Source organism: Lolium rigidum, chromosome 2 (genome assembly GCF_022539505.1).
Source record: "Lolium rigidum isolate FL_2022 chromosome 2, APGP_CSIRO_Lrig_0.1, whole genome shotgun sequence".
In the NCBI taxonomy this organism is placed as follows: domain Eukaryota; kingdom Viridiplantae; phylum Streptophyta; class Magnoliopsida; order Poales; family Poaceae; genus Lolium; species Lolium rigidum.
The window spans coordinates 3,199,934-3,272,022 of record NC_061509.1 but is presented as its reverse complement, the minus strand read 5'-3'; the positions used below and the strand labels follow the sequence as shown (position 1 = coordinate 3,272,022).

Here is a 72,089-nt window from a genome sequence, read left to right as displayed (position 1 = left end):
GAAAGTGCACGATCTCCACGCTTAATCTCGGCAACGAAATCACGAACGATACCAAGAAGATTCAGGCAGCTATCTATGACTTCTACCGGGACCTGCTCGGTTCGGCGGGTAGTCGTTCTTGTAGCCTCGTCTCCAAGGACTTGGCCGTTGCACGCCCAGGTTTCGAGGGAGGACAACAATCACCTCATGGTTACTTTCTCCGAATCGAGTTGGATTACATTGTCCGGGAGATGAAATCCGACACGGCCCCTGGCCCTGATGGCTTCCCGATCCTGTTCTTCAAGCGTTTTTGGCCCAATGTTAAGCTTGGGGTACTTCACATTCTCAACGACTTTATGCTGGGCCGCATAGACATCTCACGACTAAACTTCGCCATCCTCACCCTTATCCCGAAAGTCCCTGGGGCGGACCTTGTTTCACAGCTTCCGCCCAATCGCCCTCATCAACGTGATCTTCAAGATTGTCTCCAAGGCGTTTGCTTATCGTCCGGACCCTATCGCCCATAAAACCATAAGTCTGAATCAGACGGCTTTCATTAAAGGGAGAAACCTATCGGAAGGACCCCTTGCTCTCATCGAGATCGTGCATGAGCTGCGCTCTAAGAAACTCGGGAGGTATCCTCCTTAAACTCGACTTCGAGAAGGCTTACGACCGGGTGAATCGGGAGTTCCTGGCGGAAGTGCTTCGGTGTAAAGGTTTTGAAGAAGCCTATATCCATAGAGTGCTTCAATTAGTTTCCGGCGGCGGACCGCCATCTCCATCAACGGGGTGATCGGCCCTTATTTCAGAAACAAGAGAGGGGTGCGGCAAGGGGACCCGTTATCCCCTCTCTTGTTTAACTTCATTGGTGAGGCCCTGTCGGGTATCCTTTCCGCCGCAGGGGCAGCGGGCCACTTACAGGGTGTGGTTCCACACTTGATCCCTGGAGGAATCTCTCATCTCCAATACGCGGACGACACGCTCATCCTCATCCGAACTCGGAAGAAAACATAGCCAACCTCAAATTTCTGCTGATGTGCTTTGAAGACATGTCCGGCTTGAAGATCAACTACCATAAGAGTGAAGTCATCGTGATGGGACAACCCCTGGAGGAGCAACAGAGAATTGCTAACAAACTCAACTGTAAACGAGGATCCTTTCCCTTCATGTACCTTGGGCTCCCCATCTCGGATAGGAAGCTCCGCCTCGAACAATGGTTGTTCTTGGTCCGCAAACTTGCCGGTAGAATTGAACCATGGCTGAGTAAGCTCCTCACCTCCGGGGCAGATTGATCCTGTCCAATGCTTGCCTGGATAGTATTCCCATCTTTGCCATGGGCCTCGTTCCTTTTACAAGATGGAATTCATGCGAAATTCGACTCACACCGCTCCAAGTTCTTCTGGGAAGGAGCGGGCAATAAGCGTAAGTATCACATGGTCAATTGGCCTTCGGTTTGCCGGCCGAAATCCGTGGGAGGGTTAGGCCTTCTCAACTCCAAAAAGATGAATATTGCTCTGCTGTCCAAGTGGGTTTGGAAGCTTTACCAAGACGAGCCATCTATCTGGGCGTCGATTATTAAAGCCAAGTACCGCGACGCCGATAACCTGTTCGAGGGATCCGGACACGGGGGCTCGCAATTTTGGAAATCTCTTCACAAGATTAAGCACTTCTTCAAGCTTGGAGCGAAACACCTTATCGGTGACGGCCGACGCACCTTCTTTTGGACTGACCGGTGGTGCGGTGATCAGCCCATCAAAGAGTTGTTCCCCGATCTTTTCAACATCCGTGACAATCCGAATCTCTTGGTTGCTTGAGGCCCTTGAGTCCGGGGAACTCAATATCACTTTCCGACGCTCGCTCAACTCGGATGGGCGGCGCCGGTGGATCCAATTGGGGTCGCTCCCGGAGCCTTATACCCTCTCTAGTGATAAAGACAAAGTTTTGTGGCACCCGGAACCCTCGGGCAAGTTTTCGGTGCAATCGCTCTACGCCAAGCTCTCGCATGGGGCCTCTTGTTGCTTTTCACAAGGACGTTTGGTCCGCCAAAGTGCCCCTGAAGATCAAGATTTTCGCCTGGCAGCTCATCCTCGACAGATTGCCTTCCAGCCAACAAATTGCGACGCGACACGGTCCTGCCTCGGGTAACTGCGCGCTGTGCGGACAGACGGAAGATGCTGGGCATATCTTCTTTTCGTGCTCCATGGCAAAATTCGCTTGGTCCGCCACCCGTCAGATTCTTGATCATGAATCGGAACCCCGGGAACTTCCCACGGTTCCATGCCATCCTCTCCGGCCTTACGGGAAGGGCCCGTAGACTAGTGTGGTTTCTCTTCCTCGCCCAATCTTGGGCCCTGTGGAACATTCGAAATAAACTCACTATGGAGAAAAAAATAATTAACCACCCCGCTAATGTGATTTTCAAAACTGCTCTTTTTATACAGCTACGGAGCGGCAAGACAAAGCCAAGCGACCGGGAGGGCCTCCGGTGGGTGGAAAACAAGCTGAGGGAGCTCTACGCCGCCGTGAGACCAGGACTACCAAGTCGGTGAAGACGCAGTGATTTTGCCTTTCGGGGTGCTGCCTGTGATAGTGCCATACGCGTGATGTTGTTGCTGTTCCTCCATATGTTATCCTATCTTTGCTGTTATCTTTCGTTGGCTAAGCTGTATGCCGCAGCATTGTATAACTTCTTTGAACCTTGTGGGCTTTATTAATTTAAAGTCGGGCACGTTGTTGCCTAGTATCTAAAAAAAAGTTGGCGCGGCGAGACAAGATGGATGTCGATCTGCAACGAAATCGACTGGATTCAGCGTTATCTGCTCGTCGTACCACAGTGCTCAAGATGGACGCACGCGAGGCCACCTTCACGCGGTACATCGCCGTGCCGTCGAGCTGGAACAGCAGCCACCGCGGCGCGAAGAACTGCTCAGATCCTGCTGTAGAGCTGCGCCAACACACAAAGCGGCCGGCCTGAAGAGCAAGCGCGCGCTTGCCCGGATGCAGTGGCCACTAGCGACGACGACCCGACTGTATTTCTGCTATTCGAGTGTGTGACTGTTCTCCAATGGTGGAGAATGAAAAAATGATTGATCTTAGCCCGTTTTACTAACATAATTCTGCGACTCAAGCACAGAACAGGGTGGTACTATTTCTTCTTATCTAGGTTCACCTTCCTGTGGTTTCCATCGGGGAAGAGAAAACAGAGACGCCTTTCACACTTCTACTCCAACATGGACCGTGTGAGGCATATGTTTGGTAATGATACGATAACTCAAGCTATTATGTTCTAATGGGATTGTATTCTAATATTAGTTTGTTTTTAATTACTCAAATAACTAAGTTGGTTGCCTTTAGCAATGCAACAATCTAAAACTCTTGCAAGATGGCCACGAGATGAGGAAGAACCACTTCACACACACCCGCTAAAGTACAATGCAAAATAAAGATGAATACAACATCCTTAAACTATACTACTCCGTAGAATATTTTAAGATATACTACTTATTTGGCTTCTTGCTTTACATACCTTCAACATATAGTTAAAAATGCATTTCAAGCAAAGTGTTTTTCCTATATATTTGAAAATACTACGTGGCCATATTTTTGTACGCTTGAATTTGTATGTACATTTATTATACATGTATAAAGGAAAGAAATTTAATAAACCGTAGCAACGCACGGGCACTCTGCTAGTGTGTATTAGGGTTCCCCCGGACCATCGCACTCGAACCTGTTGGCTTCTGATGTCTAAAAGAAACTCTTAAGCTAAAGTTAGACTGATTAGGCCCAAGTAAAAAAGAACAATCCTAGATGAGATGTCAGCCCACGAACTACCCATGTGAAACGAACAAGCTCTACAAAAAAAAAAGCAATTTTGGTGGGCCATGGAAATTTTGTCGTGTGTTGAGAAGGTGTTAGTGTCCATGACAAAAACAGAATCGGCTAGTGCCATAGCACTAGCCACCATAGCACTAGCCACCGACGCTCTCCTCTCTTGAACAATGCCGCGGCGGCCAACGATCACGTACTCGATGCTCGGCCGGACGCCACAACCACTGCAGCTAGAGCCCATGGCCCCGCCGCAACCCAACACTGAATTCTAGCTACCAGACTCCGACTCCGACGACTCCCAGTACGACGAGTGGAACGAGGCGTTCATAGCAGATGTAGAAGCCAATGCGGCGGAGGATATGACGCCGTGGGGCGAGGAGCAGCAGGTTCACAGTGACTCGGAGCAGGCGGCGATCCTGGCCTCCTTCAACGTGCAGCGCTACCGAAGGCTGTAGGAGGAACAACTCGAGTATGTCAATTACGCCAACTTCAAGCACGCTGTTGAGATCTCGCGCCAGCGGGCGGCCACGAAGGAGGCGGGTCGTCTCCTCATGGCGATCGAGCGTCAGAAATTTCTTGAGCTCAACGCTTAGCGCCAAGCCGAGGCGGGCGCCCGCGAGTAAGCGAGGCTCGCCCAGAACGAGGAGTCTCGCCAATGGCTAGCGGCGCTAAGGGGACAACGCTAAAAGAATATCTCTCTAACTTTTTTGGTTTGTATGTTCGATGACAACATGTGTGGTACATTGATGTGCGTTGAAATGGTGCCGAGTTTACCCTTGTTCGAATCCATGTTGAAATGCTAGAAAAAGAGAGGAAAAAGTAGCCCCACGCAAATATCCGGCCCCTGAAAAACGGCTAAGGACTAATCGGCCGAGCTCCCAGTGTATCCTCTGGATATTTGGCCGGATACTTTCCTCTGCGCCGGATATTCGGGGGGGGGGGGGGGGAGCGGAATATCCGGCCCTTACTTAGGCCGAATTATCCGTCCTCAATTTTCTGCAACGGCTTGATTTTGTGGGGGGTATAAATACCCCCTTCTTCCCCAAGCTCAAGGTGCTCAATCTCTCCAAGTTCATCCACCATTGTTGAGCCACAAGAAACACAAGAATCACTTGATCTTCTCCTCCAACCATCCAAAGCTCTTGTTCTTTGGAGAATCGAAGGAGAAGACTCTGATACGTTGCAAATGTATCTATAATTTTTGATGTTCAATGCTTGTTTTACACCAATTTCTATATGTTTTGTTTACACTTCGTTGCGTTTTTATGCATTTTCCGGAACTAACCTATTGACAAGATGCCACAGTGCAAGTTCCCTGTTTTCTGTTGTTTTTTATTTCAGAAAAGTTGTACATGAAATATTATCGGAATTGGACGAAACAAAAGCCGAAGTTCCTATTTTACTGTAACAAAGACGGAGTCAAGAGGGCAGACGGAGGAAGGCCAGGAGGCGGCCACACCATACCTGGGCGCGGCCCAGCCCCTAGCCGCGCCTAGGGGTGGTGTGGGCCCCCCGGCGACCACCGACCTCTCCCTTCCGCCTATAAGATGCCTCCCGATGCGAAAACCCTAAATGAACTGGGCTCCGTCCACGAAAAGTTTTGTAGCTCTGCCGCCATCAAAGACAAGATTCAGGAGACAGAAGTCTCTGTTCCGGCACCCTGCCAGGACGGGGAATTGCCCTCGGAGCCATCTCCATCGACTCCACCACCATCTTGATCGCTGTTGCTGACTCCCATGATGAGGAGGGAGTAGTTCTCCCCCGAGGCTAAGGGCTTTACCGGTAGCTATGTGGTCTATCTATCTCTCCCATGATATGATCTTTATGTGATCATGAGCTTTGTAATCAATGTAGGGTTCGTTGCATGGAAAACAAAAAAAATCGCAAAGAAGAATAAATCCAAGATCCAATCTATGGAAAAGCCAAGATCTAATCTATGAGATCAGAGTAACGAGATAGAAGAGAGACTAACCCTCCAAGATCCAAAGCCTTAACGAGATAAGATCTCGTGGTTGATGTAGATGATCGTCCTTGTGCTGCAATCCGGCAGCACTTCCATACTCAGTCGCACGTACGGTGTCGATGAAGTCCTTCCTCTTCCCGTTCCAGCGGGCAGCGGAGGAGTAGATCCCCTCGGATTCCCAGAAGCACAATGGCGTGGCTGTGGTGGTGGAGGAGAATTCCTGTAGGGCTTCGCCTAAGTGAGAGCAAGAGAAACTGGGAGGAAGGAGAGGTGGCAGATTAGGGTTGCGTGCGGAGCAGCTATGGCCGACCAACCCATCCCTCTATATATAATTGGGGGTAGGGTTAGGGTTCCCAAAACCCATCTAGGGTCGGTGCCTGGTGGGCCCAGACCATGCATGGGCGCGGTCTGGGGTGGGCCCGCGCCCAGGGGTCGTCTGGCACACTCCCGGCCTTTCACCGTCTCCCCTTCTGACTCCGTCTGCGTGACCAAAAAATAGGAACTTCTGTTTTTCTTTTGTCCAATTCCGAGAATTTTTCCAGACTAAAATACAAAACAGCTGAATTCTTCCAGAACAATTCCGAAACATAACTTGCATCCGGACCATTCCGGACCTCCTCGTGATGTCCTGGATCCCATCCGAGACTCCGAACAATATTCGGTCTCCATCTCATATTCCAGATCTACCTAACAACATCGAACCTTAAGCGTGTCACCCTATGGTTCATGAACTATGCAGACATGATCGAGACCCCTCTCCGATCAATAACCAATAGAGGGACCTGGAGATCCATAATGGCTCCCACATATTCAATGATGACTTCATGATCGAATGAACCATTAACATACGATACCGATTCCGTTTGTTACGCGATACTTTACTTATCCGAGGTTCGATCATCGATATCTTTATACTTAGTTCAACCTCGTTACCGATAAATACTCTTTACTCATACCGTGGTATGTCATCTCTTGTGACCTAGTCACATGCTTGCAAGCTAATTGAATGACATTCCACCGAGAGGGCCCAGAGTATATCTATCCGTCATCAGAATGGACAAATCTCACTCTTGATCCATGCGCTTCAACTCATACTTTCAGAACACTTAATCCCATCTTTATAACCACCCATTTACGAAGTGACGTTTGATGTAATCAAAGCATCCATTCGGTGTAAGTGATTTACACAATCTCATGGTCTAAGGATTAGGTTACTATGTATTGAAAGCTTGTAGCAAAACGAACTTAATGACTTGATCTTATGCTATGTTTTCCAATGATCATGATCAGGAAACTATGATCATCTATTCATCAACAAGTTAGTTAAACGAGAGGCTTACTAGGGACTCTGGTTGTTTACACAACACACATGTATCAATGTTTCCACTTAATACAATTATAGCATGTGATGTAAACATTTATCATGAACACTAAGATATAACAATAACTACTTTATTATTGCCTCTCGCGCATATCTCCAACAGTCTCCGAGAGAGACAGAACCCAGCTCCTGCTCACGTACAACCAAACGCGGTCTCGTCCTGTCCCACGCGGTCCCTTTCTACCAGCCCCACGTGACACAGCCTCACACGATGCGGCCCCACACGTCAGCACGAAACGGTCAACTAAACGGTAATCCTGTCGTCTGAGCTGCTTTTGCGGGTTTCAAACAAGGGCTTAGGGAAAACTGAGGAAAAACTAAGGAGCTGGGGAAAACTGAGTACAACTAAGGACCTGAGGGCACGAAAATAGAAATCTCTTTTTATTATGGGAATACACTCGATTAGTTTGTATGTCTATCTAAATAAGGAAAATACTTTTTTTACTTACACGCATGGTGTGGGTATTTCTCTTTTGCTTCGAGACTCGGATAAAATGAGGAGAGAAAAAGGAATATTTTCATCTACCAAGACGAGCATGGATCTAAAGAAATCTACCAAATGATTAGATAGAGATTTTTGTGTGTAAGCAATTGTTGAATGAGTTTATTCAGTTTCGTGGTTACTATCTTGCCAGTTGTAGTATAGCAGTATAGCAGAGACTAATATCAATGTTTTGATCTCATTAAGTTACATACATTATATCTTCTGCGACAAATAAAGTTATGTGATACAAGTTCAGAAGTATAATTTAAACCAGGAAACATTGTGGCAAATGGGGACACAAAATCGTGTGATGTGCAATATGCTCAAAATCCACAAAAATAGAGCAACATGATCAGCTGTCTCGATTTTCGTTTTCCACTTGGACATGGATATGAGTTGTTATATTGGCATTGGCAAAGAAGTAATCTATCTTGTATTCTATATAATATAGAGATGTTTCCTTATGTAGAGAGAAAGAGGACAATAATAATATAACATGTAGTCTTGCATGATCTTATGGATGTTTCAAATATGTCTTTTGTTCGCATATCTTGCAAATTAGAGGAACACTCATGTGCATTGTCTTTACATGTATGATGATACAAGAAACTAGGACCCGTAGCAACGCACGGACATTCAACTAGTTATGTATTAGTTTGTGTAAAATCATGTTCGTTTGGAATTATGTTTAAATGGAGAAGAGAGAAAAAAGTAGAAAAAAATATGTCGTCCCGCTGGAGCCACCCTCAGACGTAAACAGGCGCACGAACAAAAACGATCAGTCCACGAGGCGACGGAAACGAATACTCGGGAACAATTTATGCGTCCGAAATGGGTCACCCGTGTTCCAGATGCCCTAATCGGCAGACAGCTCATGGATCGATCGACCGCCGACGAATGTATCATACAGCACGCCCATGCCAGTGCGCCCTGTGCTTTTGGCGAGATCGGCACGTGATGGCACTCCTGGGACAGCTCGAGTTGCACATGCGATGTGACAAGTTAGCTAAACAAGCCAACCGATCTTCCTTTTGCGAAAGAACAGCCAACAGATCTGTGACAGATCATCTGTCCATCTGTTTCTCTTAAGATATACGTATATTATGGTCAATCCAGATTCAGTTTGCGGTGCAGAGTATAATCATCATCTAAATATCTGCTACGTACTCAACGGCAGTGTATATGTACAGTGTGTGTACAGTGACAGGGTGTAGCCCCAATTATAGGGTGGTTAGAGTGGAGGTTACGTTAGTGAAGAAGCTAGTGGAGGAAGCAGAGCTTAATATTGGTGTATACGTGCGGTCCGACTCCAACCTACTGATTGTTGAATGTTGATAGGTATGCTACTAATTGCTGTTCCTTTTTGTTCCTCTCACATTTTCAATTCCTCCTCCATTTTGTATATCTCCAGTGGCAGCCTTTAATTTGGCAAAACCGAAAAAGACGAAGAAAAACTCAATAAAAAAGGCAAACACCAAACATCTCAAGGAAACTTGATACATTTGCACTGCAAAATTCGGCCACAACCCAAACAAGCCAATCTTCTTCCACTACTTCCGCGTGGCAAAGTAGGAGAGCATTGCCCAAATTATCAGGAAGCTTGTGATTCAGCCATGATACTTCATTAGTTCAGGCCGACTGCAACTACCGATCGAGATGCGGTTGTTGGGGTGAAGCCCTCGAAAGCGAAGTACCATCTGACCATACCTGTCTCTTCGTTGGCCAAATGTCAGCTGTAGTAGATGTGATGAGGGGGCGCCGTTGCCAGCTAGACTGATAATGTAGTTGAAAAGATATCCCAAACTGCGACAGCTCCAATTTTGTATAGAATTCCCCTCGCGTTAAAGATATAAACCCATGGTTATGATGATAGTTTATTCGCGTGGAAAATCTAGGAGGGGTCGATTAGCCCGTTGTTGGGACGTAGGAATCAGATAACACTGTGATTGAGATATCTTGAGGATTACTGCAGACAAATAAACTGAGTTGGTGAGAATACCGGTGAAAGCTTCAGTGGCACTATAAAACACGGTTATTCAAATGATGAACCCACATATCAAATGGTTGAGAATCGTTGTTCGGTTTGGTGGCTAAAGATGAAGGTGTTGAGTTGGCCTATCTACATTCGAGTTGAAGCGCTCCAACCAAACCATGTGCTATCCGCATGAAAAAAGCTGGCGAGGTCTCATCTATCTAACAACGTGTAGCTATATGAGAAATTTTTCCCACCTTACTCATCGTTTTTATATCGAAAAATGGCTAGATTGTTTTTGCTTGGCCCATGACAGCCGGGGCAACATGAATCAGTGAATCAATATGTATGAATGTCAAAAGAGGAGCCCGAGGGAATGAATGGCGCAGAAGGCGGCGATGGTGATCAAGCGGGTACCGTCGCTCCTCACTCACCAATCCCACCATTCCCACCCGCTTAGAGAGTGTCTATGATTCGACTGCACATTGGTTGGAGCAACATCACAATGTCAAACTTGCTAAGGTGGTCAATGCGACAAATGTGGGCAAACGTAGGTCATCGTTCCTCCTCCCGGCCCGGGAGATATTCTTTGATTACACCTTAGTTGATTGCCCATATAGTCGACAAAAACCGACCCAAATCTTGTTTTGGTCGCCTTATTATTGCCCCTCTATAGATGTGGCCTAAGCTCCACCCTGGAGATTAAGGGAGGAGAAAATACTACGATGAAGAAGAAAGAGACGAGCAAGAGGGCCATCGTTGCATTTTAAATCTCCTGCGTGAGATTCAGACTCCTCGTGTCGAAACATCGACAACACCATCATCTCATATGAAAAAAATTAGATTTAGGATAACAAGGATGTCAGATTATGCATGAAAATGACAACTATGTGATGGTCTCCAACTTACCATGATTTACCGTTTAGCAGCAAATATCATCATTGTACAAGGAGGAGGTGGTGGGATGAGCCTCGGAGTATCTCCACCTGTTATATGGCCAACAAGAGTGCTAGCTGGTAGCAGGCTAGTGGGAGCACCGACTGGCTATGGGGTGCTGTGCCACACGGCGGTAGCTACAATAGGTCATGCACGTCTCTTTGTGCACAAAAACAAGTATGTGGGGGAGATAAGAAGAAAGAGAGATGATAATCTTTTGGAGGGAGCTCTCACTGCGGGTGGGCCAATCACGCATGTGCCGAGCTTGAGCTTATAACCGGGGCTCCCAATCACCCTGTGTGTACCGAGCGTGGATTGGATGTGCCGACTATTGTATTTGGGGTCCAAAATGTGCTAATGCTTTTTGGGGACGCTAGTGGAAGCTTTTTATTGTGCGCAGTCAACGTTCGTCGGTGGTGCTCTCACTACCTCCCCCTTATCCATTTCGCTCCTTCTCCCCTTCCATCATTTCCTCTTTGCTATCTCCCTTGACCCCCTTTGCTATCTTTGTGCCATCACATCGAGTGACGCCTGGTGGTGAGCGGAAGCGAAACCTAAACTTAGGGTTAGGGGTGCGGGTTGCATCCCCGTCAACTTTGGGGGTGTGGGTCGTCAGCGCGGGAGAAAAAAACTGAGCTGCAGGGGTCTTAGAGGGAGGGTCTAAGTGGCGGAAGACCAACAAAGGTGGTGATTTCAGGAGGACATGTAGTGAAGCAGCATAGGAAGCAATGTGGCCGCATGTGGTCGAGGTAGGCAGTTTAACAAGCGTTGGTTCACATGGGTGGTGGAGGCAGGGATACGAGGAGGTGAATGGAGCCCATCTCGCGGTCAACATTTAGCAGTAAAATCACTATTTTTTAGATATATCTAAACGAATTATTTGAACAAGGTAAATTTTGCTACAAGACATTATTATTTTTGGGCGTTTGTTCAAACACATCGCCATATTATGTCTTTGCCATGTTACATTACAGTTCCCATGACACATTTGCCAGAACAACGGAAACTTTTTCATTTTGACTAGGATGAGAGCATCTCCACCGGCAACCCCCAAATAGTCGCCAGCAGAGGCGCCGGCACCTCCGTATGGGGGACACTGGCACTGCATCCTCTATTTAGGGGAGCTGTTCCTCTATTTAGGGGAGCTGTTCCCAAATCATATATAAAAGCATAGAAAATCGAATAAAGAGAAGAAACATTTCATTCCATAAATTAATACATAATTGAGAACATAGTTTACACGAAGATATTATTTGGAACATGGTTTTCCACAAACTAATACATAGTTTGAACCATGGTTGATACAAATATAAAATATTGCAAAATAACTAAACCTAACTAGGCCGTCATCGCTGGTTTCGTGTGTTTGCTGCCAAGAAAGAACACTCGCAGAGACACCCAGTAACCCAAACTGGAAAATTCAGCTGGTGAGGGTGCCCCTGTTGGTTCTTACGAGGAAGAACATCCAAAAACATGCGTGCCTATTTTTGCTGCGAAGAAAGAACACTCAGTCGTCGCCCTCCTCGGCGCTGTCGCCGTGCTAGTGGCGGCGGCCGCGCGTCTCGTTGAACACCTTGACGCTCATGTCCCTATCGCTAAAGTAGGAGAACACGAGCACGAAGCCGGCTTCGAGGCGGTGGTAGCGCGCGAACTTCTCCTAACCGATGTGGAGATACATCTTGCCGCGCGCGTCGCAGATCACGTCCACGATCCACCGGCATTAACCGTAGGCAGCCTTCCGCAGATGCAGCGAGCCCGGGCGCCCGTCGCCGACGACGAAGTCGGCAAAGGTGTCCGGCAGCCTCTGGATGGCGTGTGGGTTGCCCTTGAGGACGACGACGAACTCGAATAGCACGGCCCCCTCCTTGTCCTGCATGTCCGACGATGAAGATGACACCGTCGCAGGTGACGGCGAGCGTGCAGCTCTGCCACGACCACGACCACGCCCGCGAGCTCGGCCTGCGCCTCTACTAGCTATAGCGTCGACTCTTGAGATGACGGCGGCTAGGTTGGGGAGAGAGGCGCTAGGGTTTGTGTGTGAGAGGGACGATGAGAGGCGATCCTTTTTATAGGCCGGAGGGAGGCGGGGGAGCGGTGGCGCTCATTAACACCGGTACACAGAGCTAGGCGCGACAAGACGGTTGGCTGCGTGTCTGCGGAAACTGCACCGCGCTGCGCCCCAAGCGAGGTAGGCGACAGTTAGGTTAAAATTGATTGTGCCGCTGACGCGTTGGCCCCGCCACTCCGCGCTAGCGTCGACTTTTGGGATGTGTGGCTGATATGCGGCTTTCACGCCCAAAATTTTCCGCCTCGCGAGGCGCCGGTGCACCCTATTCGCGCCCTTGGCCAAGGGGCCATCACGGGGTTGCCGACGCTTTTATTGGGCTCAAAAAATCACTGGCGCCGTTTGGAATGCGCAGGTGTGAGCCCATTTTCACTCCCAGTCCCCAAAACAGTATCAGAACCGCTATCGGGGGCGCCGGTGGAGATGCTCTTAACATGCTATGACTGGTTTTCAAAACGAAGGACAAAATTTTCCATTTTATGCCAGGTGGTGTGTTCTGGGCAAATATGAACAAAATTATAGTGGTACCCAACGAGAACACAATTGCTTTGACCAACGCCACAAAAGAATGATGTCGCAAATTTTCCATTCGAACAATAGTTTCTTTGTACAACTACGAAATTCTACCATTCGGCGGTACACCAGTGCGGTAAAACCGGACTCTCTCACCGCTCCAAAACATCACTACGTATACTGAAAACGAATTTCAAATTTCGAACCCGGTAACCCTACCCTCACGTTCCCCACACCCACCCAAGCCTTCCAAATAAAACTCCCCACGCACCCACGCTCCCCACATCCCACAAATCCGCGCCTCCATTTCCCCTTCCCCCGCCCCTCTCCTCCAAAACCTCGCCGGAAACCCTACCCCCTCCGCCTCCACCGCCGCCGCCCCCAACGCCGCCATGAGGGAGATCCTCCACATCCAGGGCGGCCAGTGCGGCAACCAGATCGGGGCCAAGTTCTGGGAGGTGATCTGCGACGAGCACGGCATCGACCAGACCGGCAAGTACGCCGGCGACTCCGACCTCCAGCTCGAGCGCATCAACGTCTACTACAACGAGGCCAGCGGCGGCCGCTTCGTGCCCCGCGCCGTCCTCATGGACCTCGAGCCCGGCACCATGGACTCGCTCCGCTCCGGCCCCTACGGCCAGATCTTCCGCCCCGACAACTTCGTCTTCGGACAGTCTGGCGCAGGCAACAACTGGGCCAAGGGACACTACACCGAGGGCGCCGAGCTCATCGACTCCGTCCTCGACGTCGTACGCAAGGAGGCAGAGAACTGCGACTGCCTGCAAGGTATATCCCTCGCCTGGATCTAGTTTGTTTTGCCGGAAATGGTCCTCAGATCTCGTTAGTTTTTTTGGGCGTGTAGATCTAGTTCCCCATCCGTGGTAGAACGATCCGCTGGAATACTGCGATTTTAGGGTTCTCGTCTCCTAGATCTGGCCCTTCCTTTTCCGTCGGTAGGTGGTTCGCGTGCTTCTGGACTTGTAGATCTGGCTTGCGGTAGCTGTCGGAACATGAATCATTCTTCATTCTACTTGTGCTGTTGTTGTTGGGGGTATTATTTGGGATGGTGTTATGCGGTTCTAACTGCTGAGATCCGTCGAATTGATGCGGTTGCTGTCTACTACGTTGCAGATTTCTTCACTCACTTTGTTCGTTCTACTTGTGCTGCTGTTGTTGGGGGGTGACATTTTGGATTGTGTATTATAGATGCACGCATGCGTTCCTTTGGCTGCAAAAAATGATGGATATCTGTTCACTCATCACTGCTCTTTGTAAAGTAGAGTAAAATCTGGTTGAAGATTAAAGCATCACTAGAGGAGTAGCATGCCTGATGTTGATTCCTCAAGCACCCAGTGCTTACGATTCTGCTCAATGCATCCATTGTACTGCAATTTGTTATATGCGTGTGTAAATTGCTTAGCGTTTGAAAATACAACACAACTGGAGTTATTGGGCATCATTTTTATTCAGGTGTCAACTGAATATGAGATCCAAATTAACTTATGCTTCTAATTTACCACAGGGTTCCAAGTCTGCCACTCTCTGGGAGGAGGAACTGGCTCTGGTATGGGTACCCTGCTCATCTCAAAGATCAGGGAGGAGTACCCAGACAGGATGATGTTGACCTTCTCAGTCTTCCCATCGCCAAAGGTGTCTGACACTGTGGTGGAACCTTACAATGCTACACTCTCAGTCCACCAACTTGTTGAGAATGCTGACGAGTGCATGGTGCTTGACAATGAGGCTCTCTATGACATCTGCTTCCGCACCCTAAAGCTTGCTACACCCACATGTAAGTTCGAACATACTATGGTTGCTTTGTTCCTCTACTGTTTTCCCAGTAATTATTTGTACAATATAGTGCTTTACAGTGAATCATATATAAGATTTCATGAGACCAATCTACATTCATCTGTATTATCATATGGTTATTGTTTATGTCGTCTATCTAGGTACGTGGATATGTCTGGCATATGCACTCCACTACTTGATACTTGTGATACAAAGTCATTTAACCTTTTTACCTGTGACACCACAACCTGTATAATCTTAGTAACCTGAAAGACTGCAATGAATTTGTGTATTCTTCTTGCTATTATAACCCGTGACTTCTCATTTGTTTCTGTCATTTGTACATGCATTCTGCTCACTTCGTTTTTTCCTGTCTGTTTTGCAGTTGGTGATTTGAACCATCTTATTTCTGCAACAATGAGTGGTGTCACTTGCTGCCTGCGCTTCCCTGGGCAGCTGAACTCTGACCTCCGTAAACTTGCAGTCAACTTGATCCCGTTCCCTCGCCTCCACTTCTTCATGGTTGGCTTTGCACCACTGACCTCAAGGGGGTCTCAGCAGTACCGTGCCCTCACTGTTCCTGAGTTGACCCAGCAGATGTGGGATTCCAAGAACATGATGTGCGCTGCTGACCCTAGGCATGGGCGCTACCTCACAGCCTCTGCTATGTTCCGTGGGAAGATGAGCACCAAGGAGGTCGATGAGCAGATGCTCAATGTACAGAACAAGAACTCGTCCTACTTCGTTGAGTGGATTCCCAACAACGTGAAGTCAAGTGTGTGTGACATCCCTCCCACTGGCCTTTCAATGTCCTCCACCTTTGTTGGCAACTCGACCTCAATCCAAGAGATGTTCCGCCGTGTGAGTGAGCAGTTCACAGCTATGTTCAGGAGGAAGGCTTTCTTGCACTGGTACACTGGGGAGGGCATGGATGAGATGGAGTTCACTGAGGCTGAGAGCAACATGAATGATCTGGTAGCAGAGTACCAGCAGTACCAGGATGCGACCGCTGATGACGAGGAAGAGTACGAGGAGGAGGAGGAAGAGGACGCTGCCTAAGCCATCTGACCTTGTTCAGCCATCTTGCTGTCTGGTAGATGTCCCTTGTGTTTACAATTCTGTCTATTTGGTGCTGCTTGTGGTGCGGGTAGATCTTTAGGTGGTTCGTAACACTTATAGATGCTTTTGGTGCTTTGTTGAACCGATTTTTTTTGAACTGCCATTGTGTATGTTTATGGTGCTGCTTTGATGCTGCGAATTGTGATATTAGCGTAATCGTGGACTTAATACTAGTAAAATTCTGGCATTGGTTTTTGGTAGCTGCTGATATGCAATGAAATCTGTATTCCATGATTTCTGCATTTCCTTTACATCGTTTGATTGGTTTGCCGATTGTTTTCCTGTATCCTTAATTCCTACTGCTTTTGCTGTCGTGTGTGCTTAAATTTGGTGACATCTGTAGAGCATATGCACCTAAGAATCTTGCCTCGTTATGTATTACACCAGTGTTAGTTAATTCTTTTATAGATTGAACTAAGGATGTGCAGCAGTTGTAAACTACCATGGATCTGAATTTTAAGCCAGTGTTGGTTTTTTTTGGTGCAACTTTTTGGTTTTTGGGCATCAAAATAGCATCGTTTGGAGCATTTTCAGATGCACTAAAATACGGCTCAGACAGCCCAACAGTTTTCCCAATGCCCTACTAGTTCATTGACTACTAGTTCATAAACATAAAAGAAACATATTTAGAAACATTTTGACGCTTGTTTATTGAAACTGGTGAAACATATTCGTCCGCTACTGGATAAAATGAACGATTTGACAACTCTAGATGGAAGAACTAGATGAATGACTGGTCTTCATAGACACAAACCAACAATTCCACAAACTTGATGAACCATGAACTAGATGAACAACATAAACTACTCCTGTCCACCCATCACGAGGTCCAACCTCCTCTCGTCCTGAATTTTGTTCCTCCTCGTCTCTGCCATCTTTCTCTGGGCCTTTTGTGCACGCCAGAAATGCAACTCCACCAGCACATCTTCTGGATGATTAATCCTCCACTGTGCCATGGTCTTCTTGTCCGCCTCGGCTATGGCAAACTGCTTCTGCGCCCGACGGTGTCGCGGCTAGACCTACCATCTTGGCTTCAGCCCAAAAGACTCGATGTCGATGAAGTTCATGGTGCGGCGGGGTAGCCGAACCTCCATGCCGCAGTGTAGCCTCGTGCTTGGTGGCGAACGTGCCAAGCCACACACAAAAGTTAGGCCGTGCAAACAAGCCTCAGAAGCCTATGGAGCTTAGTGTAATACCCTAGATCTCTCACACACAGGATTCTCACGATTATCGTCTAGGATTCGAGCAAGGATCTGATACACCTCCGCGTCACGCAGAGTTTGGGAATCCTGACGAGCCGAAGCTCCGGAGAGGAAGGAGAGAGAGAGACTCGACGAGTCAGGATTGGTTTAGCAATACATTGGATGCCTTTGACCGGATGCAGCCGTGGCTAATAAACGATCCTGGTCGATGGCAACGCTGGTAGGTGGGCCAGCTTCCCTCGCAGATGCGTTGGTGACCTTGATCGCCTGTGGCAGAGTCCGTGCCGTAACAATACCCCCTCCTGAAGACACAGCTTGTCCCCAAGACAGCTTGTCCCCAAGCTGCAGCTGAAGGGAAAACGTCGATGATAGCGAATAAGTTTTCCCAGGTGTCGCAATTGGAAGGCATACCTGACCAATGCACTTTGAGTTGAGGCACCATTTTGGCTCCGCGGCGGATGAATCTCTCATCGGTCACTCTGTGAGGTTGCACCAAGAGGAAATCCACCAAAGAGACTGGCAACTCTGTGCTGACTGTATCAGTGGCTTTGATCGCTTTTTTCAGTTGAGATACATGAATTACCGGGTGGATCTTGGCTGTGTCTGGCAGCTTCAGTTTGTATGACACTTGCCCCACTCGTTTCAACACATAATAAGGACCAAAGTACTTGAATCCAAGCTTCTGGGAGGAACGGTTCGCCACGGAAGTTTGCACATAAGGTTGGAGTCTGAGGTATACCTGATCACCCACCTGGAACACGCGCTCGGTGCGATTCTTGTCCGCCTGATGCTTCATACGTTGTTGAGCGCGAGCCAAGTGTTGTCTGGTTAGTTCAGTCATAGTTTACATCTCTCGCAGCCAAGTATCCAGTTCGCCCACACCTGTGTTTGTAGTGTTGCTGATGCCAAAATGGCGGGGAGAGTGGCCGTATAGCACCTCAAACGGAGAACGCCCTAACACTGAGTGTGGAGTGGTGTTGTACCAATACTCATCCTGTGTCATCCAGCTAGCCCACTTCTTCGGAGTTGCATGTACCAAACAACGTAGGTAGGTTTCGAGACAATGGTTTAGGCGTTCTGTCTGACCATCGGTCTGAGGGTGATAGGAGGAGCTCATATTGAGGGTGGTGTCTGCCAGGCGAAACAACTGTTGCCAGAAATGACTGACGAAGATTTTATCTCTGTCGGTGATGATTACCTTGGGCAGTCCATGCAGCCGGTATACCGTGTCGAAGAATGCTTGTGCGACAGTAGTTGCCGTGAATGGATGTTTCAGATGGATAAAATGTCCAAACTTGGTCAGCTTGTCCACAACTACCAGGATAGTGTCAAACTTGTTTGAGACTGGCAGCCCTTCAATGAAATCCATTCCCACTGTGTGCCATTGGTAGTGGCTGTAGCTTCCCTGGATAGCGGACATGCTCGCTTTTTGCTTGTTGACACACTATGCAAGATTGTACAAATTTGGTAACTGACTCTTTCATTCCAGGCCACGAGAATAGCTTTTTGATCTTCTGGTATGTAGGAAGAATGCCCGAATGACCACCCAAAGCGCTGTGGTGAAAAGCGAGCAAGACTGCCTGGTGGGCTTGGTGTTGTGTGCCCAGCCAGACACGCCCTTTGTGGTGAATGACACCTTTGTGCAAGGAATATCCTTGGTCATTTGTTTGGGTGATGGACAGTTCAGCGAGCAATTCCTGCGCTTTGGGGTTGTTTTGGTATCCCTCAATTACTGATTCAACCCATCGAGGCTGCACTGCAGATATGGCCATAGCTTCAGTGTTGTGTGGGCGTCGAGACAACGCATCAGCTGCCCTATTTGTGACCCCTTTCTTGTACACCACCCTGTACTGTAGCCCCATGAGCTTGAAAAAGGCTTTTTGTTGGATGGGAGTACTGAATTTGTGCTCCCCCAAGTGTATCAGGCTGCGTTGGTCTATGTGTATAGTGAACTGTCTTGCAAGTAGCTCCTCCATTTGTCGATGGCTAAGAGGATAGCAAGACACTCCTTATCATAGACTGATAATGCTTGGTTTCTCGGGCCTAATGCCTTGCTCAGGAATGCTAGAGGATGACCCTGTTGCATTAGTACATCACCTACACCAGTGGCACAAGCATATGCTTCCAGCACGAAGTCTTTTGTGAAATCTGGTAAATCCGACACATGAGACTGGACCAAGGCTGTTTTGAGGGAAAGGAAGGCATCATGAACCACTGGTGACCAGACGAACGCTTTGTTCTTCTTCAGGAGATCTGTCAAGGGCCGAGAAATTATCCCAAATGGCGTATGAACTTTCTGTAGTATCCCGCGAGACCAAGGAAGCCCCTTAATTGAGTTGGATTAGTAGATTGAGGCCAATGTTGTACTGCTTCTATCTTGGTAGGGTCAGTAGAGACACCATCAGCACTGATGATGTGGCCGAGATACTCAAGGGATTGTTGCGCGAATGAGCATTTGCTGCGCTTCACATAGAGCTTGTTCTGTTCCAACAGCTGGAGGACGGTGTCGTGGTGTTTCTTGTGTTCTTGAATAGTGGAACTGTATACCAGAATATCATCCACAAATACCAGCACGTATTTACGTATGATGTGGGCAAACACTGTGTTCATCGTTGCTTGGAATGTGGCTGGTGCACACGAGAGACCAAACAACATCACTAAGAATTCGTAGTGGCCGTTGTGGGTTCGAAATGATGTTTTGCTCTCATCATGAGGTACCATGCGTATCTGATGGAAGCCAGAACGCAGATCAAGTTTGGTGAAGAACTTTGCTCCAGCTAATTCATCCAAGAGTTCTTCGACCACTGGCATTGGATACCTGTCCTTCACTGTGACAACATTCAGTTGGCGGTAGTCGATACAAAATCGCCATGTACCGTCTTTCTTTTTCACAAGTAAGACTGGCGAGGCAAACGGGCTCTTGCTCTCTTTGATGATGCCCTGCACCAACATTTCCTTTATCTGTTTTTCTATTTCATCCTTCTGCTGCGGTGAATACTGGTATGGTCGCACATTCACAGGTTGCACGCCTTGCATAAGATTGATCTTGTGATCATACGGCCGGTGCGGCGGCAACCCGGCGGCAACCCTTTTGGTGTACCGAAACAAGACTCATGTTCCCTTAGTACTTGAGCAATTTCCCTTGGAAGGTCTTGATTGGTGGAGTCGATAGTAGCAGATGACAGTTGCACAATGTGTAGAATTGCCATATCCTTCTCTAGTTGCTGCAATTCTTCTGGGAAAATGAAGGCACAAGAAGAAGTCTTATCCTGTACTCCCTTTATAGTGATTCTCTTGCCATTTTGCTTCATCCGGAAGACTTTCTTCTTCCAGTCCATCCACATTGGGCCCAGAGTGTCCAACCAGTCCATGCCAACAATGATATTATATGAAGGCAGATCGAACACACGAAATGAGGTTTTGAAAGTGGCTCCTTGACATTCCTAGGGCACATCAACCACTGCCGTGCGAACTTGCTCTCTTGCTCCATTTGCTACTTTATGCATCGTAACCGGATCGATGTCGACGGTAGGCAGCCTCAACTACTCCACTGCCGCTTGAAGGAGATATGCCCTAGAGGCAATAATAAAGTGGTTATTATTTATATCTTTATGTTTATGATAAATGTTTATATATCATGCTATAATTGTATTAACCGAAACATTAGTACATGTGTGATATGTAGACAACAAGAAGTCCCTAGTATGCCTCTTAAACTAGCTTGTTGATTAATGGATGATTAGTTTCATAATCATGAACATTGGATGTTATTAATAACAAGGTTATATCATTATATGAATGATGTAATGGACACACCCAATTAAGCGTAGCATAAGATCTCGTCATTAAGTTATTTGCTATAAGCTTTCGATACATAGTTACCTAGTCCTTATGACCATGAGATCATGTAAATCACTTATACCGGAAAGGTACTTTGATTACATCAAACGCCACTCGCGTAAATGGGTGGTTATAAAGGTGGAATTAAGTATCCGGAAAGTATGAGTTGAGGCATATGGATCAACGGTGGGATTTGTCCATCCCGATGACGGATAGATATACTCGGGCCCTCTCGGTGGAATGTCGTCTAATGTCTTGCAAGCATATGAATAAGTTCATAAGAGACCACATACCACGGTACGAGTAAAGAGTACTTGTCGGAGACGAGGTTGAACAAGGTATAGAGTGATACCGATGATCAAACCTCGGACAAGTAAAAATATCGCGTGACAAAGGGAATTGGTATCGTATGTGAATGGTTCATTCGATCACTGAAGTCATCGTTGAATATGTGGGAGCTATTATGGATCTCCAGATCCCGCTATTGGTTATTGGTCGGAGTGAGTACTCAACCATGTCCGCATAGTTCACGAACCGTAGGGTGACACACTTAAAGTTGGATGTTGAAATGGTAGAACTTGAATATGGAATGGAGTTCGAATATTTGTTCGGAGTCCCGGATGAGATCCCGGACATCACGAGGAGATCCGGAATGGTCCGGAGAATAAGATTCATATATAGGAAGTCATATTCCAAGTTTGGAAATGATCCGGTGCATTTATGGCAGGTTCTAGAAGGTTCTAGAAAAGTCCGGAAGAAATCACCATGGAAAGTAGAGTCCCGGAGGGACTCCACCTTGCATGGCCAGCCAACCCTAAAGGGGAGGAGTCCAAGGTGGACTCCCCTAGGGTGGCCGGCCAACCCCCTCATGGAAGGGGGAATCCCACCCCAAGTGGGATTCCCACCTTGGGTAGGTTTCCCTACATATGGGAGGTTTCATTGTTGGGGTCTTATTCGAAGACTTGGATACCAACACTTTGGGATTTCCACCTATATAATGAGGAGGAGAGGGAGGGGGCTGCCCACTCTTGGCCGCACCACCTAGGGCTGCCCTTGGCCGGCGCCCTAGCCCCCCCTCTCTCCCCAAACCCTAGCGGTATCTCTCCTCCACCACATCCCGCACGCTTAAGCGAAGCTCCGTCGGATTTCTCCACCACCACCGACACCACGCCATCGTGCTGTCGGATTCAAGAGGAGCTACTACTTCCGCTGCCCGCTGGAACGGGGAGGTGGACGCCGTCTTCATCAACAACCGAACGTGTGACCGAGTACGGAGGTGCTGCCCGTTCGTGGCGCCGGAAGCGATCGTGATCAAGATCTTCTACGCGCTTTTGCAAGCGGCAAGTGAACGTCTACCGCAGCAACAAGAGCCTCATCTTGTAGGCTTTGGAATCTCTTCAAGGGTGAGACTCGATATCCCCTCGTTGCTACCGTCTTCTAGATTGCATCTTGGCTTGGATTGCGTGTTCGCGGTAGGAATTTTTTGTTTTCTATGCAACGTTATCCTACACCGCTGAGCTGATGAAGTTCCCAAAGCTTCCAGAGTCGACGAGAATAAGGACCTGTTTATCTCGTATGGTGCCTTGGAGACGCAGACTTTTCTTTTTCACAGTTCCACCAATGGCTCCCAAGGACATGTGCATGAATGTTTCTTCGCTGCTGCTGTTGCCCTCGGACTCCTCGCCTTCACTGTCAACCACCGACAGTTGCAATATCTCGACGAGTTCCTCGACAAGAGTGATATGTACTGATTTACTGCATTTGTGGCCCGGATGAAACTTATCACCACATTTGAAGCACTCGCCTCGTTCTCTTCTTTGAGCTTTGAGGAGTTGAAACTTGTTCTGCCATTGTGGTTTGATATCCCCCTTGTCCTTGTCTTCGGTTTTGTGGTTGAGGATCCCTTTGCCGGAAAATCTAGTTCTTGCATAAGCTGGCTGATAATTGCTTTTGTACCGTGAAGGAGGTGAAAATGGCCTTGATTCTTCAGACAATTCTTCCTGCGTTTCAGCAAGAGACAAGGCGACATCAAATGTTCGAGGATGATGCAAACGAATAGCACGCTGTATATCTTTGCGTAATCCTTTGACAAATTTAGTAACAAAGAAAGCCTCATCATAATGTTTGTTATGAATCAAAATTTTGTGTCTAAGTTCCTCAAATTGTTGGTAGTATAGAGCTACTGTTTCTTTCTGTCTAGACCTTTTCTATAGCCTGTAAGTATCTATGGTGTTTGTTTTTACCAAATTTTTCATGAATTGCTACACACAACTCTTCCCAGCTATCTATATCATGCTCGGCCTCATATGTTTACAGCCACAAAGCAGCATTGCTTACAAAATGCATAGACGCGAAGCAAGCCCAGGTATCATGCTCTACATCATAAAGTGCAAAGTATTTCTCGCACACCCCCTTCCACCACTTGGGATTTTCTCCATCAAACTTAGGGAAATCAGTTTTGGGAGGTCTACTGCTGGTCCTATTGTATGAACGAGATTCGTGAGTGAAGCTATCGGCAGATCGGTTGGACATGTCAAATTTCACAGGAGTGTTGGGGAATTTTCGCGTACCCTTGCCCAGGGCAGGTGCCATTGCCTTGGAGGCTCTGGTCACGATACCCTGTGGATGATGATCCTCGCGGTGCCCATCGGGCTGTGGCGTCTCGTCGTCGTCTGAGGACAGCGCCGATTCGAGCACAGCCACACGCTCACCCACTTCCGCCAGGGATAGTTGCAGAGCATGAAGAGAACCCTCCACGGTCGGCATGCATCCAGGAGGAGAAGCTCTTGAGGTTCTCGCACATCGTTGTCTGGTTGACAGCGAATGATGCAAGCGAGGCGTTGATGGCCTTAAGTGCCGCTGTCGTATCCTCCCCTTGCTTCTTCATCGCCGCGCCGAAGGAGACCATATCTGCTTGTAGCTTCTCCATGGCTACGAACTCACACCCCGCCCACGTCGTCGAAGTCGTGGCGAGTGTCAGCCGTCGCTGCCGAGAGGTTCCCCCGATCTTGCTCGCTGGATGGATCGGGATCTGGCTAGACGAGGAAGGATCTGCACCCGCGCCCGTCTCCCCGTCCGAGCAGCCCGCGCCGCCACTGAACCACCGCCGATCTCGATTTTTTTTGGAATTTTTGTGGGCATTTTGGTGGATTTTTGGTGGCGATTTCGGAGGATCTATGGCTCTGATACCATGTGTAATACCCTAGATCTCTCACACACAGGATTCTCACGATTATCGTCTAGGATTCGAGCAAGGATCTGATACACCTCCGCATCACGCAGCTGGGAATCCTGACGAGCCGAAGCTCCGGAGAGGAAGGAGAGAGAGAGAGACTCGACGAGTTAGGATTGGTTTAGCAATACATTGGATGCCTTTGACCGGATGCAGCCGTGGCTAATAAACGACCCTGGTACACTGGTAGGTGGGCCAGCTGGTATCAGATATCACTGATGGCGACCCTGGTCATGCTCGGTTAATGATGAATGATCTGATATCAGATACCATTGAAGTTCTCACTGACAGCAAGCAGGCCTGTTTTTTGACAAACGAAGAAGATCTTCGCAATCACAAACGATGAATTGATATAAAGGATGACAAGAATCTCAAATATTGACAAAAAGTTTGATACATATATATATTCATATTCATCGATTCATGTAGCATAATACAATATTTGTACAGGGATAAACGAAGGCATAAAAATGCTTGTATTTTTACATAAGACAGAGGCAGGCAATGTCGACAAGACGCCTAGTATCGACCCAAGGCTCGCTGAATCCTCCTGCGGCTGATCCGACTGGCGCGCGAGGAGCACGTGCTGGCGCCGCTCCTCTGGTACGGGTGATGGCGGCGGTGGCACGGACGCGACTCGTCGCCAGACACCTGGGGCGACGGAGGCGGCGTGCTGGGCGTGTAATCCGGCGACGCGGCGTGACTTGGAGGAGTCGACGGAGTGTAGTACGGCGACGCGCGTGACTCGGCGTCAGACACCAGGAGTGACGAAGGCGGCGTACTGGGCCTGGGCGTGTAGTCCGGCGACGCGGGGTACCTCGGAGGAGTCGACGGAGTGTAGTCCGGTGACGCGGCGTGGCAAGAAGGCGTCGACGGAGTGTAGTCAGGCGATGCAGCGCGATCTGACGGCGTCAGTGGCGTGTAATCCGGGGACGACGGAGGCACCATGTGGAAAACGAGCCGCGACGACGGGCTCGAGGGCGTGTAGTCCGGCGACACGGCGCGCAGTGAAGGGCTCGAGGGCGTGTATTCCGGCGACACGGCGCGCAGCGAAGGGCTCGAGGGCGTGTACCCCGTGGACGACGAGGTGTAGGGCTCGTCGAAGTCCAAGAAGAAGGGGACGCCCGTTGACGATGGCGAGTAGTCTGGTGAATCCGCACGCGGCGATGGGCTCGACGGCGTGTAGTCCGGCGACCCCGCGCGCGGCGAAGGGCTCGAAGGCGTGTACTCCTCGTAGTACTCCACATACGACGGGCTGTAGGACGAGTCCAAGAAGAAGAGGGCGTCCGTCGACGAAAGCATCAGGCCGCGCTGGGACGGCGGCGAGGGCGCACCCGGCGTGTATGACGGCGGCGATGAGAGGGAGTCGGCGCTGGGGCAGAACTCTGACGCGAGCGCCATCATCGTGCTGGATCGCTCTTGCTCGGTCGCTCGCTCGTGTGGCGATCACAGAAGTGGAGATTGGCGGAGGAGGAAGGCCGCGCGCGATCGAACATTTATCAGGGTGGTCGCGTGGCATGCACGCACCGATTTCATCCGGAAGTCGGATCGGATTCGGATCTCATTCGGGGCGGTCGCGTGTACTGGCTAGTGCTGTAGTACACGATGATGGGGGTGGCTGACGCGTCCGCCATGGTCGATCAGTCTTCTACGACCGGATGCTCGGCGAGCTGCGCGCGCAACCTGGGCATCGGCGAGTTCATCAGCAGCGCACCAGCAGCGGCAACAAGCTGGTTCGACTACACTTGTACTCTTTTCGCGGGCATCAACGCCGTCGGGCTCATGCTCTACCTCTGGTTGCCTACAACAACCGCAAGAGGATCATCTGATCGAGTGAGTACTGGGGATGATCACTTTGATCTACGACAGACGATTGTCATGCATCCATTAGGTAGGAAAAACAAACATCTGCTATTAAGCAGGCAGAGAAAGAAATTGATGGATCATAGCTGCCACCTATCATGAGCTAGCTTGAGTGTCCAAGATGATAACGATGCGCTCATTCATCCGAGGATAGGATAAGATGCAACCATAGATGGAGCAGTTGCTCGCAGTGATAACATTGCACTACTACCATTCTTTTATCCTGAAGATATCTGATATATTCTGGAGGGCTGAATTCTGAATTGATGCCTATAATATTGACATTACAAATCGATCTTTTCCTGAATCCTGATCGAGATAATTCAGCTTGGTGTGATGAATCATGTTACGGGACACCAAAGCCTGTGCTTTAGCTGTGTTGCGTCTACTGGCGTTTTTCTTTAAATGCTTAGCACCTGCAACTGCAAGTGACCTTATTAGTTTTCCTGCCACACCATCATGTTGCTGTCACAGCTAACCTGTTATGTTTTTCCCCATTCAGACAGTCGCTCACTAGCGTAGCAGGCGCAAGACAATGCAAACTTTTTTTTTTTCGACGTGCAAGACAATGCAAACTGAATCTGCATGCATTCGACCCCGTTGTAAAAACTGTCCAATGATGCAGTATCTATCTGTTCCAAAACCCAAGAGATAAGGGAAGTGCAATACTCCTTGTTCAGTTCTACATCGTACTTCTCAGTTTCAAATTAATAGACTGAAATGCAATTTCTTGGAGGAGTTTTCATCTTCTTGCACTCGAACACAATTCTTGACAAGTGAAAATCAATGGTTTTCCAAAGACGCCAGACGTCCATTTCCCGGTTTTCCCCACTTGATTAGCTTCATGTTAACACTATATATCAATTGTGAGGACTAAGAACAAACACACGCTAAAGAAACCACCCCCTGATACTGGTCAGCTTACTATTGACACAACCAGGCCCCATGTTCGAAGTCCATTTAGGAGAACAGTTATACCCATGTCAAACCAGGCCGCATGTTCGAAGTTCATTTAGGAGGAATTTTTAGTGGGAGACAATGTTTTTGTTAAGAAATTTGTGCTAACTTCATCAATCTTGAAGCTTCGTGATCCCAGTATTCGATATGCTTTGTGATAGCGTTCGTGTATGCTGGAGGTGTGCGTGTGCGCGCGTGTGTTTGCGTCAAAAAATATTCACACTACCAATTGCAATGAAAATGCAAATTGATGTCCTTTTTTTGAGTTGTAATCCACTGCTTTATTAAACGGGACGGTGGTTACAATCCGACTGAATCACGTCAGCCAAAAATCCAGGTATTACATCAAAGCGAACAAAATCTACTACGCTAAGAGCTTCCTTGGCACTCCTGATTCCATGAAAACTCAAACAACTTCATCACGTATTGGGATATGTTGACAAGCTTATCACCACGATTCACTATATAGGTGGCCATGCCAAGAAGCTTTGAAAGAGTTGTTTTATCAAATTCGAGTTTTCTATCTAGTTTGTTTTCAAATTATTATCACAATGCCAAGCTTTGTTATTTTCCAAAATAGAAAAGCGTAGATGTGGAACTTTTTTTTTCACATTCATGCCAACACCAGACAAAGGTTACACTTTTGGGTTGATAGAGCCATGGAATCCACAAAATTGAAAAAATGGCTAAAGTTTCCTACTCCAGATACCCCTGCATGTCATCGTCGTGGTAGATCAAAGGAAGAAATCATTTGATGTGGCCAACCAATCTATCATTGAGGCACCTTAAAAAGCATATATGGATCATATTGAACAGATGGACAGGTGGAGGCAAGAAACATAAGGTTTTTAGAGCCGCTTATTCATGAGGCCTACATCTATGGTGCATGACTACAAGCACTTCTCCCACCATAGCTCACGGCTTCTGGAGTATGGTCAAGGTGATCGCATGAACTCCATGTTTGTTGCATGTCGTGTCCTCTATTGTTCAGTAGAAAGACCACGACATAAATCGACACAAAATGCACCGTTGTGGTACCCTCCTCGAATTAGGCTTTCGCCCCGCTTTATAAATAAAGCCACACACGACCAAACCGATACAAGGTAGAGGGGGAGACCTCTTTACAAAGCAGATCAAAGATAAAAACAGATAAAAGAAAGGAGATGTCACACCCTCCAAGGTACAACCGACACTACTAACTAAAGATGCACCCCGCCTTCTTGTGAAACCACCGGACAACGTCGTCTCATACCCACCAAGTTATTTGCCGGGAAGGGCCGCCTGCCCTCCCGCTCCGGGCCGTGGAGCGCCGATCCTGCCCGCAGACAACAAGTACCAGGAACTAAGACCCCAATGTCACGTGTAAAAGATAGGAAGCCGCCAAGTCCACCCTTCGCCGGGATCGAAGCACCGAGAGAGGATCTGAGCATGCCCGCCGATGACAACGAGAACTGCCCACGGGAATCCAAGCTCCACGACGACGCCCCCAAGAGGGTAACGACACAAGGTGCCGCCGTCGCCAAGACCGAGAACGGTCAGAGGTTTTCACCCGAAGCTCAAGCACAGGGGAGCGACCAGAACGGTGCCCCCAAGAGGGACACGACACCCGCGGGCGCCGTCACCGTTGGCGCCAAAGCGCTGGGCTTTCGCCCGAAATCGACTCCCGCCGCACGAAGGACCGATGTGCAGCCCGTCGTCATCAAACAGAGCCTCCGAGACCAGATCTGGGAGCCGCCACTGCCGAAGCACTACCGACGCCAGGAATCCCCGCTGCCCACTCCACGCCATCCCCATGTCCCAGGAGATAAGCCACCACCCCCGCAATGTCGCTCGCCGTAGAGCCAAACGTGCAGCTTCCAGGGCCGCCGCCCCGGCATCCACACCCAACCCATCAGCCGGCAGCCACCACCATATAGACCAACGGCAGGGGCAAGGGGCGTGAGAGGTCGAACCGAAGATCGAGCGGACACCGATCTGGCACGCGGTGGCTGCCAACCGAGGCCCGCCTGGCCCCGGACTGGTCGCGGCCAACGTACGCAGAGAGGCCCGCCAGGCCCAGATCGGGCCCAGATCTCGCCCGCCTGGCCCAGATCGGGCCCAGATCTTGCCGGCGCTGCCCACCTGCCGCGCTGCGCCGCCAGCCGTGCCGCCAATGGTTGCCGCCGTCGTCCCCAGCCAGATCCTCGCGCCTCAGCCGCCGCCGTTGTACCGCAGGCCCCCGCTGCAAGAGATGGAGTCGAGCCCGCGCCGCCCGAGACCAGCCGCCGCCGCAGCAGCAGCACGCCGCCCCGAGCACGCCGACACCACAACGAGGTCACCACGCCGCCGGAGGACCGACCGCGCCACCGCACCCCTCGCCAAGTACGTGCCCTCGACAGCCGCCGCGGCCCGCGCCGTTTCTCCGTGCGAGGGGGAAGGAGGGCCCCGCCGCTGCTAGCGCCCAGGCTTTGCCCGGCGACGCCGTCCGGCGGCGGCGAGGAGGGGGGGGAGGAGAGGTAGGGGCGGAGAAGGAGGCGGCTAGGGTTCCCTCCCCGTCGCCCACGGGAGCGACGAGAGAGGGCACGGGGAAAAAGAACGTTGTGGTACCCATTGAATGAAGAGGAGGGAGAGACACAAGTTGAATGTGAAGCACCTCTAAGTTGTGGGATACATAGGAAGAAGAAGGTCCACCAAAGCCTAGAGACATATATTAAAAAAAATCATTGTGCTAGAGTGTATGTTTTAAGTTCTTATGTTTGCCTATTAACACCGATGCTACTTTAATATCGAGTATAGTGTGCAGCTAGGTGATCGTAAAAAAATACAGAAACAGGAAGACGTATTTGAAAGATCCAATAAACAAGCACTAAAGGTACAAGAACAAATGATTACATGCAACTCATAGACTCTAAAACTTTCTACTTTTCCCGCAACTAAGAAATACATAGCGTATGGTACTCTAGAATTTTCCATTTACCCTTACAACTAGATATGCAAAAATAAACTCTATAAAATCTCTATCGAGATATTTGCTAGAAAATACACATTAGACTCTCTGCCCCAAAAAAATTAAGATACTTAAATTATACCTAAATATACACATAAACACTTTGGTTTATTCGCCACAAATTAATCTGGTTATGTGTGTGACTTTTCCCTTTTTCCTCTTATTGTATCTAGAGATAATTGATTGAATAAAATGATTCATAATAAATAATGCAACAAAAGTTAGAAATGGCTCATGTCACTTTTTTAGAAAACAAGTTAAATTATTTCAATTGCATTTTGATGACAAACCCTATAAGTTGTATGATAGTAATATTGCATCTTAAATATTTTGGTACAGTATCAAAGTTGTCAATTTGTTAAGTGTAATAGAAAAATATAGTTCAAATACAAAATGTGATAGGATTTGAACGTAACGGTTAGAACTATGGTAAGTTTCAATACAAACTTATTGGATCTAAATATATTGTTTGCACAGTTGTAGTGTTTACTCTAGCTTTATGACCTTCAACATAGAGACAATTGAGTATCACTCAAGCCATTGTTTACTATGATAGATTAACTCATTGGGTATGTAGGATATACTTTGTTAATTTATTGGATTTTTACATTGACATATTTTTTTTGTAAGATTAGATTAAGTCTTACATTTTTAGTATATTTTAATGTATCTATCTGCACATATTACTAGATTATTATGATGGTGTGTGATGATGCTCTTGTATATTTTGGCAATATGTTGGTAGTTTCATCTTCTATCATGCATCATATAATTTATGGAGAGTCATAAGAAAGCCGGACGTTTTAGGCAATATGAAAAGCATGAATGAAAATAATTGCATCACTCCAAACCAAGCACATGTTCAACTATGTGGACGGACGAAATCCAGGACATAGTAAAAGGTAAGTAGAAATATCCATTTTCACTGATCTTCTAACCTGAAGACATCACCACCATAACATTCTTAAGGAGAATATACCAGGGTTATGGATAAAAATTCATGAAAGAAATACTCACCAGAGTTACTTTTTCCCATGAAATTCATAACATGTTGCACCGAACCCAGCCATCTTTGAAATAAATAAAACCAAACTTTATTTGTGGAACATTAAACAAAATAATTCTACACAGAATATTTAATCGATTGGCACCTCTTAGTAAGTTGGGTCTGATTTTAGTCAACACTAACTCTTTACACCCTGTCTTCTCATGCCTCCGTGCCCATCTCCATATGCTAGCTTGCAGTACCAAACTATGGAAGATCGGACATTATGAAACCATTCCATTGTCAATAAAGAATGAACAAATTATACACGGAGGCACATAGATCACTGTATATCACTCAACAAGCACATGTTGAAGTAAATATGTACGTGCAGGAACAAACAATTGTATATCACTCAACAAGCACATAGATCATTGTATTTCATTTCCCGATCCCCCCTACCGATTAGCCTCATGTCAACACTACCATTGTGATGAGTAGGAACAAACACAAGCTAAACAAAACACTTTGAGCGCCCTCTTTTTGGTTAGCTTAGTATTCACACTACCAAGAACCAAAATATGATTGGATGGTTATACCCCATCCAACCAAGGCCAAACCACATGTTTTAGACCCATCTATCCCATTTAGGTGGAGTATTCTTTTAGCGGAAGACAATATTCCCCTTTTTGATGATTTTGTCAATCTTGAAGCCCTTTGAACCTGGTCTTCAAAGCATTGGGATAGCATGTGCTTATGGTGGTGGTGTATGTGTGTGTATGTTTGCGTCTAAAAATATTTGACACTACCAGTTACAATGAAAAGGCCCATTAAAGCGATCATTTCATGACAACTAAGCTTATAACCATGATTCAATATAATGGTGTCCATGCCAACAAAATTTGAAAGAGTCATTTTGCCAAGTTGAGTTTAAAATCTAGACCTTCTTGCAAATATTTATCGATCATACCTATGTTATTTCCAGAATAGGGATTATGAGGTGTACTTTCCCTGGTAAAAGAACAAAGGGTGAGTTTTCGCTACCATCATTGCAAAAACATCATAGTCCTGACACTTCTTTGTTCTTGATAATTCATGCCAACACCAGACAAAGGCTACACTTTTGGCTTGATAGAGTCATGGAATACAAAAGTCCTACACCTAATACTCCGCTATGTCATTATCATGGAAGATCGAAGGCAGAAATAAACCGATGGCCAATAGATATATCATGAGGTGCCATGGAAAAGCGTACATAGATCATATTGAAAAGTTGGAGAGGTGGTGGCAAGAAAACACCAATTTTTAAAAGCGGTTTATTCATGAAGCCTACATCCACATGGTATGACTACAAACACTCCTTCCATCATAGTAAGGCAGAAATAAACCGATGGCCAATAGATATATCATGAGGTGCCATGGAAAAGCGTACATAGATCATATTGAAAAGTTGGAGAGGTGGTGGCAAGAAAACACCAATTTTTAAAAGCGGTTTATTCATGAAGCCTACATCCACATGGTATGACTACAAACACTCCTTCCATCATAGTTCGTGGCCTCCAGAGCACTGGCAACCTCGTATTTGTTACATGTTGATTATACTTTAGGTGTCCTCTATTATTTAACAGAAAGTCTGCTACTTAAATGGACACAAATTGTTGTACACTACGTCTATTACAACTTTTGAGTTATAACGTGTAACCTTCTCAAATAGTGAAGGTTGACTCATGGTGTTTGTAGCATGACTAGGAAGAGAATGTGCCATTGTGGTACCCATGGAATGAAGAGGAGAGACACACACAAACTATGAAGTGCGGCCAAAGTCGTGGGATACAAAGAAAGATGAAGCACCACCAAAGCCCTGAGACATATATTAAGAATATTCACTGCCGCTAAAGTTTTCGTTTTAAATATGGATATTACAACTTATGCTATTCTAATACCAAGTATAGAACAAGCATATGATGCTAGTTGATCATCAAAAATATAAAACCAGAAAATACACATTTGAATAAGAAAGATCCAACAAAAAAACAACACTGAAGATACAAAAACAAATCATTACATGCATCACATAGACTAAAAATTTCTATTTCTCCTTGAACTAAGATAGACAAGGAATATAATACTCTAGAATTCTCTATTACCGTTACATCTAGACATACATACATAAGCTTTGTAAACCTCTATTGAGATATTTGTAACAAAATATGCTTTAAACTCTGTTCAAAGTTATTTAAAGATACTAAAAATGAACCTCAATACATGCATGTACACTATGACCGATTTTACTGCCACAAATTAATCCATTGCCATGTGCAATTTGGTCCTTTTCCCCTTCTTGGATCTTGAGATAATTTAGTGAGTGAAATGTTTCCTAAGAAACAATGCAACACAAACCCTGCACACAAACCCTTTGTACCCTTTTCCCCTTCTAGTATAGCATCACTTTGTTTTAGCTCCACGATATTAAAAACATTGCACACAAACTCTTTGTACCCATATCATTTGAACTCTAAGTGATCTAGGATATGTTTGTTAATTTATTGGATCTTATGTGAAAACTTTTTAAAGCTTTGGAGTAAGTCTTATATTCTCAATACATTTTATATTTTGCATATCTCCAAAAAAAAAAGGGATTTTTCGTGTATTGGCATCATTCGTGCACTAGTTTGTCGGTTGACCTAACTTCTGAAATAGATGATGTCAACTATTTCAAATTGATTTCTCACAAAAATTTCACTTCTAAATTTGCATGAATCATTGTCTTTATTTTGATGAGGGCTTTAAAGTAGATTTTGGTTCGATATATTTTGATTAGTAGTATAAAAAAAGAATGAATGGATAAAAAACCACTAGTAGTAAACAAGTACTCTCACGCTTGTTCTCAGGTTGCTATACTAGATACTCCCTCCAATCCATGATAAGTATTAGGAATTTATTTAAAGTTTAATCGAATTTGAACTAAAGCCCCGTCATTTATTAGATCAGAGCGAGCAACAATTTGTAAAGGGCTGTTAGAAGCTTATGATGTTGCGGAGACATTAAGAAGCCGATGAAGAATATAACAATAATCTTCTATTTAAGGGAAATGCAATCCAAGATATAATAAGATGCAATGATAGAGCAATTGCACATGCACGTCATGGTAGGTACCATTCTTTTATTCCAAAGGGGTTCTGCTGGAGTTTACTCTACTGCCATGATTGATTGATCTCCCCCTTCATGATTGAAATTGGTAAAGGCACCGATATATCATAAGTGGAGTTTACTCAGTTAACATGATTGATTATCTCACATGAGAGAAATGAACTCAGATATGACTGATGTGATTTACCCCACACTTTTCCCTAGATGATAAACTGTGGTTTTCGGTCAAGGTCAGTATCACTACTAGCTTCTACCATCACCGCACCAAGCTCCGAAGACACGTGAGATCCCTCTGCTCCGACAGCTCAACTAGTAAGAGCTTGTACTACTAGCTTTTCCTAAATTGTCATTTTCATTTCCAGGACAAATAAATAAACTACAATCACAACACAATTCTATACGACGGTGGATAGCAATTTGGCTAATTTTAGAACGTCAAAATCACCAACCGATAGATAGATGTTCCCTCGAGGAGCATATCCATTCGGACCATCCTCTACCAATTCGGACCATCCCCTGCATCTGCTCCTCGCTGTGCTGCGCTGTGCTTCATGCCTTCATGACAAACAAACAAAAATAACATTTTTTTTTCACAGAAGAAGAACAAAAAAAAAGATTGTCATTTTCGAGGGTGTCTAGGCAGCTAGGCTAGGAAGGAAGGATAGGCTCCAGCCCGGCCGCGACTCAGACTCGATCCCGCGAGCACCTACCACCAACTCTCCTCTCCGGCCGCCGCCTCCGCCTCCCGCTCCGGTCCGGCCCGCCTCCACCACTCTCCCCGCTACATGGAAGCCGACGTGCCCATTGCCACCCCCACCCTCAGGTATCCGATTCCCCCTTTCATCCCCACCGTCTCCCTTTTTTCCTTTCTGGTCTACGCCCCGTCAACGATTCGGCCTTGCCTCGTCAATTCCGTGCTCCTTTTAGCCAGGCCGCGCGCGCTCTAGTCGCCGCCACGATTGCTGCTCGACTGGGTCAGAGAGACTCCCGGATCCTGTTCCTCTCGTCTCGTCTTAGGTTTCCAGTGGTGCTGAGCTTGGTTGCTGCCCTTTTAGCCGGATTATCCCATCTTTCCTAGGCTTTTATTCAGATGCCGACTTGAAAACACCCATCTTTCACGGGTCTCGTCTTTCAGTGATGTGGCTCCTTGATTTGCCTAACTATCCTCGGCCGCCCACGGGATATGCCGGCATCGTACTGTTAGAATCCATCTCTCCCGTTTTGCTTATGCTTGTTGCCGTTGGAATGAACCAAACGGAGCGTTATGTCTCACCCATACAGATGAAAATGTTGATTGTGTGACACGGGTTCTTGCTCGCTACCTAATAATCTTGCCAAGGTAGAACGCCGATCTGAAACTTGGTTAGGCTCTGGAACTGAAGATGTTCTTCAGATGCTGGTACTTGATAGTTTTATTACCCCACCTGTCTAATAAAGTTCCTATTTTACCCGCAAGAAAAAAGTCTAGGTGATTGTTGAAGATACTTATTCTTAACCTGTTTGCTTAGGTCGCCGGGGAAGGTCCTAGTTTTGGAAACTTATTTGCCTGACTTGGCATTTTAACCGTGTTTTCCAAAAAGGAAAAACCTTGAAATGACTATATTGTTTCCTTAATACTACCTCAGTTCTGTTTTAATCGACGCGGGAATCAATTAGCACCATGCACATAGTCAACTAAGGCCCGCGTCGATTAAAAGCGTCCAGAGGGAGTAGAAGTTATTTTTTCGTGTGGTGAGAAGGTTGGAATAGAATAATTTTGCTGCTTTTATATGATATTTAGTTGAGATTAAAAGGCTCTGTTTTCGTTGTTGTACACGTGACTTAGTTCCCATTAAATTATGTACTTTTTTATTGGAATGTTTAGCCTTTATTCCTCCATATTCCGTGCTAAATTTCTGCTCCTTTTGACACAATGTGAGGTATAAAATTCTGAATGAATCTCAGTGTTTTGTTGCAGAAATCTTAGTTGATAGGGTTCTTTGGAGCTGCAGATCCAGAGCACGTTTTGCTCATTGACTTGCTTGCAGCGACATGGGTCTGAAGTCTTAAAAGTGTCAAGAGGGATTTCCATTGCTTCTTTTCCATAGCTGTAACCTGTGAAAATAAGCTGGGTTTTCTTTAATACTTGTGGAGATCGTTAAGATGAAGATTACACGAGGAGCAGCCCCATTTCTTCTCTGCCTCTGTGCGGTGGTTTGCCTCATGGCTCAAATAGGGACTGCGAATGTAGTTCTAATGGGGAATAACCTTACTTTTTCATTCGACGATGTTGAGGCAAATTTTGGTAAGTTCTGGATATCTTAGCATCATCTAGCTCTGACAGAGTAGAGTAGCAACTTCTAATATTTAGATGTCACCACATCTGTTTGCATGCCTTGATGTCTCCTCCAACTGTTACTTATTACTCCCTCCGTTCTATAATTCTTGTCGCGGATTCAGACATATCTATGCATAAAAAGTGTCTAGATACATCCAAATCAGGACAAGAATTATGGAACGGAGGGAGTACCAGTTTATGTGCTAATACTTGGTTTCATACCGATTAGTTGCACTATTGATTTCTGTTGAGTTCTGGACATGCACATATGTTTGTGCTGTGCTGCATTTGCGTACATTGTTTTCTCGGAAGGACTCACCATGCCATTTCAATTGATTTGCAGCTCCCGGAGTGAAAGGTTCAGGTGTTAATGGCATAGTTTATACTGCTGAACCTTTGAATGCCTGCGGTGCTTTAACAAACAAAGCAGTCAAGGGTCCGCCTTCTCCATTTGCATTGATTATTAGGGGTGGTTGCACATTTGATGAGAAAGTGAAGAATGCACAGGATGCTGGATTCAAAGCTGCAATTGTATATGACAATGAAAATAGTGGGGTTTTGGTTTCAAGTAATATACCTTTTCACTCTCACTCGTACTTGGTTTTCTATGTTTCTTGATATTACTTGCACAGCTGGCTGCATCATACTCCTTTCTCATGGTATCAACGTATGACCAACACAAATAGATGGATATTTTTCCTTTTGTTTGGCACATTGTTGCATTAAGCACAAATACTTCCAGAGATGATCCCCAGATAAATGAAATATAGAAGTTACTGTTGAACGGAACCTGATATGAAATCATATCAGTGACTATAATTTTACTAGTTCATGTTTAACATTCTTCATAGCATATTATTTTTGCACTATCTAACTAAGAAGAACTGTAACAGTGGCTGGAAGCTCAAGTGGTATTCAGATATACGCCGTGTTCATTTCGAAGGTCTCAGGGGAGGTTCTGAAGAAATTTTCAGGCTCTACTGACGTAGAGGTGTGGATAATACCCACATTTGAGAACTCTGCCTGGTCGATCTTGGCAATTTCGTTTATATCACTCCTTGCCATGTCTGCTGTTTTGGCTACTTGTTTCTTTGTGAGAAGACATCGAATAAGGCGGGACCGGCCTAGAAATCAAGAAACCCGAGAATTCCATGGAATGAGCAGCCAACTAGTAAAGGCAATGCCAAGCCTTATTTTCACAAAGGTGCAAGAGGACAATTGTACGTCGTCAATGTGTGCCATTTGCTTGGAAGATTACAGTGTCGGAGAAAACCTAAGAGTGCTGCCTTGCCGTCACAGTATGTCTTGCCAACTCTGTAACACCATAAGTGTTTTATAAAGAAGTACAAAAACTACTCACCTCTATATGCTATACTTTAAGCTTCAATCTTCAAATTCAGAAGTACAAATAATATCTGTGCTAGGCTTTGAATCTGTTAGCGCAATGGCTCTGTGGTATGGAACAAATTTACTGAACTACTACTCGCTGCATTTATTATCATGTAGTAGGCGCTTGAAGTTCTTTGAGAACATATGAATATAGAATATCGGTATTGCCACTTGAAAACACCACAGTTGCATCTGAATTTCTCTGTAACATCACATTCTATTATTTCATCTTTTATCAAAATCATTAAGCAATATAATTGTAGATTTGTCAGTCAATTATTATCGTGAAAAGGAAAGTTTGAAATACACCAATGGGACTACTGTGTCCCTTTTATGCAACCAACCAGCTATCTGACTAGTTTGTTTTTGTAAGGCAGTATTCTGATATTTTGTTTGAATTACCTTGCAGAGTTCCATGCAGCTTGTGTGGACATGTGGCTCACATCTTGGAGATCATTCTGCCCCGTATGCAAGCGAGATGCAGGTGCTGGAGTATCAGCCCCTCCTGCGTCAGAGACTACTCCACTGTTTTCTTCTGCAGTTCACTTACCGTCCCCGACATCATCATTCCGTTCAAGTGTCGGAGCATCCCCTCCCAGGCCAATAAGCCGACGTCCTTCATCGCAATCCGTATCTCGTGTCTACTCCGTTTCCGGCACCCCACACTCCCCCAACAACACCCAAAGGCCTTACAGAAACACATCTGCCATGAGTACAAGCAGAAGCGGCGCAGACCTCTCAAACATGTCTTCTCCCCTCCTCCGCCCTCCGCACCTCAGTTCCACACACTCCCTGGTTGGCAACCACCTGTCTCCACCTGTCAACATAAGCTACGATTCCGGCTATGGATCGCGCAGCCGGCATCTCAGCTCATCGTACATTTCCAATTCCGGATACAGATCTTCCAGCCACCACTCCGTAGTTGGCAACAATCTGTCTCCACCGGTCAACATAGGCTACGCGCCACCGTACGCGTACCATTCTGGCTACGGATCGCCCAGCCCGCATCTCAGCTCGTCCTACATCTCCAATTCCGGGTATGGGTCTTCAGGCCAGCACTACCTGGGTTCATCCAGCCAGCACTACCTGGGTTCGTCCAGCCAGCACCACCTGGGTTCGTCCAGCCAGCACCACCTGGGTTCGTCCAGCCAGCACTACCTGGGTTCATCCAGTCAGCACCGGTCGTCTTACCTACGGCGCTGCGGTGAGTCGGGGCCCAGCCTGTCCACCATGGCCCCTCAGTCACCTCAGTCCCAGCTGAACCACCTGGCGGGCGCGTCGTCGGGCCAGTCCTTGCGGCAGTCCTACCTGAGGCACTGTGGTGATTCAGACGCGAGCCTGTCCGCCATGGCGTCGTCGGGCCAGTCGCTGCCGGGGTGCTGATAGTGCTCAGCGGAAGCCCGCTTCCTTCTCCATCCGCGCGTGCAAGAGATGCGTGACCTGTGAATACATACATTGAGGCGTGTGACATAGGCGATTGCTTGCTCGAGAGATAGAGAGGGAACTGAAAGTTGCATAGGTTTTTGTTCGTGTTTTTTTCTTTTGACGTTTTTGTGGTTTTAGTGGCTGTGTTATTTGTACATTATTATTATTCTTACATGTATACAGCGGCATGTGGAAACTAAGTGTTATATGAGACAGGATAGGGATGGTGGTTTTAAAGTTGTCGTGGTTATTATGGAAGTGGAATTAATGGTAAAGCTGGTTTAGATGCATTAGTCCTGATGTATGATCATGTCTCTGAGTGTATAGTGAAGCAAAAGACGTTCCTTTGTTCTTGTGTATGGTGAAGCAAGGGATGCTCCTTTCTCTTGTCAGCAAGGCAGCAGCAGAATGTATCTGCAGTTCCTCTTTCTTCCTTCTTTCCTAGAAGTCTTCCTTACAAAAAGGAAACTACTCATTTAAGGATTCAGAAATTTTAGCTGCCCCGCTAGGGTGTGCCTGTTAGCATAAGCAAGCACCAGGTACTTCAGTTCGGATTTAGAAATTTTAGAAGAAGAAAGATCAGAAACACAATTTGAAATTCCTTTACTTCTGTAAACATAAAATGTTGGTGTATGTACATTCTTGTATTTCCACCCTGCTAATAACTCGGCCTTTCTTGCTTCTAACTGATGAAAGCGTGATCTTTTAGCTGCATGCTTTTACTGAATCCACTGGGAGTGCCATAAAGGAGCAGTCTTCTGCTTCTTTGGCTAGTCAGATAAAGCTGTTCAGATATGTAATTATCAAAATCAAGTATAAATAAAGTTTCTGTTTTATACTCTGTCAAAAGTAGTACACGTGAAGCTAGATTGCAAACAAAAGAGTGTGTCAGATTGTCAATATATGCAGCACCGCCGTTCACAGATACTAATCCTATCCGTCCGCCTTCTCTAGCAGCAGCTACCGCAAAGCATAGCCATGGAGGCCAAGGACGATGAGTCGATGACCACGCCGCGTTCATGGGGAAATTCCTCCCTATTTTTTTGAGAACAATGGAGAAATTCTTCCATTTTTTTTTCCAGAACTGGAGAAATTCCGCCTTTTTTTTAGGGAAAAGAGAAAGTCTTCCTGTTCTCCTACCGAGTCTTTGATCCACGTATGGGCCCAGAATTCTGCCTGCTATTCTAGCCCATGATCGCACAGCGGGCCTTTTATCTTCTTATCGCACCGATTCGTAAGAGAGGGAAAAGCCCACACACAACGACGCGCTGAGCGTATGAAATGTACGCCTGGCACAATTTTTTTCCCTACCCACACAGATTAATCACAACAGCAGTACCCCAATTTATCTATATTTGTTCTACCCATACCGATTAATCACAAATCAACCAGCATCTCCGGCTTCTTGTGGTGGTTGGTCAGATGGCTTTTCAAAAATTTGAGGCTATTTAGCTTTTGGGTTTAGCGACACATATAAAAAAAAATAGAATGTAAAAGGCAGAACCTAAGGCAACAAGTTTAGGGGGGCATTATCGTAGCTTTTTGTTTTTACTAGTGGTCCCTTTCAAACAAATATCGTTTGTCCCAAGTTTCTTGGATTTGTTGTATTACATTTACTTTAAAGTACTTATTGTGCTCATAAATTAAAGACCAAATGTCCATCGGTGGACTCACTCTATCCCTTGTGCTCTTAAATTTATTTTGCTAGATTTGTTTTTTATTTTCTAAAATTAGTTAAGGACTCGAACGAATATTTGTAAATCAAAATTATCTATTGAAAGATGAATATTGGTTTCAAAGATTCTATTTAGTCGTACACATTTCATTTTGAGTGAAACAATGAGGGACGAAGAGCCTAGCCACTAGGACATTTTTTGAATCTAAGGCGACAAGTTTAGGGGGCAATTTCATATATTTTTCTTTTTTAATAATGGTCCCTTTCATACAAATATTGTTTGTGTCAAGTTTCTTGGCTTTGTTGTGTATTGCATTTACTTTATCAGTACTTATTGTGCTCATAAATTAAAGACCAAATGTCCCTTGATGGACTCACCTTTTTTCCTTGTGCTACTCAATTTATGTCGCTAGATTTAATTTTTTTTCTTTCTAAAATCAGTTAAGGACTCGAACAAATATTTGTAAATCAATATGATCTATTGAAAGTTGAATATTGGTTTAAAATTCTATTTAGTGGTACATCTTTGTTTTTGAGTGAAACAATGAGGGACGATGAGCCCAACCACCTGCACATCTTTTGCATTAAAGGTGCTAAGCGATTACTACTCCTTTAGGATTTAAAATTTAGAAGAAGAAAGATAAAAAAAACATAACTGATAACCATATACTTCCTTAATCATCAATAAATATAGTGTTGGTGTCAGCCTATTCTTTGTTTTTCCATCTTGCTAATAACTCAGATTTTCTGAATGGAATACTCTACGCCTGTGTGGCAGTACAGAGGAGGCTGAAATCCATGTCTAATTACGGGGCATTCGATACATAGCGGAGCGTCCTTCCACTCTTGTTCTTGAAACGGACTGTGTGAGGATCGTCACAGTGCTTCCGTCTTCTGAGCGGACCGATCAGCAAACTAGAGCTTGTTGTTGGAGGCCAGGATGCTGCTTGCTGCCTCAGGTTAGAGTGTGCAAGCTGTCTAGGGTGAGTAACAAGGTGGCACACGATTTAACGCAATTAGGCAAGCGTGAGTGTGGTGTGTTGCATAAGGCCGTCCCTCCCTGCGTGTTGGGTTCCCTCATGCATGATTGTAGGGTTCCTCATGCATGATTGTAAAAACGTTGTTGCCTAATGTATAAAGCTCACCCAGTTCAAAAAAATGCACCTGGTCACTACTTGGAATATAGACAGGGCTATCATTTTGATCGTAATAGTTCATTCGATATATTCTTATTACTAGCGATGCCAATGTCAAACATTGTCCGATATCCACATTCTATTTTGTCCGATAAATTTCTTGAGCCCAAAGAATCACACTCACACCACCTGAAAGACGGATATCTAGTTCCATACAATTGGGCCCTATTATTGAGTATAATCCAACAATTGGGCCCTATTATCCTTCAAGGAAGACACTTGAACCTCGTCATGTACTATTGACCCTTTTGAATCTAAGTGTGGACATAAAGTCGAAGAAAATGTTTCTACTTCTTCTTCTTTAGTGATTCACATCAGGTTGTTCAGATCTCCGTCCATTCTAACTTAATCCACATTCTAGAAAAAATAAGACAAATTGACTATTACTACCTTTATTAGTATTAATTCAACCAATCCAAGCTACAATGAAAGTAGTGACATCCAATAGAACAAACAGAATTGCTTTGTTTTCTATGTTATTGTTTTTGATTACTACCTCCATCCCAAAGCTTAGGGTTTATATTATTTTTAGAAAGTCAAACTATGTTAAGTTTGATAAAGTTTTCACAAAAAATCATTAACATGCAAAATACAAGATCAATATTAGATAGATGATGAAATATATTTTCATATGGTATGTATAAAATATCATATTTGTTGATAATTATTCTAAAAAAGTTTAGTCAAACTTATTTGATATGTCTTTTTTTAAAAACCTACCATGGGTTTCTAAATGGGAGAGGAGTCATCCCCTCTTTTCGCTCATGTTCTCAAATTGGGAAAGGTTGATAGACTCATTCAAACAGATATAGTAGGTTCTTTTTTGAATGAATATTAATATTCATATTTGCATTTCAACATCAAGCGCGCATATTGGGCAAGGTAAAGCTTTTGGATGGAGGTAGTACTTGATTACAAAGTAAGAATTGAGAGTAATTCAGAATCAATTGTAGACCTAAAATGCAGAGCATTTCAGAACGGATGGAGTATGTGATTATCAAGATCAGATATAAATAAAGAGTCTGGTTTATACTGCGAAAAATGTAGTACAAGTGACTGGTCCTATCCTGTAGCCGATGGACCCGATGGCGGACATCATCGCGTCAGGAGGCCGAAACCGATGGAACGCTTTTTTTCGCCATCACACAGGCTACTAAGAGATGTCGAGAAATCCAATTTGGTTCACGGGTTCATATGGACCCATTATGTGAAAAAACATTTCAAAATGTGAAACCATTCTAAAATAAAATTATGCTAATCTATCTAGAATTTTTTTGTATGTACACAAATTTTTGAGAAAAAGGAACATTTTTTTGTCTCCCGTGCAAAAAGACATTTTTTTTATCCAACATGACTATTTACACGATTTTTTTTATATTTTTTATACGGGTGACATAAAATATTGGTTTCCCCGAAAACTTGAATACAAACATAAAAATGTTCGGCTGTACAATCAGAATTTTATTTTGATTTTTTTACATTCCTTGATTTTTTTATTATAATAGATTCATATGTGCCTATGAGCCAATACATCACATCCGGAGATGCCATCCTTTTTGTACTTTAAACATGAAAATCACGAGAGTTTCTTTTGAACGAGATGGACGCGCTGCCCAAGTAATACGTTTTCTTGGGCATCCTAGTAATACGTGTGCAAGCCTTTGATTCACGTACGCAAAATACTTTGGCCTGTCTTTCTAGCCCATGATCGCGTAGCGGGCCTCTAGCTTCGTAAGAGAAGGTAAACCCCTGTCGCACGGAGGAAAGCCCACGCACAACGACGCGCTGGAACCTGGGAACGGTGCTAATTTTTGTGGAGGGTCTCTAATCTTTAGTCCCACATCGAGAAACTTGGATCGTCTGTCCCAACTTAAATTAGTGCCGGGCTGAGTAAGAGACGTGCTAAGGACGCCAGGACGTCACGAGGGCACACCCCACCACACGGCGTGGCAATGATCTTGTATGTGCGGATCGCACAATGTAGCAAAAACCTCAACTGGAATTAATCGAAGTCAATCGATTCGATCACCTCTCACCCCGATATGACCGGTAGATCAATCATAAACATAGCAGCGTGTGACACACACGCCTGGCACCACTTTTTTTTTACCCACTCGATTAATTTAAAATACAAAATCATTTGGCTCTGGATTAATTATTAGTCCTGATGTATGATCATGTCTCTGAGTGTATAGTGAAGCAAAAGAGGTTCCTTTGTTCTTGTGTATGGTGAAGCAAGAGAGGCTCCTTTCTCTTGTCAGCAAGGCAACAGCAGAATGTATCTGCAGTTCCCCTTTCTTCCTTCCTTCCTGGAAGTCTTCCTTAGAAAAAGGAAACTACTCAGTTAAGGATTCAGATATTTTAGCTGGCCCGTTAGTAGGGGTTTGCCTGTTAGCATAAGCAAAAGCACCAGGTACTTCAGTTAGGATTTAGAAATTTTGGAAGAAGAAAGATCAGAAACACAATTTGAAATTCCTTTACTTCTGTAATCATCTGTAAACATAAAATGTTGGTGTATGTACATTCTTGTATTTCCACCCTGCTAATAACTCGGCCTTTCTTGCATCTAACTGATGAAAGAGTCATCTTTTAGCTGCATGCTTTTACTGAATCCACTGGGAGTGCCATAAAGGAGCAGTCTTCTGCTTCTTTGGCTAGTCAGATAAAGCTGTTCAGATATGTAATTATCAAAATCAAGTATAAATAAAGTTTCTGTTTTATACTCTGTCAAAAGTAGTACACGTGAAGCTAGATTGCAAACAAAAGAGTGTGTCAAATTGTGAATATATGCAGCACCGCCGTTCACAGATACTAATCCTATCCGTCCGCCTTCTCTAGCAGCAGCTACCGCAAAGCATAGCCATGGAGGCCAAGGACGATGAGTCGATGACCACGCCGCGTTCATGGGGAAATTCCTCCCTATTTTTTTTAGAACAATGGAGAAATTCTTCCTTTTTCTGAGAACTGGAGAAATTCCGCCTTTTTTTCTTTGAGGGAAAGGAGAAATTCCTCCTGTTCTCCAACCGAGTCTTTGATCCACGTATGGGCCAAGAACTCGGCCTGCCATTCTAACCCAAGATCGCACAGCGGGCCTTTTATCTTCTTAGGAGAGGGCAAAGTTCTGTCGCACCAATTCGTAAGAGAGGGAAAAGCCCACACACAACGACGCGCTGGAAACTGTGCTTATTTCTCTGGAGCGTCTCGAACTTTTAGTCCCACATCGAGGAGCCTAGTACGTGTATTCCAGCTTATATTAGAGCCGGACTGAATAGTAGACGTGCAAAAAAGAATGCACATACCAACACATGGCTTTGATCATGCATGTGCGGTTTGCACAACGTAGCAACTCCGTTGAAATTGACAAATTAAGCCGGTCCGCCCGGTCCATGGATTGGTAGATCTCATTGTAGCCATACTTTTTTGGTACCCACACCGATTAATCACAACAGCATAAATCTGTGATACGTTTTTATCTTCTTCTTTAGGCAATTGCACGAGAAATTCACACATGATACTTGAAAGATGTTAATCAACCAGCATCTCCAGCTTCTTGTGGTGGTTGGTCACATGGCTTTTCAAATATTTGAGGCTATTTAGCTTTTGGGTTTAGCAAAGCATATAAAAAATTAGAATGTAAAAGACAAGTTTAAGGGGGGCTCTCATAGCCTTTTCTTTTTTACTAATGGCCCCTTTCATACAAATATCGCTTGTGCCAAGTTTCTTGGATTTGTTGTATTACATTTACTTTATCAGTACTTATTGTGCTCATAAATTAAACACCAAATGTCCATCGATGGACTCAACCTTTTCCTTGTGCTCTTCAATTTATTTTGCTAGATTTGTTTTTTTTCTAAAATTAATTAAGGACTCGAACGAATATTTGTAAATCAAAATTATCTATCCAAAGATGAATATTGGTTTAAAAGATTCTGTTTAGTCGTACATATTTCATTTTGATTGAAACAATGAGGGATGAAGAGCCTGACCACCAGCACATTTTTTGAATCTAAGGCGACAAGTTTAGGGGCGCGGACGAATATTTGCAAATCAAAATGATCTATTGAAAGATGAATATTTAAAATTCTATTTAGTCGTACATGTTTGTTTTTGAGTGAAACAATGAGGGACAAAGAGCCCAACCACATACACATTTTTTTTTGCATTAAAGGGATTAAACGATTACTACTCGGTTAGGATTTAAAATTTAGAAGAAGAAAAATCAAAAACATAACTAATAACCTTATACTTCCTTAATCATCAATAAATATAGTGTTGGTGTCTGCCTATTCTTGTTTTTTTTCATCTTGCTAATAACTCATATTTTCTAACGAATGAATGCACATGGTTACTACTTGGATTATAGACAGGGCTATCATTTTGATTGTAATAGTTCATTCAATATATTCTCATTACTAGCGATGCCAATATAAAAAATTGTTCAATATCCACATTGTATTTTGTCCAATTAATTTCTTGAGTCCAAAGAATCACACTCACACCACCTCAAAGACGGATATCTCGTTCCATATAATCCAACAATGGGGCCCTATTATCCTTCAGGGAAGACACTTGAACCTCGTCATGTACTATTGACCCTTTTGAATCTAAGTGCGGACATAAAGTCGCAGCCAATGTTTCTACTTCTTCTCTTTTTAGTGATTCACATCAGGTTGTTCAGATACTCCATCTATTCTAATTTAGTCTACATTGTCGAAAAAAGAGACAAATTAAACTATTACTACATTTATTAATATTAAATTCAACCAATCCAAGCTACATTGAAAGTAGTGACATCTAATAGAAAAAATAGAATTGCTTCGTTTTCTATGTTATTGCTTTCATTTACTACCTCCATCTATATTATTTTTAGAAGGTCAAAGTATGTTAAGTTTGACTATGTTTTCACCAAAAATCATTAACATGCAAAATCATATTTTACACGGTATGTACAAAATATCATATTTGTTGATAATTCTTCTAAAAGTTTAGTCAAACTTTACTTGATTTGACTTTTAAAAAAAGCCTTATTTTGGGATGGAGGTAGTACTTGATTACAAAGCTAGAACTGAGAGTAATTTAGAACAAATTCTAGACCCAAAATGTAGTATTTGAGAATGGAGAGAGAGTGTGATTATCAAGATCAGTCTGGTTTGTACTCTCTGCAAAAAATGTAGTCCAAGTGACTGATCCTATCCTATAGCTGATGGACGCGATATAGCGGGCATCATCGCGTGGGGAGGCGGGAACCGATGGAATGCTTTTTTTTTTTTTTTGCCATCACACGGGCTACTAAGAGATGTCGAGAAATCCAATTCGGTTCACGGGTTCATATGGACCCATTATGTGAAAACACATTTGAAAATGTTAAAAAATTCTGAAATAAAATTATGCTAGTCTATCTAGACTTTTTTTTTCTACGCACACAAATTTTGGAGAAAAGAGAACTTTTTTTGTCTCCCGTGTAAAAAGACATTTTTTTTATGATTCAACATGACTATTTACAGGATTTTTTTATATTTTCTATATGGGCCACATAAAATGTTCTTTTCCCCTAAAACTTGAATACGAATATAAAAATGTTCGGATGTACAATCAGAATTTTATTTTGATTTTGTTAAATTCTTGAATTTTTATTTTTTTATAATAGATTCATATGTGCCTATGAGCCAAAACATCACATCCGGAGATGCCATCTTTTTTATACTTTCAACATGAAAATCTCGAGAGTTTCTTTTGAAAGAGATGGATGCGCTGCCCATGATCGTGCAGTGGGCCTCTCGCTTCGTAAGAGAAGGTAAACCCCTGTCGCACGGATTTGTAACATGGGAAAAGAGCCCACGCACAACGACGCGGTGGAACCTGGAAACGGTGCTAATTTCTGTGGAGGGTCTCTAACCTTTAGTCCCACATCGAGAAACTTCGAACGTCTGTCCCAGCTTAAATTAGTGCCGAGCTGAGTACGAGACGTGCTAGACGCCAAGACGTCGCGAGGGCACACCCCACCACACGGCGTGGCCAAGGTCGTGTATGTGCGGATCGCACTATGTAGCAAACCTCAACTGGAATTAATCGAAGTCAATCGATTCGATCACCGCTCACCCCGATATGACCGGGTAGATCAATCACATACATCGCAGCGTGTGACACATACGCCTGGCACCACTTTTTTTTTACCCGCTCGATTAATTTAGAATACAAAATCATTTGGGTTTGGATTAATTTAAGATGAAATATTTTGGCTTCCCAGCAATATCGATGCAAGCATGTCATCATTACTATACCTGTACCATCTTTAGAAAAAAAAAACTAACTTTAGTACTTTCTGGCTTTGTAAATATAGTGTTGTATAGTTTTTGGTGTTTGACACGAAATGTAACAAGAACGTGGGCGTGCTGTGTAGCTAAGGGTGTGTTTGGTAGCCCGGCTAAACACAGATTTTCTCAGCTCATCCCAGATTTTTTCACCTTTGGTTGTTTGGTAGGTTGGGTCGGGTCAGGTGGGCACTGCCCACCTCATACGAAAAAGGGCTCTCAGTCCTGCCCGGTTGAGAAGCTCAAATCGAGCTTCTCAACTCGGCCGAGCTGAGTCCATCCGCGAAATGCCCCGCGTGGCCCGTTAGGGGTCACGACCCCGCACAGATGAATCGCCTCATTTCCCCCCTGCACCCCTCTCTGTGTCCCGAGCTCTCCACCGCGGTAGATCGAGCTCCGGCCCGACGCCCCCATGGAGCTCTCCCCGAGTCTCCGCCGCCCTGCTCGTCGCCGTGGCGCCCTCCCCGGCCTTCCTCGCTCGTCCGGCGGTCCCCTGGCGCGCCTCCACTGCTGACCCGACCCCCTGCTCCGCCCCAAGATCCGTTGTGCTCCGCGTGTGCTCCGCCCCGGCCCGAGCTCCGGCGCCCAGACCACCGAGCTCCGCCCCGACCTGAGCTCCTGTGCCCAGACCACCGAGCTCCGGCCCAAGATCCGTTGTGCTCCGCGTGTGCTCCGCCCCGGCCCGAGCTCCACCAAGATCTAGGCATCGTTCGTCTCAATCGGGATCTGGGCATCGTTCGTCTCAATCGGGATCTGAGGACCCGATTGCTTTTCTTTATTCTGTTGAGGAGCTTTTGTGTAAAAATATGGACCTAGTGGTAATTTATATTTTTAGCGTGAGCCTCAGCCTGTATCAACTCATACAAAGGAACCAAACAACATCTCAAGTCAGCACGTATCAACTAACCCGGGCTACCAAACACATTGTAAAATCTCAGTCCAACTATGCTAGGGTCAACATGCATGAGGACAGATAGAGATTCTGGGTAGACCCAGGCTACCAAACATACCCTAAATACACAAATTGAAAGATAGAGAAATATGCATTTTATTAATCTCATCATGAGAAATAAAATTATAATATCCCGTAGGATGCGCTCCGTGGCATGCTGCCGCAGCCAATATGACAACGTGATTATGGGGTTCTGGTTCACGAGGCCTTGGAAAGCTCACGCTTAATTATGTTTGTGGATCAAGCCCACAAAGCACCTTCGATTAAGCTGTTGCGATACTCGTCGTCTTCAAGTCTCGTCTTCTCCGGGTAGATGGTGGTGATGTGGAAGAAGGATGGAGCGTTACATCCGTCGCTCCGGCGATTCTTAGCCGTATCCCTCCGTCTTCTCGATGTCCGATGATGAAGATGTGGGTGGTCGTCACCTCGTCGGTGCCATGCCTGGTGGTGTCTGCCTTGTTGGTGTCGGACATGATGATTTTCCTTTGCCTCGTCGGCGTAGCAAGTGCTGGTTTGCTTCATCAGAGAAAGACATGTCGGTGCAGAATAACTATGGTCGCCGTCACATGGACGATGCTGGTGTAGATGCTGGAGTAAACTTGGTGACACCACCATGCTAGCGGTGACATCGCTTGTAGATGATAACGCGGAAGAGCTCACCCAATGTAGAGATGTTGTAGATGGTGTCCATCGCATCGCCACGGTTTGATGCCACACGTAAGCATTGGCGTGGATGGAGCCCCGCCTCGGCGGGAATCCATGCAGGTGTCGTCAGGGATGACATCCTGGCGAGACTTTGAGATGGGGTTAGCGTAGATGGGTGTCCCGCCTCAAAGGGGACTCTTGTACGTGTTGGTGTAGACAACATCCCGCCTCGAGGGGACTTCGTGTAGGTGTTGATGTAGACGGTGTCCCGCCTCGAGGAACTCCATGTAGTTATCGATGTAGGCGGTGTCCCTTCTCGAGGGGCCCCACATATGTGTTGGTGCAGATGGGTTGGGTGCACATGGACACTAGCCGCGTCGTCATCGTCTCTAATAGGGAGTCGTACACCGGTAGGTTGTACAGCATCCCCGCAACGGTGTTGCCGCGCATAGAGGGATGTTGGCGGGTTGCATATGGATAGTAAGGCCCCGACGTGAGCCATCCGGTGACAGCCGTCCCCGGAAGCTCCTTGCCTTCCCGTCTAAGCTGGCGATGGCTCCCAAGTGGAAGAGATCAATTATAGTATTTTTTAATAAGGAAGGTTATCGAAGCCACGAGGGGGAGTTGAAGGTATTGGGTAGCAGATTAAATAAGAAAACAATAATAATAAACTAGCAATTTTGATATTTTTGGTGTATAGTTTGCAACGGAAATAAAGTGCAGAAAGTAAATAGCAAATAAGTAAAATCTCGCGATGAGAGTCAATCATCTATGCTGCAAGAGGATAAGCTCAAGTGTGTGTGCTTATATGATGCAAAAGTTTCCGAGGGAGGCATGTATTTACTAGCATCTGAGTTCTATATATATTTTGTCAAGTTTTATTTAGTTAGGGGCGGAGCCTAAATTAGGTACAACCATAGATACACATATCCCTTATGATGGGTCCTAGAACCATTTTCACGTGCAAACATAGGAATCATTAAGACATAAATATCCCACCATAGCAATAAGTTCATTGGTCCCCGACATAAACCCCTCTAATGCAACTCATAGTATTGGAAACGGTTTCTGTCAGTCCGTCCCTTCCAACACCAATGCATTACATTAAAGTGCAACCATATGGGCCCATATACGTGAAGTAATATGCAGTTGACGTTCGCATAATACCATCATAGAACAACATAAAAGATAGAATACTTGACCAAATACTCATTGCACATCATATAGAATCATAGCCAGATCATCATGTGCCGACGTCCTTTATTGCAATCCGTATCTCGTGCCTACTCCGTTTCCGGCACCCCACACTCCCCCAACAACACCCAAAGGCCTTACTGAAATGCATCTGCCATGAGTACAAGCAGAAGCGGCGCAGACCTCCCAAAGACATTTTTTTTCCAACATGACTATTTACATAATTTTTTTTCTTTTTTTATACGGGTGACATAAAATATTGTTTTCCCCGAAAACTTGAATACAAACATAAAAATGTTCGGATGTACAATCAGAATTTTATTTTGATTTTCTTACATTCTTGAATTTTTATTTTTTATAATAGATTCAATTCATATGTGCCTATGAGGCAAAACATCACATCCGGAGATGTCATATTTTTTATAGTTTCAACATGAAAATCACGAGAGTTTCTTTTGAACGAGATGGATGCGCTGACCTAGTAATATGTTTTTTTAGGCATCCCAGTAATACGTGAACAAACCTTTGATTCACGTGTACGCAGATGTTTCGGCCTGCCTTTCTAGCCCATGATCGTGCAGTGGGCCTCTCGCTTCGTAAGAGAAGGTAAACTCCTGTCGCACAACGACGCGACGGAACCTTGAAACGGTGCTAATTTTTGTGGAGGGTCTCTAATCTTTAGTCCCGCATCGAGAAACTTGGAACGTCTGTCCCAGATTAAATTAGTGCCGGACTGAGTACGAGACGTGCTAAAGACGCCAAGACGTCGCGAGGGCACACCCACCACACGGCGTGGTAAGATCGTGTATGTGCGGATCGCACAATTTAGCAAAACCTCAAATGGAATTAATCGAAGTCAATCGATTCGATCACCGCTCACCCCGATATGACCGGTAGATCAATCACATCGCAGCGTGTGACACACACGCCTGGTACCACTTTTTTTTTACCCACTCGATTAATTTAAAATACAAAATTATTTGGCTTTGGATTAATTTAAGATGAAATATTTTGGCTTCCCAGCAATATCGATGCAAGCATGTCATCATTAGGATACATGTACCATCTTTACAAAAAATAATTATGAACTAACTTAATTAGTACTTACTAAATATAGGTTGTATAGTTTTTGTCATAGAAGTTGAACGTACTTGGAGAAAATGTTACAATAGTTTTAGGCAAGATTATCCCGACTAATTGGTAATTGGTATGAGAAAATAAACAAGCTTGCATGAGTTAACAAAACGTAACCAAATACTTAAAACGTTCTCCAAAGAGTGGTAAAAGGCATTATACCTTATATTTCAGATTTTTAAAAAATACTATATGGCTTGCATAAGAAATGGACATGTTAAAACTATTCCGAAGGGAGAACTACTTAGTTTGTAGTTTATGGCTTCTGTTCTGACTTAATCTTCATATATACAAAAATCTTGCAATATACGAATAACAAAGGTGTTTAAATCATTCACACTTAAATCCTACCAAACAAGAAATGCTAGGGAGAAATTAGAAAGTGACAAATAAAAAATAGAGGAGAAAATCAACAAATGACTCTAAGAACTAGATCCCAAGAGTTTCCCTAATTGATTGGTGGAGATTCTTCTTTTTCAAATTTCTCAAAAAATGTTATAATCATAGGAGGAAATAGAGAGAAAGCAAGATTTTGAGCTTCAACAATAAAATATAAGAGAGAGAAGAGAATAGAATAGTTGACCATACCCCCTCAAGGACGAATAAGGGATATTTATAATCCAAGGGGGGGACTAGCCGTTACGGGGAATTCCTACGGCCCAAACTGGCAGTAAAACCGGCGGTGCCAATTCTCTCGCCGAACTAGATCGACGTACAAACCGACAAGCCGGAACCTACGCTGAGTTTCTGCTAGAACACAAGGTTGGGCCGGTTTCAAACCATCATGCCGGTTTCCTCGGCCAGAACAATGAGACTGCAGTTTTCTCGAAAGAGATAAACTTTCAAAGAGTTCCCAAATTCCGATTGAGATGAAACCAATTTTTTTAGAAAGGTAATGCCGAATAGAACCCCAACGTAACCCCGGAATATTAGGAATCATCATAGGATATTTCTACAAAATTTTAGAAGTGAAACCCCTCCAAACTAATAGTCGGTAAAGACGTCCAAACTCGAAAATGCAATAGAAGATGTATACGAATTTTGTTTTCGATGAACTTGGGCTTGTTGAAAAGTTAACAACAAGCTCAAGAACCTCACTTAGAGAAATACCAATAAGAAATAAGAATAAGGGGATGCAAAGTCCGCAAAAGTTTGAGTTCCCTAAGATAATGTGATCAAGTTACCCAGCCGCAAGCCCTTCTTGATAGTGTGGCTATCTATCTTATAACCCGGTCTCCCTTGCCTTGTGCATACCTAGCAAGGCATACCTTTGCCTTGTGCATCCCTCTTGATCTTGATGATAACAATCCAAGCTTCTTTCAAGCCGGAATGTCTCACTTAATCATTGTTGCTTCGTGAAGACTCATAATTGCTCCCCCATACACCACTATGGGAAAGCTACATTGAAGCATATCTTGACAAGTCCACTATCAGCGAATGGATGAGAAGATTCAACCATGCTATTCTCGATATGCTCGTCTTGAATTTTCCCTTCTAAATCTTGATGAAGATCACCACTTGATGTCATTTTCTCATGGGCTATACAAGATCTTGCTTTTTATGCATGTCCATGGAAAGATACCTAACCCACATAGATAACACAAATACACATATACGAAGGGTTAGTTCATAAATCATAATTGGCAAGGTTTACCATACCACAAGATCATATGATTCAATGTGGTACAATCTTTATGCTTCATGTGTTGACCAACTTGAATCTAATCTTCGCTCTTAGGCTTGGTCAACATTGTATGTCTTCTTGGTCTATCATAATATCTTGATCATCCATTGCTTAAAACATAAGTTAGAGCATGGCTAAGTTGAGTTCCACACAAGAACTCCATCTTCATTTCTTCTTCTAGATCATATCATATTCTTCTCATCAAATCAATGATCTTGATGCAAATACTCAAGATATATAATTATCTTTATGGCATCCACACTTGAATCCAACAAATGGGCTACAAGAAATATACCCATCGAATATTCCTTCATACAAACTGAATAAAAACATTAGTCCATAAGAATTGTCAATAATTACCAAAAATACACAGGGGCAATGTACCCTTACAATAGGGGCCGGTGGAGATGCTCTAATAACCATATGATCAATTTTGAATGCTTGTTCCGCTTGACCTGTTAGCGGGGGCTGCCACACACATGGTGATGCAGCCCCGCTCAAGGACGACACTACATCATGGCCAACTTATCCCCAAAGTGAACCAATGACTCGAGCCCGAGTGAAAGCTATACATGACAAGGTGAACTCACTCCTCTCTACACTCGATCTCGACATAACCTTGGACGGATTGCTACCTCATACCGATATAGATGTGTCATTAGGTACCAATCTCGTCAAGGATCCGAAGGAGAAGAAGCATCTTTGCTCAAGAAGAAGAAGAAGGGAAGACCAAAGAGAATAAGAAGAAGAGCTCCAGCCGCCGGTCACAGCACCACCCCGGCACTGCCGGTGGACACACCCTGGCACTGCCGGTGGATGCACCCCGGCACTGCCGGCCAAACTTCTCCGGCACTGACGGCCCCACCGGCACTGCCGCCCCGAGCACGCCGGCACTGCCGGCCCCTCCCAAGTCAACGTCATCTGGGCCATCCATTTTCATCCTATCGCTATGTTTATTCCGTGAAATGACTCAGTTACCCCTGCTCTGTATCTGGGCTATATGTATCTCATTCCCCACCTGGATTAGGGTTAGGCAATGATTTGAGATTAGACTTGAGCTTTGTCTCCCTAGGACTATTGTTCTTTGTATCCAAGGTACTCTTGTGGAATCTTACTCTCTTCATGGATGATTCTAGGGCAACCCCTCTCTCATCCAAGTTCTAGGGTGGATCTCTTCATCCAATCTCTCTCCTCTTGGATTCTACCTAAGGGTCTCTCCAAGAGTTGATTCTATTGGCTTGGTCTAACTATTGTAAGCATATGTAATGAATGCAGCGATCAAAACAATGGTAATGACATGAGTAAACAACTGAATCATAAAGCAAAGACTTTTCATGAATAGTACTTAAAGACAAGCATCAATAAGTCTTGCATAAGAGTTAACTCATAAAGCAATAAATCAAAGTAAAGGTATTGAAGCAACACAAAGGAAGATTAAGTTTCAGCGGTTGCTTTCAACTTATAACATGTATATCTCATGGATAATTCTCAACATAGAGTAATATAACAAGTGCAATATGCAAGTATGTAGGAATCAATGCACAGTTCACACAAGTGTTTGCTTCTTGTGGTGGAGAGAAATAGGTGAACTGACTCAACATAAAAGTAAAAGAAAGGCTCTTCAAAGAGGAAAGCATCGATTGCTATATTTGTGCTAGAGCTTTTATTTTGAACACAAGAAACAATTTTGTCAACGGTAGTAATAAAGCATATGTATCATGTAAATTATATCTTACAAGTTGCAAGCCTCATGCATAGTATACTAATAGTGCCCGCACCTTGTCCTAATTAGCTTGGACTACCGGGATCATCGCAATACACATGTTTTAACCAAGTGTCACAAAGGGGTACCTCCATGCCGCCCGTACAAAGGTCTAAGGAGAAAGCTCGCATTTTGGATTTCTCGCTTTTGATTATTCTCAACTTAGACATCCATACCGGGACAACATGGACAACAGATAATGGACTCCTCTTTAATGCATAAGCATGTAGCAACAATTAGTGTTCTCATATGAGATTGAGGATATATGTCCAAAACTGAAACTTCCGCCATGATTCATGGCTTTAGTTAGCGGCCCAATGTTCTTCTCTAACAATATGCATGCTCTAACCATTAAAGTGGTAGATCTCACTTACTTCAGACAAGACGGACATGCATAGCAACTCACATGATATTCAACAAAGAATAGTTGATGACGTCCCCAGGAAACATGGTTATCGCATAACAAGCAACTTAATAAGAGATAAAGTTCATAAGTACATATTCAATACCACAATAGTTTTTAAGCTATTTGTCCCATGAGCTATATATTGCAAAGGTAGAGAATGGAAATTTTAAAGGTAGCACTCAAGCAATTTACTTTGGAATGGCGGAGAAATACCATGTAGTAGGTAGGTATGGTGGACACAAATGGCATAGTGGTTGGCTCAAGGATTTTGGATGCATGAGAAGTATTCCCTCTCGATACAAGGTTTAGGCTAGCAAGGTTATTTGAAACAAACACAAGGATGAACCGGTGCAGCAAAACTCACATAAAAGACATATTGTAAACATTATAAGACTCTACACCGTCTTCCTTGTTGTTCAAAACTCAATACTATATCTAGACTTTAGAGAGACCAAATATGCAAACCAAATTTAGCAAGCTCTAGGTGTTTCTTCATTAATGGGTGCAAAGTATATGATGCAAGAGCTTAAAAATGAGCACAACAATTGCCAAGTATCAAATTATTCAAGACATTGTAGAATTACTACATGTAGCATTTCCCGATTCCAACCATATAACAATTTAACGAAGAAGATTCAACCTTCGCCATGAATACTATGAGTAAAACCTAAGGACATATTTGTCCATATGCAACAGCCGAGCGTGTCTCTCTCCCACACAATGAATGCTAGGATCCATTTTATTCAAACAAAACAAAAACAAAAACAAAAACAAACCGACGCTCCAAGCAAAGCACATAAGATGTGATGGAATAAAAATATAGTTTCAGGGGAGTGATACGTCTCCGACGTATCGATAATTTCTTATGTTCTATGCCATATTATTGATGATACCTACATGTTTTATGCACACTTTATGTCATATTCGTGCATTTTCTGGAACTAACCTATTAACAAGATGCCGAAGTGCCGGTTCTCGTTTTCTGCTGTTTTTGGTTTCAGAAATCCTAGTAACGAAATATTCTCGGAATTGGACGAAACGAAGACCCAGGTTCCTATTTTCACCGGAAGCATCCAGAACACCCGGGAAGGACCAGAGGGGGGGCACTGGGCCCCCATACCATAGGCCGGCGCGGCCCAGGCCCTGGCCGCGCCGCCATATGGTGTGGCCAACCCTTCGACCCTCCTGCGCCGCCTCTTCGCCTATATAAAGCCTCTGTCGCGAAAACCCTGATGCGAAAAACCACGATACGGAAAACCTTCCAGAGCCGCCGCCATCGCGAAGCCAAGATCTGGGGGACAGGAGTCTCTGTTCCGGCACCCTGCCGGAGCGGGGAAGTGCCCCGGAAGGCTTCTCCATCGACACCGCTGCCATCTCCACCGCCATCTTCACCACCGCTGCTGCTCCCATGAGGGGGGAGTAGTTCTCCATCGAGGCTCGGGGCTGTACCGGTAGCTATGTGGTTCATCTCTCTCCTATGTGCTTCAATACAATAATCTCATGAGCTGCCTTACATGATTGAGATTCATATGATGATGCTTGTAATCTAGATGTCATTATGCTAGTCAAGTGAGTTTTACCTATGTGATCTCCGGAGACTCCTTGTCCCACGTGTGTAAAGGTGACGAGTGTGTGCACCGTGTGGGTCTCTTAGGCTATATTTCACGAATACTTATTCACTCGTTGAATGGCATAGTGAGGTGCTTATTTATATCTCTTTATGATTGCAATGTGTTTGTATCACAATTTATCTATGTGCTACTCTAGCAATGTTATTAAAGTAGTTTTATTCCTCCCGCATGTGTGCAAAGGTGACAAGTGTGTGCACCGTGTTAGTACTTGGTTTATGCTATGATCATGATCTCTTGTAGATTGCGAAGTTAACTATTGCTATGATAATATTGATGTGATCTATTCCTCCTACATATGCATGAAGGTGACAAGTGTGCATGCTATGCTAGTACTTGGTTTAGTCTTTTGATCTATCTTACACTAAAGGTTACTAAAATATGAGCATTATTGTGGAGCTTGTTAACTCCGGCATTGAGGGTTCGTGTAATCCTACGCAATGTGTTCATCATCCAACAAGAGTGTAGAGTATGCATTTATCTATTCTCGTTATGTGATCAATGTTGAGAGTGTCCACTAGTGAAAGTGTAATCCCTAGGCCTTGTTCCTAGATATCGCTATCGCTGCTTGTTTACTCGTTTTATTGCGTTACTACTTGTTGCGTTACTATCGCTACGTTACTACTGCTTGTTTACTCGTCCTGGGCAAAGCACTTTTCTGGTGCCGTTGCTACTACTTATTCATACCACCTGTATTTCACTATCTCTTCGCCGAACTAGTGCACCTATTAGGTGCGTTGGGGACACAAGAGACTTCTTGCTTTGTGGTTGCAGGGTTGCATGAGAGGGATATCTTTGACCTCTTCCTCCCTGAGATCGATAAACCTTGGGTAATCCACTTAAGGGAAACTTGCTGTTGTTCTACAAACCTCTCGCTCTTGGAGGCCCAACACTCGTCTACAAGAATAGAAGCTCCCGTAGACATCAAGCACTTTTCTCGGCGCCGTTGCCGGGAGGAAAGGTAAAAAGGCACTCATACTCCGGTTCCAGTGTAACGAGTACTTTTCGGCGCCATTGTGTTTGTGCTCGAAGCTATTTCCTTTAGATCCCGCAATTGCATCTTTTTGTTTCTTGTTTACACTAGTTTGGCATAATGTACAAGAGTGAGCTTCTTATTCTATTTCCTGATTTAAAACATGGATTGTTTGATGCGAAAATTAAAAAACCTATGAAATCTTATTTGCATGCTCGGTAGTAATATTAGTATGAACACTTTGAACACCATTGTTGATAATAATATAGAAAGTTCTAAGCTTGGGGAAGCTGGTTTTCATGATCTTTTAGTCCCCCAAGCATTGAGGAGAAAATTTTCTTTGATGATACTTTGCCTCCTAATTATGATAGTGGTCCTTTGATACAACCTACTATGGAGAGTAAATTTTATTGTGATTATACTATGCCTCCTACACTTGATGAGAATAATAATGATAGCTACTTCGTTGAATTTGCTCCCACTATTACTAATAAAATTGACTATGCCTATGTGGAGAGTAATAATTTTATGCATGAGACTCATGATAAGAATGCTTTATGTGATAGTTATATTGTTGAGTTTGCTCATGATGCTACTGAAAGTTATTATGAGAGAGGAAAATATGGTTGTAGAAATTTTCATGTTACTAAAATGCCTCTCTATGTGCTGAAATTTTTGAAGCTACACTTGTTTTATCTTCCTATGCTTGTTACTTTGCTCTTCATGAACTTGTTTATTTACAAGATTCCTATGCATAGGAAGCATGTTAGACTTAAATGTGTTTTGAATTTGCCTCCGGATGCTCTCTTTTGCTTCACATACTATCTCTTGCGAGTGCATCATTAAAACCGCCGAGCCCATCTTAACGGCTATAAAGAAAGAACTTCTTGGGAGATAACCCATGTGTTATTTTGCTACAGTACTTTGTTTTATATTTGTGTCTTGGAAGTTGTTTACTACTGTAGATACCTCTCCTTATCTTAGTTTTATGTTTTGTTGTGCCAAGTAAAGTCTTTGATAGTAAAGTAAGTACTAGATTTGGATTACTGCGCAGTTCCAGATTTCTTTGCTGTCACGAATCTGGGTCTATCTCCCTGTAGGTAGCTCAGAAAATTAAGCCAATTTACGAGCATGATCCTCAGATATGTACGCAACTTTCATTCAATTTGAGCATTTTCGTTTGAGCAAGTCTGGTGGCCTAATAAAATCCATCTTTACGGATCTGTTCTGTTTTGACAGATTCTGTCTTTTATTTCGCATTGCCTCTTTTGCTATGTTGGATGAATTACTTTGATCCATTAATGTCCAGTAGCTTTATGCAATGTCCAGAAGTGTTAAGAATGGTTGTGTCACCTCTGAACATGTGAGTTTTTGATTATGCACTAACCCTCTAATGAGTTTGTTTCGAGTTTGGTGTGGAGGAAGTTTTCAAGGGTCAAGAGAGGAGGATGATATACTATGATCAAGGAGAGTGAAAGCTCTAAGCTTGGGGATGCCCCGGTGGTTCACCCCTGCATATTCTAAGAAGACTCAAGCGTCTAAGCTTGGGGATGCCCAAGGCATCCCCTTCTTCATCGACAACATTATCAGGTTCCTCCCCTGAAACTATATTTTTATTCAGTCACATCTTATGTACTTTACTTGGAGCGTCTGTTTGTTTTTTGTTTTGTTTGAATAAAATGGATCCTAGCATTCACTTTATGGGAGAGAGACATGCTCCGCTATAGCATATGGACAAATATGTCCTTAGGCTCTACTCATAGTATTCATGGCGAAGTTTCTTCTTCGTTAAATTGTTATATGGTTGGAATTGGAAAATACTACATGTAGTAACTCTAAAATGTCTTGGATAATTTGATACTTGGCAATTGTTGTGCTCATGTTTAAGCTCTTGCATCATATACTTTGCACCCATTAATGAAGAAATACTTAGAGCTTGCTAATTTGGTTTGTATATTTGGTTTCTCTAGAGTCTAGATAACATCTAGTATTGAGTTTTGAACAACAAGGAAGACGGTATGGAGTCTTATAATGTTTACAATATGTCTTTTATGTGAGTTTTGTTGTACCGTTCATCCTTGTGTTTGTTTCAAATAACCTTGCTATCCTAAACCTTGTATCGAGAGGGAATACTTCTCATGCATCCAAAATCCTTGAGCCAACCACTATGCCATTTGTGTCCACCATACCTACCTACTACATGGTATTTATCCGCCATTCCAAAGTAAATTGCTTGAGTGCTACCTTTAAAATTCCATCATTCACCTTTACAATATATAGCTCATGGGACAAATAGCTTAAAAACTATTGTAGTATTGAATATGTACTTATGCACTTTATCTCTTATTAAGTTGCTTGTTGAGCGATAACCATGTTTACGGGGACGCCATCAACTATTCTTTGTTGGATATCATGTGAGTTGCTATGCATGTCCGTCTTGTCCGAAGCAAGAGAGATCTACCACCTTCATGGTTGGAGCATGCATGTTGTTAGAGAAGAACTTTGGGCCGCTAACTAAAGCCATGATTCATGGTGGAAGTTTCAGTTTGGACACATATCCTCAATCTCATATGAGAATAATAATTGTTGCCACATGCTTATGCATTAAAGAGGAGTCCATTATCCGTTGTCCATGTTGTCCCGGTATGGATGTCTAAGTTGAGAATAATCAAAAGCGAGAAATCCAAAATGCGAGCTTTCTCCTTAGACCTTTGTACGAGCGGCATGGAGGTACCCCATTGTGACACTTGGTCAAAACATGTGCATTGCAAAGATCCGGTAGTCCAAGTTAATTAGGACAAGGTGCGGGCACTATTAGTATACTATGCATGAGACTTGCAACTTGTAAGATATAATGTACATAACTCATATGCTTTATTACTACCGTTGACAAAATTGTTTCATGTTTTCAAAATAAAAGCTCTAGCACAAATATAGCAATCGATGCTTTCCTCTTTGAAGGACCATTCTCTTTACTTTTATGTTGAGTCGGTTCACCTATTTCTCTCCACCTCAAGAAGCAAACACTTGTGTGAACTGTGCATTGATTCTTACATACTTGCATATTGCACTTGTTATATTACTCTATGTTGACAATTATCCATGAGATATACATGTTACAAGTTGAAAGCAACCGCTGAAACTTAATCTTCCTTTGTGTTGCTTCAATACCTTTACTTTGATTTATTGCTTTATGAGTTAACTCTTATGCAAGACGTATTGATGCTTGTCTTGAAGTACTATTCATGAAAAGTCTTTGCTTTATGATTCAGTTGTTTACTCATGTCATTACCATTGTTTTGATCGCTGCATTCATTACATATGTTTACAATATGATCAAGTTTAGGATGGCATGTCACTTCAGAAATTATCTTTGTTATCGTTTTACCTGCTCGGGACGAGCAGAACTAAGCTTGGGGATGCTTGATACGTCTCCGACGTATCGATAATTTCTTATGTTCTATGCCATATTATTGATGATACCTACATGTTTTATGCACACTTTATGTCATATTCGTGCATTTTCCGGAACTAACCTATTAACAAGATGCCGAAGTGCCAATTCCTGTTTTCTGCTGTTTTTGGTTTCGAAATCCTAGTAACGAAATATTCTCGGAATTGGACGAAACGAAGACCCGGGTTCCTATTTTCACCGGAAGCATCCGGAACACCCGGGAAGGACCAGAGGGGGGCACTGGGCCCCCAGACCATAGGCCGGCGCGGCCCAGGCCCTGGCCGCGCCGCCATATGGTGTGGCCACCCCTTCGACCCTCCTGCGCCGCCTCTTCGCCTATATAAAGCCTCTGTCGCGAAAACCCTGATGCGAAAAACCACGATACGGAAAACCTTCCAGAGCCGCCGCCATCGCGAAGCCAAGATCTGGGGGACAGGAGTCTCTGTTCCGGCACCCTGCCGGAGCGGGGAAGTGCCCCCGGAAGGCTTCTCCATCGACACCGCTGCCATCTCCACCGCCATCTTCACCACCGCTGCTGCTCCCATGAGGGGGGAGTAGTTCTCCATCGAGGCTCGGGGCTGTACCGGTAGCTATGTGGTTCATCTCTCTCCTATGTGCTTCAATACAATAATCTCATGAGCTGCCTTACATGATTGAGATTCATATGATGATGCTTGTAATCTAGATGTCATTATGCTAGTCAAGTGAGTTTTACCTATGTGATCTCCGGAGACTCCTTGTCCCACGTGTGTAAAGGTGACGAGTGTGTGCACCGTGTGGGTCTCTTAGGCTATATTTCACGGAATACTTATTCACTCGTTGAATGGCATAGTGAGGTGCTTATTTATATCTCTTTATGATTGCAATGTGTTTGTATCACAATTTATCTATGTGCTACTCTAGCAATGTTATTAAAGTAGTTTTATTCCTCCTGCATGTGTGCAAAGGTGACAGTGTGTGCACCGTGTTAGTACTTGGTTTATGCTATGATCATGATCTCTTGTAGATTGCGAAGTTAACTATTGCTATGATAATATTGATGTGATCTATTCCTCCTACATATGCATGAAGGTGACGAGTGTGCATGCTATGCTAGTACTTGGTTTAGTCTTTTGATCTATCTTACACTAAAGGTTACTAAAATATGAGCATTATTGTGGAGCTTGTTAACTCCGGCATTGAGGGTTCGTGTAATCCTACGCAATGTGTTCATCATCCAACAAGAGTGTAGAGTATGCATTTATCTATTCTGTTATGTGATCAATGTTGAGAGTGTCCACTAGTGAAAGTGTAATCCCTAGGCCTTGTTCCTAGATACTGCTATCGCTGCTTGTTTACTGTTTTACTACTGCTGCGTTACTACGCTACGTTACTACTCGCTTGTTTACTCGTCCTGGGCAAAGCACTTTTCTGGTGCCGTTGCTACTACTTATTCATACCACCTGTATTTCACTATCTCTTCGCCGAACTAGTGCACCTATTAGGTGCGTTGGGGACACAAGAGACTTCTTGCTTTGTGGTTGCGGGGTTGCATGAGAGGGATATCTTTGACCTCTTCCTCCCCGAGATCGATAAACCTTGGGTAATCCACTTAAGGGAAACTTGCTGCTGTTCTACAAACCTCTGCTCTTGGAGGCCCAACACCGTCTACAAGAATAGAAGCTCCCGTAGACATCGGGGAGGAACTCGATAATGTTGTCGATGAAGAAGGGGATGCCTTGGGCATCCCCAAGCTTAGACGCTTGAGTCTTCTTAAAATATGCAGGGGTGAACCACCGGGGCATCCCCAAGCTTAGAGCTTCCACTCTCCTTTATCATATTGCATATATCATTTCCCTCTCTTGATCCTTGAAAACTTCCTCCACACCAAACTCGAAACAACTCAATAGAGGGTTAGTGTACAATAAAAATTAACATGTTCAGAGGTGACATAATCATTCTTAACACTTCTGGACATTGCATAAAGCTACTGGACATTAATGGAACAAAGAAATTCATCCATCATAGCAAAAGAGGCAATGCGAAATAAAAGGCAGAATCTGTCAAAACAGAACAGTCCGTAAAGATGGATTTTATTGAGGCACCGAGACTTGCTCAAATGAAAATGCCCAAATTGAATGAAAGTTGCGTACATATCTGAGGATCACACACGTACATTGGCATATTTTTCTGAGCTACCTACGGAGAGGCAGGTCAAAATTCGTGACAGACAAAGAAATCATATCTTGCGCAGTAATCCAAATCTAGTATGAACCTTACTATCAAAGACTTTACTTGGCACAACAAAGCACAAAACTAAGATAAGGAGAGGTTGCTACAGTAGTAAACAACTTCCAAGACTCAAATATAAAACAAAAATACTGTAGTAAAAACATGGGTTGTCTCCCATAAGCGCTTTTCTTTAACGCCTTTCAGCTAGCCGCAGAAAGTGTATATCAAGTATTATCAAGGGATGAAGCATTGATATCATAAGCTCCCCCATCTGTAGTGGTACTAAGGGCTTTGTCAATTTTAGGTCTATAATAATATTTTTTTGGTTTAGGCACTTTAGAGACATGCATAAACTTTTGCTCCTTACCCACATAAGCTTTTTCTCTAAACTTTATAGATGAAAAGGTTGAACCCAAGGTTCCCATAGCTTTTTCAAGTTCGCCAATCCTATTGATTTGATTATCATGGACAACACAAGTTCCTAGGACACTAATTCTTTCAACATTTCCAATTTAGTTTCAATACTTGGAAATTTTTTCTCTATGGTTTCCAATTTTTTCATAACATCCTCAAGAGAGGTTTCAATTTTAGTTTCATTAACAGGTGGTATTCCAACTAGACTCTTAATGATGCAACTAGCTTCTAAAGCAGGAGTACCTAGGAAATTACCCCCCCCCCCCCCCCGAAAGAGTATCAAGAACATACCTATTCCAACTAGATATACCAACATAAAAGTTCCTAAGTAGGATAATAGTGGAGTGTTTCTTAGTGCACCTTTGATGAGCATCACTAATTCTATACCAAGCATCTTTAAAACTTTCTCCACCTTGTTGCTTAAACGAACGAACTTCAACTTCAGGATTACTCATTTTAGCAGTAGTAAATAAAGCAAACTAGATAAAATAAATGCAAGTAACTAATTTTTTTGTATTTTGATATAGAGTGCAAGACAGTAAATAAAGTAAAACTAGCAACTAATTTTTTTGTATTTTGATATAATGCAACAAACAAAGAAAGTAAATAAAATAAAGCAAGACAAAAACAAAGTAAAGAGATTGGATTGTGGGGACTCCCCTTGCAGCGTGTCTTGATCTCCCCGGCAACGGCGCCAGAAAAAGAGCTTGATGGCGTGTAACTCACACGTTCGTTGGGAACCCAAGAGGAAGGTATGATGCGCACAGCAGCAAGTTTTCCCTCAGAAAGAAAGCAAGGTTTATCGAACCAGGAGGAGCCAAGAAGCATGTTGAAGGTTGATGGCGGCGGAATGTAGTGCGGCGCAACACCAGGGATTTCGGCGCCAACGTGGAACCTGCACAACACAACCAAAGTACTTTGCCCCAACGAAACAGTGAGGTTGTCAATCTCACCGACTTGCTGTAACAAAGGATTAGATGTATAGTGTGGATGATGATTGTTTGCGAGAAAACGAGTAAAGAACAATAGCAGCAGATTTGTATTTCAGATGTAAAGAATGGACCGGGGTCCACAGTTCACTAGAGGTGTCTCTCCCATAAGATAAATAGCATGTTGGGTGAACAAATTACAGTCGGGCAATTGACAAATAAAGAGAGCATAACAATGCACATACATGATATAATGAATATTGTGAGATTTAATTGGGCATTACGACAAAGTACATAGACCGCTATCCAGCATGCATCTATGCCTAAAAAGTCCACCTTCAGGTTATCATCCGAACCCCTTCCAGTATTAAGTTGCAAAACAACAGACAATTGCATTAAGTATGGTGCGTAATGTAATCAATAACTACATCCTCGGACATAGCATCAATGTTTTATCCCTAGTGGCAACAGCACATCCACAACCTTAGAACTTTCGTCACTCGTCCCGGATTTAATGGAGGCATGAACCCACTATCGAGCATAAATACTCCCTCTTGGAGTTAAGAACAAAAACTTGGCCGAGCCTCGATACGTCTCCGACGTATCGATAATTTCTTATGTTCTATGCTATATTATTGATGATACCTACATGTTTTATGCACACTTTATGTCATATTCGTGCATTTTCCGGAACTAACCTATTAACAAGATGCCGAAGTGCCGATTCTTTGTTTTCTGCTGTTTTTGGTTTCAGAAATCCTAGTAAGGAAATATTCTCGGAATTGGACGAAATCAAAGCCCGGGGGCCTATTTTTCCACAAAGCTTCCGGAAGTCCGAAGACGAGACGAAGAGGGGCCACGGGGTGGCCAAACCCTAGGGCGGCGCGGCCCCACCCCTGGCCGCGCCGGCCTATGGTGTGGGCCCCCGTGCCGCCTCTTGACTTGCCCTTCCGCCTACTTAAAGCCTCCGTGACGAAACCTCCGAGTACCGAGAGCCACGATACGGAAAACCTTACTGAGACGCCGCCGCCGCCGATCCCATCTCGGGGGATCCAGGAGATCGCCTCCGGCACCCTGCCGGAGAGGGGAATCATTTCCCGGAGGACTCTACACCGCCATGGTCGCCTCCGGAGTGATGAGTGAGTAGTTCACCCCTGGACTATGGGTCCATAGCAGTAGCTAGATGGTTGTTTTCTCCTCATTGTGCTTCATTGTTGGATCTTGTGAGCTGCCTAACATGATCAAGATCATCTATCCGTAATTCTATATGTTGTGTTTGTCGGGATCCGATGGATAGAGAATACTATGTCATGTTAATTATCAAGTTATTATACATGTGTTGTTTATGATCTTGCATGCTCTCCGTTTCTAGTAGAGGCTCTGGCCAAGTTTTTACTTTTAACTCCAAGAGGGAGTATTTATGCTCGATAGTGGGTTCATGCCTGCATTGACACCTGGGACAGTGACAGAAAGTTCTAAGGTTGTGTTGTGCTATTACCACTAGGGATAAAACATTGGCGCTATGTCCGAGGATGTAGTTGTTGATTACATTACGCACCATACTTAATGCAATTGTCTGTTGTTAGCAACTTAATACTGGAGGGGGTTCGGATGATAACTCTGAAGGTGGACTTTTTAGGCATAGATGCGGTTGGATGGCGGTCTATGTACTTTGTCGTAATGCCCAATTAAATCTCACTATACTTATCATGTCATGTATGTGCATTGTTATGCCCTCTCTATTTGTCAATTGCCCGACTGTAATTTGTTCACCCAACATGCTTTTATCTTATGGGAGAGACACCTCTAGTGAGCTGTGGACCCCGGTCCATTCTTTAATACTTGAAATACAAATCTGCTTGCAATACTTGTTTTTCTTGTTTTCTCTGCAAACAATCATCTTCCACACAATACGGTTAATCCTTTGTTACAACAAGCCGGTGAGATTGACAACCTCATCTGTTTCGTTGGGGCAAAGTACTTTGGTTGTGTTGTGCAGGTTCCACGTTGGCGCCGGAATCTCCGGTGTTGCGCCGCACTACATCCCGCCGCCATCAACCTTCAACGTGCTTCTTGGCTCCTCCTGGTTCGATAAACCTTGGTTTCTTTCTGAGGGAAAACTTGCTGCTGTGCGCATCATACCTTCCTCTTGGGGTTGCCCAACGAACGTGTGAAATACACGCCATCAGCCTCTACTAATAACGGAGAGCATGCAAGATCATAAACAACAGATAGGTAATAGATTGATAATCAACATAACATAGTATTCTCTATCCATCGGATCCCGACAAACACAACATATAGAATTACGAGATAGATGATCTTGATCATGTTAGGCAGCTCACAAGATCCGACAATGAAGCACATGAGGAGAAGACAACCATCTTGCTACTCGCTATGGACCCATAGTCCGGGGGTGAACTACTCACTCATCACTCCGGAGGCGACCATGGCGGTGAAGAGTCCTCCGGGAGATGATTCCCCTCTCCGGCGGGGTGCGGAGGTGATCTCCGAGAATCCCCCGAGATGGGATTGGCGGCAGCGGCGTCTCCGGAAGGTTTTCCGTATCGTGGCTCTCGGTGCTCGGGGGTTTCGCGACGAAGGCTTTAAGTAGGCGGAAGGGCAACGCGGGGGCCACACGAGGGCCCCACACACCAGGGCCGCGCGGCCAAGGGCCAGGCCGCGCCGCCCTGTTGTGTCGGCGCCTCGTGGCCCCACTTCCTTTCCCCTTCGGTCTTCTGGAAGCTTCGTGCAAAAATAGGACCCTGGGCGTTGATTTCGTCCAATTCCGAGAATATTTCCTTACTAGGATTTCTGAAACCAAAAATAGCAGAAAACAGCAACTGGCTCTTCGGCATCTCGTTAATAGGTTAGTGCCGAAAAATGCATAAATACGACATATAATGTGTATAAAACATGTAGATATCATCAATAATGTGGCATGGAACATAAGAAATTATCGATACGTCGGAGACGTATCAATCATCTACATCGAGTTCATCATATGGATCGTCAAGAGCGTCCCCAACATGATCATCATCGACACTCTTCTTCGAGTTCCACAAGGCGCCACAAACAACATGACAAGTCACATGAGCCATCATCTAGGCATGCCGAGGATCGTCATCGACACACACCATATCATGATCATCGTCGAACACCACCACCTCATGGATCCCATCGACATACATCACCACATGATCATCATCGACACAAGCCACCCCATGATCGCCATCGACAAACATCTTCCAAGGATCTTCGATGACACCCCTCAAGCCATGGTGATGACGCACGAAGACGAGAGCCTCAACATGATGGCGACAAACACCATCATAGGGTGTCTACCACTCCAAGGATGGCAAGTGCACATCAAGCGTACCTTCCTTACAAGGTGACTTCCATTTCTTGTGCCACCACCACAATGGCCCCTGCCTCTTCATATTCCTATGGACTCCGATGCTACAAGTGCAAACAACAAGGCCACCTTCCACGGGAATGTCCCAATCTCCTATGTGATGTGTGCAAGGTCAAGGGTCACATGTCGTGGCAATGCACAACACCAAGCGCCAAGATGCTCCACTTCGACGAGCTACATGCCCAAGCCACCAAGAAGTCTATGACGCCCACACTTCAAGATGAAGATCAACAAGGTCAACTCAAGGGTGAAGTTGATCCGGGCCTAGCTCTCAACGACACTATGGCGCCACTGCTTGAGGATGACTTGGGAGGCGATGGAGTTGAGATGGTTGAGCATGGGAATTTCCCTTCAACCAAGGAGGCGCATGGAGATGAGAAAGTCGAACCTACTCCTAGATGCTTGCATGATGAGTTGGTACCAATCCCATGTGAGCATGAGCGCCACTTAGCCCACTTGAGTGAGAGCGATAGTGAGTTGAGTGACTCTCACCTCATATGCGAGATTGAGTGCTTCCATTTGGAGGACATGAGTGAGACACCGAGAGAGTTGCGAGAGGTAGTTGATAGGTCCATGGAGGACATCACATTTTCTAACACATTAACCTCTCCCTCTATTGCGTCTTCTTATGTTGCACTAGGTTCCATGGATGTCGAAGTGCCGACAATGGAGAAGAACATGTACATGGTGCAAGAAGATCACACCACACCATGCTTATTTGACGATGAGAAGATCGACCATGTGGAGCCTACCACTACCACAATACCTACATCAAATGAGTCGGACTACCAAGGTAACAATAAAGGTATTGTTGAGACCATGATCCCACTAGTGGACATGAAAAATGATGAATTGTTTCCTCTTGCTTGCAATATGAGGACCACTTGCGCTTTCACATGTGTTGTTGACAATGATGTCATTAGCTTTCGCATGCTTTGCCCCAAATGTTTGCAATACTCCATAATCCTTGCATCCAAGATTGTCACAAATTTCTCATTCCTATGCTTGCTATGCAAAAATGCTTATTTCATTGTCCACGAGATGGCCCCATAGCCTTCTCAATTTTTGATGACTCCAACTTACCACATACCACAAATGCACCATCATGCCATAGGCACACTCGCCATGCATTTCATAAAACCTTGATTGACACTAATGGTGATGTGCACACGACATGGCACATCATGATGGATGATGTGTTCATCTACCATGCACACACGCTTTTTGTCTTGCCGATTGTGTGTATAGGTACAAGAACGACAAACTCTACCTCCACGAAGCATGAACTAATTAAAAGAGCAATCGAGAGCTTCCCCCACAAGGACTTCAACAAGCACGCCCGCACCACGAAGAAAATCCATAAGGATACAAGGGCAACAATACTCGAACATGTCCTTCACCAAGCTAGAAGGATCAACGCCTACATCATCGACAAAAAAAATTCCAAGTACTTGGTGAGCAAGACATTCAACACCTCGGACATCTCACCCCATCATGGAGATGAGGAGGAACAAGAGTCGAGGACGACTCTTCCCCAAGGGGGGGAGATGATGCAACCCCGCTCAAGGACGACACTACATCATGGCCAACTTATCCCCAAAGTGAACCAATGACTCGAGCCCGAGTGAAAGCTATACATGACAAGGTGAACTCACTCCTCTCTACACTCGAACTCGACATAACCTTGGACAGATTGCTACTTCATACTGATATACGATGTGTCATTAGGTACCAATCTCGTCAAGGATCCGAAGGAGAAGAAGCCTCTTTGCTCAAGAAGAAGAAGGGAAGACCAAAGAGAAGAAGAAGGGCTCCAGCCGCTGGTCACAGCACCAGGCCGGCACTTTCGCCCCCACCAGGCCGGCACTGTCGGTGGGCGCACCCCGGCACTGCCGGTGGACACACCCCGGCACTGCCAGTGGACGCACCCCGGCACTGCCGACCAAACTTCTCCGGCACTGCCGGCACTGCCGGCCCCTCCCAAGTCAACTTCATCTGGGCCGTCCATTTTCATCCTATGGCTATGTTTATTCCGTGCAAATGACTAAGTTACCCCTACTCTGAATTTGGGCTATATGTATCTCATTCCCCGCCTGGATTAGGGTTAGACAATGATTTGAGATTAGACTTGAGCTTTGTCTCCCTAGGACTATTGTTCTTTGTATCCAAGGTACTCTTGTGGAATCTTACTCTCTTCATGGATGATTCTAGGGCAACCCCTCTCTCATCCAAGTTCTAGGGTGGATCTCTTCATCCAATCTCTCTCCTCTTGGATTCTACCTAAGGGTCTCTCCAAGAGTTGATTCTATTGGCTTGGTCTAACCAACCAAGGGAGTGAATTGGTTTGTATTGGGTTGGTGTGTGTGTGTTTGTGATTTGGATCTTGTGTTCTTCTTCCTCTCCCACCTCTTCCATCCACAAACTTGGTCAAATTTGTGAGATCTGGGCACATCCTAACCCTTAGGCCACATCACATAGTATGGCCACCACACACATAACAATTACTAGTGTGCCTATCTTTGAACATTGTATGCCTAGTCAACTTAGTATGATGTAGTGTGCTCTTATATTGATTCACCGTGACCGACTTCGTTGTAGGCTGATGAAAAGGCCCCCGTGTTGCCACCTCTGGTAACACGGGCGGCAACCAACCTCCTCCCCTTCTCCTCCCGCATTCGACCCTCCCCCTCATGGTCGTCAAGCAAAGCCCTGGCGTTGCTGGTGGC

General features: G+C 44.6%; 2 protein-coding genes across 2 annotated transcripts; both read left to right on the top strand.

The window, feature by feature from the left end:
* Nucleotides 1-13,434: 13,434 nt before the first annotated feature.
* Nucleotides 13,435-16,234, top strand: LOC124691191 (tubulin beta-3 chain). The gene is made up of 3 exons (XM_047224454.1): nt 13,435-13,910; nt 14,647-14,916; nt 15,301-16,234. Exons 1-3 carry the CDS (start codon nt 13,517-13,519, stop codon nt 15,972-15,974), a joined length of 1,338 nt encoding a protein of 445 aa, XP_047080410.1. The 5' UTR covers nt 13,435-13,516; the 3' UTR covers nt 15,975-16,234.
* Nucleotides 16,235-34,825: 18,591 nt separating this feature from the next.
* LOC124691190 (receptor homology region, transmembrane domain- and RING domain-containing protein 1-like) lies at nt 34,826-39,673 on the top strand. The gene is made up of 5 exons (XM_047224453.1): nt 34,826-35,072; nt 36,207-36,533; nt 36,910-37,134; nt 37,460-37,864; nt 38,365-39,673. The coding sequence occupies exons 2-5, from the start codon at nt 36,392-36,394 to the stop codon at nt 39,336-39,338; spliced, it is 1,746 nt and encodes a 581-aa protein (XP_047080409.1). The 5' UTR covers nt 34,826-35,072; nt 36,207-36,391; the 3' UTR covers nt 39,339-39,673.
* The last annotated feature ends 32,416 nt before the right edge of the window (nt 39,674-72,089 follow it).

Excerpts from the sequence above, each read along its gene's own strand:
- LOC124691191 (XM_047224454.1), top strand. The coding sequence starts at position 13,517 with ATGAGGGAGATCCTCCACATCCAGGGCGGCCAGTGCGGCAACCAGATC. Across the intron at positions 13,911-14,646 it reads GAACTGCGACTGCCTGCAAG|GGTTCCAAGTCTGCCACTCT; the intron begins GTATATCCCTCG and ends AATTTACCACAG. Across the intron at positions 14,917-15,300 it reads AAAGCTTGCTACACCCACAT|TTGGTGATTTGAACCATCTT; the intron begins GTAAGTTCGAAC and ends TCTGTTTTGCAG.
- LOC124691190 (XM_047224453.1), top strand. The coding sequence starts at position 36,392 with ATGAAGATTACACGAGGAGCAGCCCCATTTCTTCTCTGCCTCTGTGCG. Across the intron at positions 36,534-36,909 it reads CGATGTTGAGGCAAATTTTG|CTCCCGGAGTGAAAGGTTCA; the intron begins GTAAGTTCTGGA and ends ATTGATTTGCAG. Across the intron at positions 37,865-38,364 it reads AGTGCTGCCTTGCCGTCACA|AGTTCCATGCAGCTTGTGTG; the intron begins GTATGTCTTGCC and ends ATTACCTTGCAG.